This window comes from Natrix helvetica (genome assembly GCF_964273705.1).
Source record: "Natrix helvetica genome assembly, chromosome: Z".
Classification (NCBI taxonomy): Eukaryota; Metazoa; Chordata; class Lepidosauria; order Squamata; family Natricidae; genus Natrix; species Natrix helvetica.
The window spans coordinates 34041119-34113207 of record NC_138554.1 but is presented as its reverse complement, the minus strand read 5'-3'; the positions used below and the strand labels follow the sequence as shown (position 1 = coordinate 34113207).

Sequence of the window (72089 nt, the reverse complement as noted above, 5' to 3'; positions counted from 1 at the left end):
TGTAAAAGTTTTTATTTTATTTTAGGGCAAACAAAGACAAACAAGACATAAAACATGAAATCTTGTTCAATTACGTATAGTTTAGTTACAGGCTTTTGTGTGTCTGTCTGTTTCACCACGATGTCAGGATATTCCCTCCCTGGTAGTAAAAAAAATTGAATGCCACCACCGGTCTGCAAAGCTTACAATAATACAATAGTAGAGTTGGAAGGGACCTTGGAGGTCTTCTAGTCCAACCCCCTGCCTAGGCAGGAAACCCTATACCGTTTCAGACAAATAGCTATCCAACATCTTCTTAAAGACTTCCAGTGTTGGGGCATTCACAACTTCTGGAGGCAAGCTGTTCCACTGATTAATTGTTCTCACTGTCAGGAAATTTCTCCTCAGTTCTAAGTTGCTTCTCTCCTTGATTAGTTTCCACCCATTGCTTCTTGTTCTACCCTCAGGTGCTTTGGAGAATAGTTTGACTCCCTCTTCTTTGTGGCAACCTCTGAGATATTGGAATAATGCTATCATGTCTCCCCTAGTCCTTCTTTCTCTTAAGCTAAACATACCCAGTTCCTGCAACCGTTCTTCATATGTTTTAGTCTCCAGTCCCCTAATCATCTTTGTTGCTCTTCTCTGCACTCTTTCTAGAGTCTCCACATCTTTTTTACATCGTGGCGACCAGAACTGAATGCAGTATTCCAAGCTTGTTCTTGGGCAGCCAAAATGAAGCCTTCAGTTTCTTTCTTCAGGATTATTTTCAAATCAGCTAAGCTTCTTCATCAGATATGTGTACAATGCTCTGGATAATTGTTGGCTAATCAAACATTTGCTGATGATTTTAAACAAATCATCAGCAAATGCTTTCAATTTAAAGATTATTTTTAAGTGTTTGAATTGTTTCTATTCTCTTCTCTTCTAAAACTAAAACTTTTGTTTCTAAAACCTTCAGCACTAAAATAAACAGTGATGGAAATGAAGAATATCTTTGCCTCATGCCCTTTTGAATTTCACACAGCTTGTTTAAATCTTCATTAACAATTATATTTGCTTTTCTGTGACATGTAAATCAATTTAACCCCTTAAATTTTAAACATAAATACCCAATTTAAATTATTAAAAGTTTTATTTGGTCCAAAAGGTATTGCTTTCTTGTCATTGAGAAACTATAGGTATCCAATAATGTTCAAGTTTGTACTCATGTTGTATATCAATTCCTTGTTTGGCAAAAAAAAAAAAAAAAAGACCAGATTGGTCTTTATGAATTAAAAAAAAACTGTTAAGACCTTAAGGTTTTCAGCTAAACATGTTTAAAAAATATAGTCATTGTTTGAAAATAAAATTAAACAAAAAAAATTTTTTTTCAATGAGACATTCTGACTTGTTATTTCCAAAGGAAAATCAGAATGTCTCTTTGACAAAAAAAAATATTGGTTTTGGAAACATCTTAGTTCTCTATAATATGGAATTCATTATATCTTTAAAAAGCTTTAAGAGTTCATCTCCAAACCTTTTATAATTTTGATTTGTGAGATAATCTGAAGTTTTTTTTTAATTAGTATCCAATGTTTCAGGTGTGGTTATCAGTTCATTTGAAAGGCTTGTGATACTTTGGTAAAAGTTGCTTTTGTAGATAATTATCTATTTTTTTGCATATCCATGGCTTGACTCTTGTAGCAGTTGGAGTAACAATTATAGAAAGACTCTTTAATGGATTCTTTGGCTATTAATAGAGTATCACCTTCTTGGAATTCCTATATCATTATCTTTTTTCTTTGTTTTTCAGTTTATATACTAACCATCTTCCTGGTTTACTTGCAAATTCAAAATGTCTATTTCACACAATTAATTTGCATTCTATTTCTTAAATAGTGAACAAAGATACTAGATGCTTTAGAACAAGGGTGTCAAACTCATGTTGTCACAGCGGCATCATGTGATGTATCAGGACTCTTTTCCCCTTTGCTAAACTGGGCAGGGGCAAGCCAGCACTTGACGCATTTAGCCTGTGGGCCATGAGTTTGACACCCCTTCTTTAGCACATTTTAAGTGCTCAGAGCAAAATATGATTACTGATATTACTGATCTCAGGATCTGACAAACACACATTATTAGATTCTTGTAATAAGCCAATATGTTTGTCATTAGGAAATATTCCATTTTTTAAATGGAGTTATCTTCAAAATGTTTGATGGGCCAAAAAATTTCCAGATGGCAACCATGGATTCAGAGTTGCAAAACTGCCACTTTTATGTGTGTTATTAGTATGACATATGTAAAAGTGTGTAGGATTTCATTGTCTCTCATATTTTGATTTCTTTTTCACTTACCTTGTAGACATCCTTGCTAAGCTAATTATCAAACTGTGATTTTGTTCAACTCTTTGATGTAAATACATTTTATTTTCATTTGGTCTCAGTTAAAACCCAAGGGATCTACAACATTCTTAGGGATTTTACTATAAATAAATTTATCTGGGGAATAAAAAGAGTACAGGGCAACTTTTTTCAAAAATATATTTGTCCCTAATTCAGCAGATTATAAAAAAGTCTTCTTCAAGATACATATGTTAGGATAATTGCTTATATGTATTGTGTTTGTGACTCATGTTTTACCATTTCTCAACATAAAGTGAAGCAATCTGGTAATAGATCCAATGAGGTGAGTTAAGGTGAGTTTCTTAGCTTTCTGTTTTCAAAGATCAAAATATAGAGTATCATTTTGTCTCTGAGTGTAAATCACAGAATCATAGGTCTGAAAGGGACCTTGGAGATCTTTAAATTTAACCCTCTGCCCAGGACAGGAGTCCTTATAACATCATGGACAGATGCTTGTCCAAACTTTTATTGAAAACCTCCAGTGATGGAGCAACAACTTTGGGAGATAAGCTGTTCCAATGACTAACTGTTCTTACTGACAAAGAATTCTTCTTAATTCCAGGTTGAATGTTCCTCTGATGAGCTTCCACACCTTGCTTCTTGTTCTACTGAAAGCTCTTTGAAGAATAAACTCACCCCATTTTCCCTGTGAAATCTCTTCAAGGATTGGAAGACAGTTGTCATGTTTTCCAATACTCAAAGAGCTGTAAAAATAAATAATAAAATAATATAAGTATATAAATGAATACATAATATTTTATTTAATTCATCTCACTACTTCATTTTTCTCTCTAACTGAAGTTTGAAATCCTAAGTGAATTGAAGATGAACTGGTAAATACAATTTATTTAAATGTTATCTTTTCAAAATATGTCATAACGAGGTATAGGTATATCAAAGTATGAATATAATACAGCTATATTTTGGAAAGTAACATCTATCAATAGAAGGTACACTTTATACAATATAGTCTGCACATTGCAAAAAAATTCCTTATTTACTCAGTATACATTACTAAACAGATGTATATATTAAAAAGAAAGGGGAAAAGCCAAAATGTCTTGAATGTTTTATTAATTTATTAATTGGGATTTTAAAACAATAAATGCAGTTGCTGTATCTCCTTCTACATTTCGCAGATGACGTCCTCTACAGAACCTCAGAACCACAGCATAACTACATTTATTATTTTGGGTTTCCCTAATACAAGGAAAGTAGAAATTATTCTCTTTTTTGTCTTTCTCACTATGTACCTTCTTACTGTGACTGGTAATATCATCATCATCATAACTGTTAATACAGATAGCCATCTTCAAACACCTATGTACTTCTTTTTGGGAAATCTATCTTTACTGGATATAGGGTATACTTCGTCCACTGTCCCTAAACTGCTTTCCATCCTTTTGATGAATGTGCACACAATTTCCTTGGTAGGCTGTGTTTCACAGTCTTATTTTTTCTTTTTCCTTGGGTCAGCTGAATGTTTCCTCCTTGCGGTGATGGCCTATGACCGATATATAGCCATTTGCTACCCACTAAGATATCCAATAATCATGAATAGAAGAATATGTGTTATTTTTGTGATTATATGCTGGATAGGTGGTTGCCTGTCGCCTTTGGTAGCTGCCCTTATGTTAATAAACTTACCATTTTGTGGATCAAAGATAATCAATCATTTCTTTTGTGATATTCCACCATTATTGAAATTAGCTTGTATTGATACATCATTGATACAGCAGATTATTTTTCTACTTTCTGCAATGGTGATTCTGAGTACTTTTCTCTGCACCATTATCTCCTATATCTACATTGGCATAACTATATTGAAAATACCATCTTCACACGGTCGTCACAAGGCTTTCTCCACTTGTGCCTCTCATCTAACTGTGGTTTCTTTATATTATGGAACTGTTATTTTTATGTATGTAAGTCCAACCACCCGTTCATCTTTTGACCTGAACAAAGTAATTGCTGTGATATACAGCGTGGTTACTCCAATGCTGAACCCAATGATCTACACGTTGAGAAACCAAGATATGAAAACCGCCTTGACAAGAATAATGTTCAGAATGGGGATCAGGAAGAAAGACCTTGATTTATCCAAGGAATTCCATCCATAAACACACCTTGTTGGAAGTAAAATAATAATTATTATTATTATTTGGTTTTTATTCTAAAGGTTATCAAATTGATTGGTTTCTTAATCTGATTTATTTCTTAATGCATGCTATTATTTTTATTATTGTAATTTGTCTTAAAATATATACCTGCCTGTCCTCAAAGTATGCCTCTCAATTCTTTTATATATGATTCTTTTTTGTCTGAAAAATTGGTTGTAATATCCAGGAATAGAGTATATTGATTCAAAATTATATTATTTAGGTCATCACATTAGAAAAAGAGAGACCACTTCAGATATTGGGTAATTTGGTTGAAGCCTGACTTTATTAATATTTTAAATCAATTAAGAATATTTCAAAACTCTCCAAAGCACATCAGAAGTTTTCTCTATGTTTTCTCTAAAACAGGCTATACCACATGATACACAGTTTAAAAGAAAAAGTAGTTTAGTACCACTTCCGGTGCTAATTTTCAATCATATACAGGAAAATAAATAGATATTTTCACCATGGATGAGAACTGTATGACTTCCCAATGAGATCAAATTGAATGCATAATGTTTAAGATGTTTGCTGTATAAACAATACTTAAATGATTTGGCATTAGTCAGCACCTGAGTACATACTGTATGTAGAAATATAGTTTTAAGGACCACATTTGATGGGGTTTCAGAGATATCATCTATAAGATATTCTAATTGATTCCATGACAGAAAATTTAAGAGGGTAACACCAAGATTCTCTTTCATAATTTAGATGTAGGCAGTTTGCTGTGAACAAAATCCAGAATTATCAGTATGTCAAAGTCATCACAGAAATAGTTTTAATTTTTAGAATAGTAATATAAGAAGCAAGGATATTACATCTTGAAAAACAGATCTTGTTATCTTGACACTCAAACATTTGTGCCAATGCTATCAGGTCAGTTGACTTGATCAGCATTTTATTTCATCAGCTCATGAATCTTCATTCTATAGTGTCATTGCTTTGTAGGACTACTCAGTTCTGTCCTATCAAATAATGCTAGGGAAAATGAAGGAATTGATTTTTTTTTCAGTCTTTAGGGAAATGTAAAGGATGGCACAATTAACATTAATAAAGAGAAAGAGATCAGATACAAAATAAAAATAACAAAATTAAGAGGATTGTTCAAATATGCACCATGCCCATAAACTCAAGATATGCATAAAGAAGACAACCACCATAAGATACTTAGTATTTACATATTTAAACACAAATTAGAAACTGCTGAATGTAAAAAGGAAACATATTTAAGTACTTCAAGACATTCCAACCAAAATATTAAGGATGCAAAACAAAAGACTGTTCTGACTTTAGCAAACAAGAAGATATCTTGCAATTTACAGAATGATCTTTCAGTATTTCCCTGAAATACCTCAAAATATGTTGTTTGAGTATACTTTCAGTACAAATATCATCTGGGTCTACAAAGCATATCTATTTCATTATTAATTTCTAACAGGAAGTTTGTGTACTAATGTGCAATAATAAATATTAAAATGTTATCGAAAATGAAACATTTTGAATCAGCAAAATTTTAATGTCAATATTACTAAAGCAATAGATCCTGTATTGGTTTTAGACTCCTGATAAATGCACAGTTTTCAGTAGAGTCTGATTATTGGCCAATATCATCCTTGGGGAATGTAACAGTCTTCTTACTAAACTAATATTACTAAAGTTTTTTTTAAAGAAATACATTTCTTCACACTGAATCTAAATTAAAGCCCAAGAGATTGATAATTTCTTTAGAGATGTTACTGTAGGTAGTTGCATTTAGCCATAGTGCCAGTGCTCATTTTCTTGGGTCAGAAAAAGAAAAGTATTTTTTTTTCTCTCCAGAAATTCTGCCATCTCTAATATAACTGCTGAACTCATAAATAAGTGACTTCATTAAAATGCACCTGCTTATAAGTATCATGCTCATGTTTCATAATTCAGCATTTCTTCAGCAACTCCACAAAATAAAAGTCAGTTTTCATCAACTCCAAAGAGATCTTTTTAAGGCTATGAGGTAAGATTCTAAGTTTCCATTTTTAGAGATCTTAATATAGAATGAGCATTTGACTTCTCATACTAAATATGAGAAGGCAAATGTAGTGAAAGTAGGATATATTTTATTCTTTTTTAATTTGTTCAACTTTTTTCTCTCCAAGAGGAAGTTCTCCTTCCTTCAAAACAGGATAACTAGACATGCTCTAAATGTAGACAATTTATTAACAATTGCAGGAATGAATGGCAATGCAATACAATGGAATGCAATGGAATAGAACATAAAAGTTTATTTGTCTAAGTGTGATTAGACATACAAAGTATTTGACTCTATTGTAGAAAATGTATCATTAAAAGATGTATCTGTAATGAATTGCAGGGAAAGCAATCTGTATAAAATGTGTGTATATGTGCATATATTTTATACTTTCCAAACAATTGCTTCCCAGTTCAGTATATATTATTAAACAAATGCAAATTTTATAAGGGGCAAAACCCAAAAGTCTTGGATGTTGTAGTTAATTTATTAAATAATTAAAATAATTATTAATTGATATACAATTAATATTATCTAAATTTAGTTAATTTATTAAAACATTAATCACACTGCCTCTAGATTGTATCTCGTTCTATTTGTTGCAGATGACGTCCTCTACAGAACCTCAGAATCAGAGCATAACTACATTTATTATTTTGGGTTTCCCTAATACAAGGAAGGTAGAAATTGCTCTCTTTTTTGTCTTTCTCACTATGTACCTCCTTACTGTGACTGGTAATATCATCATCATCATAACCGTTAATGCAGATAGCCATCTTCAAACCCCTATGTACTTCTTTTTGGGAAATTTATCCTTATTGGATGTAGGGTATACTTCTTCAACTGTCCCTAAACTGCTTTCCATCCTTTTGATGAATGTGCACATAATTTCCTTAGTTGCCTGTCTTTTGCAATCATACTTTTTCTTTTTCTTTGGGTCAGCTGAATGTTTCCTCCTTGCAGTGATGGCCTATGACCGATACATAGCCATATGCTACCCACTAAGATATCCAATAATCATGAATAAAAGAATATGTGTTATTTTTGTGATTGTTTGCTGGATAAGTGGTTCTTTGGCTCCTTTGATAGCTGCCATTATGGTAATAAATTTACCATTTTGTGGACCAAACATAATCAATCATTTCTTTTGTGATATTCCGCCATTATTAAAAATGGCTTGTATTGATACCTCATTGATACAGCAGATTACCTTCTTGTTTTCAGCAATGGTGATTCTGAGTACTTTTCTCTGCACCATTATCTCCTATATCTACATTGGCATAACTATATTGAAAATACCATCTTCACACGGTCGTCACAAAGCTTTCTCCACTTGTGCCTCTCATCTAACTGTGGTTTCTTTATATTATGGAACTGTTATTTTTATGTATGTAAGTCCAACCACCCGTTCATCTTTTGACCTGAACAAAGTAATTGCTGTGATATACAGTGTGGTTACTCCAATGCTGAACCCAATGATCTACACGTTGAGAAACCAAGATATGAAAACAGCCTTAAAAAGAATAATGTTCAGAATGCTGTTGAATAAGAAAGAATTTGAATTATCTCATTGATTCCATTTTTTTTGCAAAAATTTGTTCTGAAGAAAAAAAAACAAGATATAAGATTTCATTATCCCTCCCTCCACCACTCCCTCCCTCCTCCCTGCTCACCTTCTGTAACATCATTCTCTTTTGGAAATATTGAATTATGTCTTTGTTTATAGATATTTCATTCTTCTCACTTAGGTCATTCTTGAGTGGTGCAGCTTTTAATTTTTTATTATAATTAAGTATTGCCACTTTCATGGATAGTACATTAATGATAAACAAACCTGACTTTGTACTCATGACATGGTTACCGGCACTATCTCTTATACTTCTTCATATCATTTTAGCGGATTAATGATTATATTTTATTTAGAGTACACTTTGACAACAAAACATTTATATTTATTGTATAGAGGAATAAGGCTTCTAAAACAATTTTGGATTTTTGTTATGGGCAAAGCCAGAGAAAAAAATTGGATGCACAAACAAACATGTATTGGTGGTCTGGGCAGAGCCATTTACTACTCAAATTTGTGAATATAATTATGTTACTTTAGAAAATACATTTTTGGTAGACTGCACAGACACAATATATTGACAATTCATATTTCTAACATTATCAACAAGTTCAAATTATTTTGTTTTCTTTTAAATTCCAGGATTTGATCTTTTGATCCTGGACTTCCAAACTATAAGCCACTGACTTTTGAAAATTAAAGACAGGTGGAGAATTTGTTTTTTATTTAGGATTTTATTGCTGTTTTAATCTATTTTAAATGCACAGTATAAACTACTTTGATTTAAAGTAAGCAGATTGTAATGTGCTAAGTAAAAAAAAAATGCAACCATGTAATAAATGTTTTTTTAAACAGAAAATGTCGTATTATTAGAATAAACTATATTTTATTTACTAAATCAATGTACATGCTTCTGGAATATTGACAAATATACATGTTTGTACATTTTGAAGATATATTCAAAGGAATCATAATTTTGTAGGTATCTATCATAATTCACTGTTATACTAATCATTGATATATTTCATCTACTCTAATATTTGGAGACTTAGAAGAAAATGAAGCAAGCTATTTTAATGTGCCAATAAAGAAGATTTTAGACTTAAAATAACTATATTGTCACTTTGAATGTATACTAATGGACATACATTAAAATGGAATTTCATTGCAAGCAGCTCTTAAAGGGTAATTAACACCTCCAATATATACTACATACACATGACAAAATAAGAAAAAAATAAATACAAATTTATGCATATACCCCCATATATTATGACACAGAGAAATAACACAGCCTAGTTCAGATGAATGCACGCACATGGTGAGAAAAATGAATCTTGCAAGTTTACAAGATGGATGGCATAGGGCAGCAATGGTGAATATTTTTGGCTCACGTGCCAAAAGTGGGGGGAGCGTAGGAGGGTTGTGTACGGGCATATCACACCCATAATGCAATGTGTGAGCCCCAGCATGCATGCACACATGACAGGCAGTCCCCTCCATTTTTGCATGCTTTTTTTCACCCTCCCCAGGCTCCAGAGGCTTAATAGGAGTCTGGGGAGGGCAAAAACAGCCTCTCCTGCTTTCCGGAAGCCTCCAGAGCACAAAAAACTGGCCCCACGGGCAAACCGGAGGTTTGGGAATGGACTACTGGTTTGCCAGTTTAAGCCCTCCAGAGCCTTCAGGGGCCTTCTGGAGGCTTCCCTGAAGGCTCCAGAGGATGAAAAATGACCCTATAAGTAAACCGGAAGTCACTTTTGGCAAAACCTTTGGCCCTGTTCAACTCATGCAATGTGTCAGAAATGTTATGCAATTAATTCAGTGGTGTGATTCAAGTAATTTAACAACCAGTTCTCCTAGGGTCAGGTTGGCCATCATGGGAGGCATGGATCATACCCATCCTCCAGATGTGCTGCACATGCAGGATGAACCTCTCGTGATGGCCAACCTGACCTTGGCAAACTGGCTGTTAAATTACCACCATCACCACCCACTATTGGATCCTGGATGCTGTGCTGCAATGGAGAAATGGAAAATGGAGTGGCCAGCACAAGGAAAGCAGGAGGAGCAGAGAGAACAAAGAGGAAAAGTGGCCTCCTCCTTCCCTCATGCTGGCCACTCTGTTGCCCATTTTTCCATTTCAGTGTTGCACAATGGAGCTTGCCCCACCCACCACCAAAATGCCCTCACTTCCCCAAGAAATTTGGTCAAAGAGAAAGGATTCCATCATGGGCTGAGTGCCATAATTAAACCATAGCTTCCGAAGATGCCTTCTCTGTCATTGAAGAAAGTGAGGAGGGCAAATCAAAGCATGTCACCAATTGATTCAACTTTGGAAGATGATAGTTTGGATACAAACTTTAAATTGAACCATGGAAAATATCCCACTGATTTCAGTGGCTCAGTATGAACAGCTATTTAGTTCTATTCTATTCTTATTGGATTGTTATAGATATTTTAGTATTAAATTTTACTATGTTTTTTAAGAAAACAAAAGACAGTATACACATATCATATTATATACCTAAAAACAGCATTAGCTCTTGTTGGATCGGGTAATGGAAAGGCACACAAGGCTAAAGGCAACAACAACTCTTTATTAAGTACAACAAGTAAGAACAATCCAGTGAAGGTTGAGTCTGACAGCAGCCCTTTTATAGGGAGCTGTCAGACCAATAGGATTAAACCTCTGTTCCCGCCAGAACAGAGGACCTTGGTGGAAACCATGCAGTTGAAACAAGTATCTAACATCACTCCCCTCTTGGATGGAATAATCCTACTCGTTACCTAGTCACGCAGGTAGGTGGACTTTTGGGTAGCTCTGCCAGACCTGTGCAGTTCAGTCGGAGGGTGTTTGCTCTGCTGCTCCACTTGGTGGAAGCTCCTGGAACCTTTTACAGGCCACGGCTGGAGCTTCTAGAGCCGGTTTGCTTGGAGCTCGCTGCGGGCCTGAAATATAACCAGATAAGTTTCCTGGCACCCTTAAGCTTGAGCTGTCTCTGGAGTGAATGTTTGCTCCATTTGGGTAGGGCTTTGGCTAACTTATGTAGGAGTTACCTCTGGTTGTCTAAGAGTGGAGTTGTAGAGGCAGCCGCGGAGTTGGTCAATTTGCCTTCTTTAATTCCGACCGTCCTCAAGCTCTACAAGATAAGAGCAAGGCCTGGTGATGCCTATCACTGTGGCAGGGATCCACAGAGTTCCCCTGGCGTAGTTGTGGACATAAAATGAATCCCCTATGCTAAAGTTCCAAATTTTGCTTGTGGAGTCAGGGGGTGATGCCGCAGAATAGTTTGGGTGTAGCCGATCTAAGTGGGACCATAGCCTGTGACCCATGAGAAGCCCGGGGGGCTTCTCTCTGTAGTGGCACTGGGTGTGATGTGCTGAATGAACAAAAAGTGGTCAACCCATGTTTGCCAATCTCCCGGGCCCATCCTAGTGAGGGCCTCTTTTGCAGATCTCACCATTCTTTCCACCTGACCATTGGAGGCTGGATGGAATGGCGCGACCAGGAAATGCCTGATTCCCTGAGCTGCTAGGAAGATCTCAGATTGCATGGCCATGAATTGGGCCCCATTGTCAGAGACCAAGATGTCAGGCAGGCCACGCATGGAGAAAAGTCTCTGTAGTACCTTTATGACTGCTTATGCCATAGTGGAGGTCATCAGGACTACCTCTAGCCATTTCGAGTAGGTGTTCACAACTACGAGGAATGTCTGGCCATGAACTTGGCCAGCAAAACCAATGTGCACCCTAGACCATGGTGCTTAAGGTCCTTAGTGGGCACCTCTGGGAGAGCTGGTCTGGACTCCTCACACGGTGTGCAGGTAGCCACCCATTCTTCTATCTCCCTGTCCATGTTAGGCCACCACACGTAACTCCTAGCCAAAGACTTCATTCTTACAATTCCAGGATGCCTTACAGGTAAGGCCTCTAATACTGCAATGCGCAGTTTGAGTGAAACAACTACCCAGTCCCCCCTCAGTAAACAGCCATTTACAACAGATAACTCATCACGTTTGCTAAAATACATTTTGAAATCAGCCCCAACAGACCCCTTGGGCCACTTCCTCCACACCCAGTTCAAAATTTGCTTGATGGTGGAGTCCTTTGCAGAGTTATGGGCAACGTCACTGTACGAGACAGGACCAGTCTCAAGGCAGTCAATGAGGAGGACTGGCATCTCGGAGGTAGGGTCAGAAAGAAGTTCAGGCAGTGGGCAGCAGTTCAATGTGCCGGCGTGCCCCAAAGTGGAGCCTGGTCGGTGGATGAGATGGTAGGACTAGGCAGCTAGGAAGATGGTCCATCTGGTCATCCGCAGTGATAATGACACTGGGGCAGGTCGGTCCCCAGCCAGTAAACCCAATAACAGCTTGTGGTACATAATTAGTTCAAAATCACAGCCATAAAGGTACTCATTGAACCTCTTTACTCCGGCCATGGTGGTCCAGCTGGCTGTAGTTCCACTCAGCAGCGAAAAAGGTCCTGGAGTAAAATGCTATGGGAGCCTCGGTTCCATTGGGCATGCGGTGGCTGAGGATGGTGCTGACGCTGAACGGAGAAGCATCACAGGTCAGCACCAATGGCAGCATCTGGCTGTATTATACTACAAATGTGTCCACCGACAGGAGTTTTTTTACCACGGCAAATGCGACAGCTTCAGCTCTGCCCTAGGACCACTTCGCGTTCTTTGCCAGGAGACGGTGTAAGGGCTCAGAAATAGTGGCTTTCTATTTAAGAAAGACACTGTAGAAATTAAGGAGCCCGAGGAATGCCTGTAGCTCTGTTTTATTGTGAGATGTAAGGGTGTCCTGGATTGCTTGAATTTTTTTGGTGGTCGGGTGAATCCCAGAGCCATTGATTAGTTACCCTAAGAATTCAACCCTTGGCATGTTAATTTGGCATTTTTCTTTTTTGAGACGGAGGCCTTTGTCTCTAATTCTAGTCAAAACTGTTTGCAAATATTTGAAAAGTTGTGCCTCATTTGCAGCCGATACCAAGATGTCATTGAAATAGGGGATGACTCCTGGAGTCCCCTGCAAAAGCCGTTCCATGATGCTTTGGAACAGTCCTAGAGCAATACTAACACCGAATTGCAGGCGATGACATTTGAATGCACTCCTGTGCATCACAATGTCTTGGGCCTCCGCCATAGTGCCATCAACAGGCAATTGTTGGTATGCCTGTGCCATGTCCAATTTAGCGAACATTTTTCCTGGGCCTAGAGAATGTAGGAGATGCTGTACAATGGGTACAGGGTAAGCACTTTGTTGCAATGCTTTATTGATTTTGCATTTGTAGTCCATGCAGATGCGTGACTACACCTGTCAAATCAGACCCATCAGATTTGACAGGTGTCACTATAAGGATCTCCCAGCATGCGTGATCAACCAGCTCTAGGATTCCCTGGTCTACAAGCTTGTCAATTTCCATATCAATTTTGGGGTGGAGAGCATAAGGTACTCTCCAGGGTTTTAGCCTTATGGGGGCTATATTGGGGTACAAATGAAAGGAGATTGGAGTCCCCAGATATTTACCAGACCGGTGCTGAAGACGTCCATGAACTCTCTAAAGATGGCTTTGGCACCTTCGTCTTTCAAGGTGTTGATACCGGTCACTTCTAGGCCCAGGGCTTCAAACCAGTCAAGCCGTAGGAGGCTCTGCAGGTTGCCGCTGACCATAGTCACTGGGAGTTGGCTGCTGAAATGCTTGAATTTCACCCGGAAGGTGCCTTGGCCCACCATGGGGATCCATTCCCCTGGTAATCGTGAAGGCGGATGTCAGGGGTGAGTAGATGTTGTTTCTTCAGGCTAGGGAAAGCCTGCTTGAGGGTAGACCATGGTATGATGGTCAGTGATGACCTGGTGTCGATTTCCATTTCACATGGAGAGTCCTCACTGAGGACAGTGACCTTTAGCTTTTTTGGCCGCCTGGCACGGACTTGGCCGATTGAGGTATGGTAAGTGACTCTAGTGTCGCCCTCTGAGTGCCGTGGTGGCTTCTGCCAGACCCCTTGGTTCGATCTCTGCTGCCAGTTTGGTATGGTTCTTGGCTGCCAGGTATTAGCAGGGAGTTCACTCCAGCACACCTTGGTGATGTGCCCCTTTCGCTCGCAGCACTGGCAGGTAGTGTCGCAGAAATGGCAAGCCAATCTTGCATGGTCTCCTCCACAGCTAGCTCAAGGTGGGAGACATGGTTTGAATTTGTGCGCCGGCTGGGCACAGCTACTGCGCATGCAGCAGCTGTCATCTTCCTCACCTTCTGAGCTCTCAGCCTCTGCAGCCTCGTGATGTACACATGTACTCTTTCGTGCGTCTTGTGGAGTGCTTTGGCGCTGCAGCATTTCAGTGGATTTGACGGCCAATTCGGACACCCTGGTTTCATCCAAGAGTAAGGTTAGATTTAGCTAGTAACCTCCTCTGTAAGTTAATATGCGCACACTGCATATAATGCAGTCAAGAATAAGTTCATCTAGGTCTCTGAACTCGCAGTATGCTGCGGCTTTTCGTAGCGGCTTTCCAAATGTTAAATTCGTGCCAGCGAATTTAAGCAGCACAAATTTAATGGCTTGGAGGAGTAGGGGGTCCTCACCATCTGCTGGAGCATGGACCAAGTGACCAATTGTAGCAACATTGGTTCATTGAGTTCTTTCACCATTTTGAACACTTCCCGGCCACAGTATCCGAGGAACATATTCTTCTTGCGGCCTTCAGAAAGGCCCATGAGGTCGTTGGCCTCGAGGAAGCAGTCAAACTGTAGCATATATGAGTGCCAGTGCTCTGTGACTGTGTCATACAGAGTCAGTGGGTCATGCATGGCCATTTTGTGTTCTGAAGACATTTTGAGTTTGCCGCTCAAAAATGGCTGCTCAAAGCTGTGCTGAGCTCCGGGTTGGATGTACTTGCTGGATTGCTACACTCTTTTAGGTTCACCTCATTGCCTTCCAATCACATCCTTGTCACCAGTGTTGGATTGGGTAATGCAAATACAGTGTTGGATCGGGTAATGGAAGCACCAAGCGCATGCCCATGAGGTTGTCCTGCTGCATTTGAGGAGAGCTTCAGGGAGATGATTATCTTTCTCGGGGCATGCAGGGGGTACCCTATCCCATTGTCGGTTCCAGGTCCAGCTATGAGAACTTCCTGGGACCTCGGGGATACCCTTGAGCTGGGATTTTCTGCCTTGTAGTCAGAACGTTGTGAGTGAAATGGGGCGTTTGGTGGTGAAAGGAAAATGGAGAGTGGTGGCGACGACAGCGGGACACATGGCCTGGGGTCTCTGTAGCCTGTGTGTGTGTGGTCTGCGATGGCCGGGCCACCGTACTTTGTCATTTGGCCCCTCCTCTTGTGACACTATGGACTGTGTCAATGAAGTGCAGCCCTAGTGACAGATATGAGTGCAGCTGGCGTGGACAGAGCTTAGCTGTTGGAGTTGTTGGAGCAGCCGCTGCTGCCACTGCTGTCCTCACTGCTGCCATCACTGGCTGTTTCACTACCTCGCAATTTATCATCTGCTGTGATTTTGACATCTGGTCATTACTCCTACATATTGTCCTTAACACTGACCATTGCTATGATGGACATAAGCTTCCCACTACCCCCTCGAACTCCTTCAGCTGCCCCCACCCCATGGAGAGGTCATCTCCTCGTTCCATCTCCCCGTGAAATCATCCTGTTTGGTTGATGCCACACTCCCTTCTGTCATACTGTAACAGAACTTTACTCCCTTTGGGAACTCCCCCTTTCCTGAGGATGGCCTTCTTGCCTATTAAGACGCTTTCTTAATGTCGGATCTTGGGATCCCGAGAGGTGGCATGCAAAGAAGAGACTTCTTAGGGGTTTCTTACAGTGGTTTTTAAATCAAATTTTAAGGGGGGGCAGGGGAGTTTGATTTGGATGGCTCACACAGGCTTGGGGGGGGGAGTCTGCCAGGGCACAGGCCAGAGCTAACTAATAGGCATGGGTCGGAAGTGCTGGGAAGGGTTGGGATTCTGGGGGAGACATTAAGCCATTCCATTGGGGGGTTCACCATCTCTACTGTTGTGGGACAGGCAGATATGGTGGGGGCTGAGGGCCAAATTATGTTTGGGGGATGTGGGTTTGCTGTTTAAGAGTAATCACATGTTCTGACACTCATTGCCCTTCTAGCACCCCCGGATGTTCGGGATCACAGGACCCTGGCCTCCAGCTGGTGTCACTTAATGCCAAGTCCATGGTACATAAAGCTCCCTTCATTTACAACCTCATACCAGTGGGTAGAGCGGACCTGGCATGCATTACGGAGACCTGGTTGGGCCATGAGGGAGGTGTTCCCCTTAGTGAATTATGTCCACCAGGCTTCGGGGCATTTCACCAGCTGAGAGCCCAGGGCAGGGTTGGGGGGGTGGCGGTGTTTATTAGGGAAAGTCTTGGACCTCAGGAGGTCACTGTGCCTTAAATAGGCGGATGTGAGTCCCTTTTTGTGAAATGGGGCCTTAGAGTTCAGGTGGGCCTTTTTGTTATGTACCTGTTCCCCTGCTATGTTTCATTGGCCCTGCCAGAGCTGCTGGATGTGTTAGCCAGATTGGCGGTTGAGTTCCCCAGGCTTATGATCCTGGGGTATTTCAATCTGTCTTCCATTGGGGAGACATCTGAGTCAGCTCCGGGAGATGGAACGCCATAAAAGACACCTAGAGAGTGGTTGGAGGGCCAGCCGGTCCGAATCTGATGAAACACTAGTAAGAATTCATATTACATTCTACTTACTGGCTATAAAAGTGGCAAAACAGCAACATTTTCCCGCTCTAATCATGTCTGCAGATAACTGGCCAGCCACCCTGTTTAGGGTAACCCACTCCTTACTTAACCAAGGAACTGGGAAAGACCCCTTGTAGGGTAGGGCTGAATAATTTGTTCAGTATCTGCAGGATAAAATCGCTCAGATCTGGACAGGCTTGGACTCTGACTGGGTAGATTTGGGTGTGTCGACAGGGATGAATCTTGTAGACACTATCTGGGATGAGTTTGACCCTGTGACCCCTGAGGGCATGGACAGGATTATGGGAAGACTCAGTGCTGCCACTTGTGTGTTGGACCCATGTCCCTCTTGATTTGTTTCGGCTTCCCGGGAGGTGACACGAGGCTAGCTCCAGGTGATTACCAACACTTCATTGAGTTAGGGGTTCTTTTCCACCACCTTGAAGGAGGTGGTGATGAGGCCCCTCCTTAAGAAGCCTTCCCTGGACCCAGTTTCTTTAGTCAAATATCATCCGGTCTCCAACCTTCGCTTTGTAGTGAAGGTTGTCAAGAGTGTGGTAGCCCATCAGTTTCCCCAGTACCTGGATGAAGCTGTCTACCTGGATCCGTTTCAGTCAGGTTTTAGGCCCGGGTACAGCAAAGAGATGGCATTGGTCATTTGGTGATGATCTCTGGTGAGCCCGGGACAGGGGCTGTTCCTCTGTCCTGTCCTACTAGACCTCTCAGCAGCTTTCAATACCATTGACCATTGTGTCCTACTGCAATGACTCAGGGGGTTGGGAGTGGGGGCACCTTTTTACGGTGGTTCTCCTCCTACCTGTCAGATCGGTGACAGTTTGTGTTGACTGGAGGACAGGGATCCACCTCGAGGCGTGTCACTTGTGGGGTGCCCCAGGGGTCAGTTCTCTCACCCCTCCTGTTCAACATATATATGAAACCGTTGGACGAAATCATCCATGGTTTTGGGGTACGTTATCATCAATATGCTAATGATACCCAACATCTCTACCCCAAACCACCCAAATGATGCCCTCAACATGATGTCCCAATACCTGGAGGCTGTGCGGATCTGGATGGGGAGGAACAGGCTCAAGCTCAATTCCTCCATGACTGAGTGGCTGTGGTTTCCATCATCCTTATTTGTTCATCTTCTTCCATCTTTGATGATAGGGGGAGAAATTTTAGCCCCCTCAGAGAGGATCCGCAATCTGGGAGTCCTCCTGGATATGTAGCTTAGTTTAGAAGAACACCTGATGGCCGTGACCAGGGGGGCCTTTTACCAGGTTCGTCTGGTATGTCAGTTGCACCCCTTTCTGGATCGGGATGCTCTGTGCACAGTCACTCATGTCCTCGTCCTTTCTCGCCTGGACTACTAAAATTCTCTCTACATGGAGCTGTCCTTGAAGAGCACCCGGAGGCTTCAGCTGGTCCAGAATGCGGCTGTGTGGGTTATTATGGGGGTATCTAGTACTACCATCTTACACCCCTTTTAGGCAGCCTGCACTGGTTGCCGGTTGTTTTCCAGGTGCGATTCAAGGTACTAATTATGACCTTTAAAGTGCTCCATGGCTTAGGCACAGGGTACCTACAAGACCACTTACTGCCACCAGTAGCCTCCCACCATCCAGTGTGATCCCACAGAGTTGGCCTCCTCAGTGTGCCGTCGGCCAGACAGTGTTGGCTAGTGACCCCAGGGGAGAGCCTTCTCTGTGGGACCGCCTTCCCTCTGGAAGCTCCCGGTGCTTCACATCATCCCCGACCTCCGGTCCTTCCAATGCGCCCTAAAATGTTGGCTTTTCCAGCAAGCCGGCCTGGCCTGAACATAATAAAATAACTGATGAATTTAATTGTTAATTTTAATCTAATTTTTAAAATTTTATTGTTAATATTAATTAGGTTTGTTTTTGGATACTTTATTTAGTTTCCTTTTAAACTTTTGTAATATGTGTTTTTTTTAATGTCATATGCCATGAGTCCTTTGGGAGAAAGGGGCATATAAATCCAATAAACAAACAAACAAACAAATACAGGGCTAAAGATAACAACAGCTCTTTATTAAGTACAACAAGTAAGAACAATCCAGCGAAGGTTGAATCCCTTTTATAGGGAAGTGTCAGACCCTTCGACCAATAGGATTAAACCTCTGTTCCCACCAGAACAGAGGACCTTGGTGGAAATCACTGTAGTTGAAACAAGTATCTAACAGCTCTTGTTTAAATATAATTTTTATTGTTAAAATGCAATTTTCATAACCCAATGTTCCTGTTTACATCACTAAGGTTAATGAAGAATTAAATGCATGTATGAAACAGCAGTTTGTCTCATTAATAAATTTCAACCATTACAATCATTTGTGCCAAGATGGAAAAATTAGGAGGAAACAAAATAAATCTGGTTATATTTGTAAAATATCTTTACAACCTTTCTTAATTAGCAAGAGGAAAATTATTACCTGAACAGAATTAAAACAATATGAAAACATGTCCACATCTCTGCTTCAGTTTTCATTACTGACTCTAAAAATGATTCAATGCGTATGTTACTCTTTGTTTTTGAAAATGATGATAAAATAAAGAAAAAAAATAGTCACAATAAACTTTTCATACATCCTTACATTTTGTTTTTCAAAAACTTTCAAAAATGTCATCTAGCTTTAAGACAATGTATCAACAAGTTTTATTTTGTTTTACACATTTTCTGATATAATATCCTTTTCATTGCAGCTTTGACCTCCTTGTTTCTTAAACTATAGATAATAGGGTTTAACGTGGGTGTGATGACTGTATAGGAGAGGGAAATAAACTTTTTTGTGTCTGGAGAGTACTTTGACTTAGGATTAAAGTAAGTAGATATAGCTGTGCCATAAAATAAGGTTACTACCAGAAGATGAGATGAACATGTTGAAAAGGCTTTCTTCCTCCCCTTTGCTGAGGGCATTCTCAAGATGGTAATAATGATGCAGACATATGTGAATAATATAATGAGGAAAGGAAACACTATGAATATCACAGTAGTTGTGAGAGCCTCAATTTGAACAATGTATGTATCAGCACAAGCCAACTCCAACAGTGGGGGACTATCACAAAAGAAATGATTAATTGCATTAGGCCCACAGAATGGCACACTAAAAACAGTGACGGTAGATACAGTAGAGTTAGGAAAGCCTAAAAACCATGAGGTTGCAGCTAGTTGAAAACATACTTTTCTGTTCATAATTTCTGGATAGCGTAATGGATTACAAATGGCAACATAGCGGTCATATGCCATTGCAGCAAGAAGGCAGCACTCAACTGTACCAAAGAAAAAAAAGAAATACAACTGTGTGAAGCAGCCTATATAGGAAATGCTCTTCTTCTGCAAAATAAGATCTCCTAGCACTTTTGGAACAATTACTGAATTGAAACAAATATCTAAGAGAGAGAGATTTAGGAGGAAGAAGTACATGGGACTATTAAGTGCAGAGTCTACTGTTGTGACAAGTATGATGAGGACATTTCCAGTCAGAGATATTGTATAAACAAGAAAGAAAATGATAAAAAGAGGTACTTGAAGCTCGGGGTAACTGGAAAATCCTATAAGAATAAATTCTGTAACACTAGTTTGATTGCTTATTATAATTGATCTTTTCCATGCCTTTAGCATTATTTGGACTGTGATTCTCTGGCCAATTTGATAAATTCTTCTACAAGTTTTTTCTTTGTCCCATGAGGTACTCCTCTTTATGAGCAGTTAATATACAGGCAATTTTCTAAAGAAACTTTGTTGTCAGTCCCCTGAACTGATTTCTTTCTATAAGAAAATGATATAAGAATTATCATTAATTAATTATAATTATATAATTATAAACATGCATTTGGGAGAGGGCTTAGGAAGAATAATCATCTTTTTTTACCTTCTTTTTCTAAGAATTGGGGGAAAATTCTCCCTTTTAATCAGGGAAAGAGTAAAATATTTGCTAGAATGGCTAGCAATTATCAGCCCAGAAGTGGCAGAAATAATTAATGGATATAGTGCAATATTTCCATAGCTTTCCATTGCACGTTGTCTATTTTCATTTTTTTGAAATACTTTTTCCTCAAAGGCTGTCTTCTAAAATGCTTATCTATGTATTTATAGATAGAAAAATATGTATATTCTCATCATGGATGAGAAATTAATGATTCCTGAGATGAATATACATACATAGTTAGTTAGTTAGTTAGTTAGTTAGTTAGTTAGATAGATAGATAGATAGATAGATAGATAGATAGATAGATAGATAGATAGATGATAGATAGATACGTACATACATACATAGTTACAAAGATACATTCTGCTGCTTTACACCAGAATAAATTGTTTTGGGGTCATTTCTGGAATGAGTTTCAAGGCTGTTAATTAGAATGTTTAGGTCATCCTATTGAGCTGCATAAGTTTCTCATTGGATTTTATAGACATTTTGAAGTTCCCACTAATACAACAAACATTCCTCATTTAAAGGGACCCAAGATTTACAGAAGAGCAAGACACTTTTATTCCTGGGATAAATTATGCAGACTTTACGTATGAATTGCAATACATTTGTTACACGTTTTACAAATATATTTGAGAGCAATTCTTTTAACATAGATCTAACTTACTAATCAATGAATTACCAAAATATCTTATACAATATATTTAACCTAAAATAGGTAGCAAAGTGAAAGACTGAAGCAGCAATAGTAATATATATTAGTGGTTGCAAGTACAAAATTGTGCTATCAGTAAATTTCCACTTCACAGCAATGTTTGCCATCTTTGATTTTGAGGGCAATGGTTTGAAGAGTATTTCCCACATTTTTTTATTGTTTGATGATAACCTTTTTTAAATGAAAGGCATAGTAAAGCTCAATTTACAGATACAGAAAAGGAAATTAAATTTTCAGACTTACGTGTAAGTAGTGGTGGCTAAGTGTGAAATGTTGTGCTGATTAGTATTTCTTATCTTAGTTCATTTAGTTCCTGTAAGGATTTATCTTCCCCACTTATTGCTTCCTAGAATAATACACAATTACACAATATGTCACCAATTACTTTCTTTATAAAACAATATAATCTTTAAATGTGAGTTTCTATCTAAGTTATCTCTACTTTTTCATGATTATTTTCATTATTTATGTGTGCAGATATTGCATATTCTGAGTATGAGGAAGTAGTGGAAGAGGAAGAAGAAGAGAATAGTAATGATATCAAAATAGAAGGATAGATTCAAGCAAAATGTTAGAAGATTTGAAATTCTCTTTCCACTATATCAAATAATAATGTGTTTCTCATTGCATCAGTTTTAATTTGTAAAAGACCAAACATATATTGATTGCTTTTCTTCTAGATTCAGCTAGATAAGTTAAGCTAGAAAATAAATTGTCAATTCATCAACCAAATAATTGATAATCTCTCTATATTTTGCCAGCCTTCTCTGTCTATGATTAACTGAATGGCCCAATTATCAGTAGTCCAGAAATATGAACATTTAACCAATTCCTTGTTTTGAAAACTCCAGTACAAAAACACTATACACTTAGAAATACAGAGTTTTATTGTCCTTACCAGGTTCACTGATAAGAGATACTCACAATTGTATTATTGGAAGATTACCTCTGGAGAGCTACCTTTAACTTGTTATTTCTTCTTGTTTTCTCCCTGTCATGGATTCTTTAAAAAGATCCAACTTGATTTACTCAAGCTCAAGGGAGACACAAAACCACTGATCCTGGAGCAATCTCGCTATAATGTTTGGAGAAAGTTTCTATTTCGTAAAAAATAAACATATAAAAGTGATTTGTGAGTGCTTCCTATTCCTAACACTATTCTAATGTTACCTCTATATACTATTATGGTAGTAATTAATATTACAATATATGCTATGACACAGTTTATACTACTCTATAATTTTATAGCGTATATAATAATATATGGTATTATAATATATAATTTTATCTAACATATAATAAACAGAAATTTATTAAATTTCAATTAACTATTATTCTATTAGGATTATTATAACCTTTGTTCTATATTATTACTAATATGCCTCAATGTTTCCATCTTTTTAATACTGTTTTGTCTCAAATCTCCTGACTCTGATCTTTCTTCCTCTTTTTCTACCATTGGCCAGCCAGTAGGGTCTTGCCGTGCTGTTATAGTTCTTTTCCTCTCTTTTGGATAGTCCACTCCTTCTAAAGAAAAAAGTCCTTGTTTCATTGATCTATTTTGTTAGCTGGTGGCTACAGAGCTCCACAATACATATCTCCTATGTTTCCTCCTCAACTCCTCTCACACCTGTGTCAGGATTGCAGCATTATTGGTAAACCTGTAATGTTGACTCTAGGGAGAAGGTTCAAATGGGAATGAAACAAGGCACACAAGGGCTTCCAATTTTGCTTAGCACTCTTCCGCCGTCCCATGGGAAAAATGTTAAAACAATACCTCTGGGTTTTAATTATCATGTTGGAAGAAAATTATCCAGAATGTAATCAATTGAGTTAGACATAATGAAGACAAAAGAATACTTTGATTAATGCCTCAAAGTTATTTCAATCCTTATCTTCAATATGCTAATGATTCAGAAAGAAAGAAAGTAGATTTGATTAAGAAAATTAAAGAAGAAAATTTTGGTCTCTCTTTTGAATATTAAAAGTCCAAGTTGATGACCTCTGCAAGGAAGGAAAACCTCAACATAGAAATTGATAGTGAAGAGATAAATACAATAGCAGAGTGGGAATGGACCTTGGAGGACTTCTAGTCCAAACCCCTGCCTAGGCAGGAAACCCAATACCATTTCAGGCAAATGGCTATCCAACATCTTCTTAAAGACTTCCAGATAAAATATGTGGAAAAATAATTTTCCTATGATTGCAGACAGCTGGTGAATGCAGCACAGAAATGAAATTGTGGATTTCACTGGGTCACATAGCAATGATGAATATGAGTTGAATAAAAAAAGCAAGGACATCAGCCTTGCTTCTTATTGTTTTCCCATATCTATCTATGATTGTGAAAGTTAGATCTTAAAAAATCAAGACAGGAAGAAAATAAACTTATTTGAACTGTGATGCTATAGAAAGCTCCTGCACATTCCTTGGATAGCAATGATGAGAAACAAACAAGTAATGGAATAATGGAACACCAGGCATGACACCTGAAAGCAAAATCAGAAAATTGTGTCTCACTTTATTTGGCTGTATCATGGAGGGAAATTCACTACTATGCTAGGAACAGTTAGTGGTAAAAGCTGGACACCATCAAACTGACACTAGCGAAAGCATAGAAATTCTCAAAGAAGTAGTGCAAGATCAGAAGATGTAGAGAGACTATAGAATAACCAATAATTGGCCATGATTGAATGGATAACACCACCATCACCACCATATTGGTCATTAATTCTTATTAAGCTCTTCATTTATTTCAAAACTGCAATACCAGTCTTTTTTTTTTACTATAAATGTATACAATCATAAACACATGTAAAAAAATAAAAAAGTATTTTTTTGTCTTTCTATAGGGGCATAAAAGTATCTATTCTATTTAATGCCATAGATGTTAGTTTGTATACAGAATGCTATGAAAACAAATATTCCCCTTGGAGTAATAGGACTGAAAATGTGGGACATTTTAATAGGTTGATAACTTTATCATGGAGGCATGATGGCTCAATGGTTAAACATGCTGAGCTTGTCAGCTGGAAAGCTGTCAAACCAGGTTCAAGACCCAAGAGCTGCATGATGGGATGAGCTCCCATTACTTGCCCCAGCTCCTGTCTAGCAGTTTCAAAAACATGTAAATGTGAGTAGATAAGTAGGTACCACTTTGGTGGAAAGGTAACAGCATTCTGAGCTCCTTGTCATATAGTCATGCTGGCCACATGACTATGGAAATGGTATTCAGACAATTCTGGCTCTCTCAGCTTAGAAACAGAGATAAGCACTTCCCCTAGAGTCACATACAACTGGACAGGGACCTTTATCTTTATCATAGCACATTATTTGAGAGAAGCCTACATCTAAAACAAAATTCACCTACACATATATCTGTGTGAGCTAACAACCCCATGTTGTTATTGCTTTCATGTGCTTTATGTAACTATAGCTTTGAATCTAGTTCAGATGTTATAACTGATACATAATGTGGTGGGTGGCCACATCACAGACCTACTCATCTATTCTGGTGTACATTAATAAAAATAAACTATACTCAACTTAATTTATCAATAAACTACCAGACCTGGTTCAGGCTTGGGCTGTGATACTCTACTATACTGACATTGGGAAAAAGGCTCAAATGAAAGTGAAAGAAGGCACCACAGTTATAAACTGTTATCTCTCCCAGATAAAACATACAGAAATTAAACTTGATAAACTAATTCTACTTTTTTTGTAAAATTGTATTAACAGAACTTGCAAGTCAGCAAATACAAACATTGGACTACCTGCTTGATCCGTTATATGGAGTTCTTCCTAAGTTTCTTTATCTGAATGTTAAGTCACTTGGAGTTACTGTCTCTCTTGATTTTTTTTCCTAGGCAGCATCTCTTCCCCCTTTTCTCCAGGGTCATCCATACATTCTATTACACAAGTCTTCACAACTATTAAGAAATTTCTGAGAAGGTCTTATTACAAATATCACAAATTCCTGGTTACCATATTATCACAGTAACAATGTACATAGTAAGATAGCTTTGATTATTCAATCTATTCCACAAACTTTCAAAAAAAAATATAGATTTCTAATTTGATGTTCAATTATTCCCCTTCCCCAAGGTCCTCTGAAGAAATGGAATGCCAAATTCAATATATTCAACTTTAAAGAAAATGTTTTTTTCTCTCTATTTGTTCATTTCTTTATTTATTGGAATACAGACACATTCTAATTAGACAGAACTCTGAAAACCTTACATTCCATTTCTCTAATAAAAGGGTTAAAATAGAAGAACTAGATAATAAAACAAAATATAAAAATGAAAACTTCTAGGGAAAAAAACATCCAAACCAAATCCAGTGTTTTATTAAAGGATAATCACTGCAAACTTTACAACACTGAGAATATCTGACTGAGAAAGTATACTTGGAGCATATGTAATAAAGGTAGAATTAGCAGCATATCACCCACAATAGAAATTCAAGCAAATTCAAGCAAAAATATGCACAACCCAACGTATAGCAAGCCAATACCAGTACTTATAGTATGGTTTCTAAGAGATTATAGAAACTATAAATATTAATAATAAATATTACAAACTGTTCAAAGTATAAAGAGGAAAGTTAGAAATCAAACAGCCATCTGCCATCTTTCTCCCTCCTTTTCTCTCTCTCCTTCTCATTTTTTATCCATATCTCTTAACACCTTAGTATTAAGCATGGAATTCAAGATAGAAACCTGTTTTATATTATAAAATAATTAATTTGAAATATCTTTTGACACAATATTCTGTTTTAATTGTACAGTTCAAGCAATCTTATTTTTTGATATTTTAGACACCAACATTGAGATATATTTTGTATCTTTAAAGATTCATCTTACATAAAATACCATAGTTTTGACAAATTTCTAGTTTATTTTGTGTGTATGCATGCATGTATATATGTTTGTGTATATGTATATATGTATATGTATATATATGTGTATATATATATATATGTTTTCGTAGATATTCACAGGGGTAGGTATGCTGGTCTTGTTGTATTTGGGTCTTTTTCCATGTAAAATTGAGCTTGCCTTTGCAATGTTTCAGCGAGGTCTCACTCTCCATCTTCAGGCTGGTGTTTTCGGCTTAAATGCTCTGACCACGCTTTAAGCCAAAAACACCAGTCTAAAGATGGCAAGTGAGACTCGGCAAAATGTTGCCAAGAAAATCTCAATCTTATATGGGAAAAGACCCGAATATAAGAAGATCAGCAATATATATATATAAATACAACACAAATATAAAAAGGCAACAGTAAAAATAAAAATATGGTTTTCTGCCTGCATGGTCTTCTGTGATAAGCCGAAGGTCAGAAAGAGGGAGTAGTGACCTTCCTCCCATATTTAGTCATACCAGGGGTTGTAACACAAATACATATATGTGTGTGTGTGTGACTGTGTGTGTGTGTGTGTTTTCGTAGATTTTCACGGGTGTAGGTATGCTGGTTTTGTTGTATTCGGGTCTTTTCCCATGTAAGGTTGATATATATGTATGTATGTATGTATGTATGTATGTATGTATGTATGTATGTATATGTCTGTGTGTTTGTGAGTGTGTGTGTGTGTTTGTTTTTGTAGATTTTCATGGGTATAGGTATGCAGGTCTTCGTGTATTTGGGACTTTTCCCAAGTAAGATTGACAATGTCTTGGTGAAGTTTCAACAAGAAACGATACATATTAGAAAAACAGCAGCTCCGATCACGCTTAGCTCGCACAAGCACGAAGCCAAAGGCACCAGCCTGAAGATGACGAGTGTGACCTCGTCGAAATGTTGCCAAGACGCTGTCAATCTTACACGAGAAAAGACCCGAATATGCCAAGACTTGCATACACACACACACACACACACACACACACAAACACACCGCTAATATCTGTATCTGTAATGAATTATTAGCATCTTGCAATGAAATAAAACAACTGTTTAGATAAAATATCTATAGCAAAATATTGCATCCATTTGATCAACTGTCATTCAAATGCTCTTTCCTCTACTTCTGGTTCTAAATAAAAAAAAGAATAGTAATTCCAAATCCTATTTAAAACTCACACATACACACATATACACAAATAGGCACACATAAAAATATTAACTTTTGCTGAGGAAATTGAAATTCTTGAGGTTATGTTTCCCATGTAGTTTCTCTTGACTTTATTGAAAACACCTGAAATAGAAAACTTTGTTAATCAGTTTTTCAAGTGCTGTCTTGATCTCCTTGTTTCTCAAACTGTAAATGACTGGATTGGCTATTGGTGACACAATAGAATACAACAAAGATGCTAGGATTTCTGTGGTGGATGATTCTGAGTTTTTCTTCATGTATGTTAACATCCCAGTACCCATAAACAAGGAAAAAACAGCAAGGTGGGGAAAACATGTGGAGAAGGCTTTGTGCCTCTTTTGGGCAGAAGGGATTTTTTTGATGGTCAAAAAGATACGAACATAAGATGCAATAACTACAGATGAGAAAATTATGCCAAAAATAATGCCACACATAAAAACTGCCATTTCATTGCTATACGTGTCAGCACAAACAAGCTTCAGAGTATGAGTGATTTCACAGAATATCTGATCTATAATATTTGTCCCACAAAACGGTAAGAAAACTATGTTTAGAGTGTGCAATATTGAGTAAATAATGCTGCTCACCCAACAGACAGCTACCATACAGAAGCACTTTATTTTACTCATTAGCAATTGATAATGGAGGGGATAACATATGGCAATATAGCGATCATATGCCATGACAGCAAGGAGTGTAAATTCTACTACTGCAAATGTAAGTCCCAAAAAGATTTGAACCATACATCCAGAGAAGGAAATAGATCTGATCTGTGTTAAAGAAATATTCATGGATTTAGGGACTGTGACAGAGATGAAGCAAACATCAAGAATGGATAAATTAGCTAGAAAAATGTACATAGGCTTATGAAGTTGGCAGTCCAATACTACAATTGTGATAAGGAGAAAGTTCTCAATCAAGGCTATCAAATAGATCAGTAGAAGGAATCCAAAAAACAACATCTGTAATTCATCAATATCAGAGAAACTCAGTAATAGGAATTCTGTTATTCTGGTTGTGTTGAATGGTTCTTTTCTCTGCATAGGAATAATAAAAATAGATGAGAAACTGTGTTAAAGATAAATGATGACAAAAGTTGGTTCCAGAATTATTCTGTAGAGTTTCCAGTACTCTTGAAGTGGAAATGAATGGTTGCTTACACTATTAATAAAGTAAGCCACACAATTGCTCTTCAAATAGTCTGACAGACTTTAAATTCCTTTTGAGGTTCTTGTCTTGCTTCTGAATTTTATCTTACTAGAAGAATCTTTGCATGATTTTTGCAAGCATGATTTTCCATTTTATGTAATCTAATCTACAACAAGATGAATTTAAATCTCTTCATTTCATTACTCTTGCATTCATTATTGAATACTGAATAGTGTTGAATGTTACAAGGAGACAGAGTGAATCACAATTTGGCTTACCACTTCAATTTTATAAAGCAATTGATTCTGATTTTAAAGATTCCATAACTTTTATCCAGTTAAACCTAATTTCATGTTGTATCAGTTTGTTTATGCTGTGCACCCTACAAATATTTTCAGTGGATTTAATCATAGAAAAAACTTTCTATGTTCTTTATTCACATATCTTTAAACTATAAAGGAAAGGTGAAATTAATATTTAAATTGAGAATTAAAATAGGTTTAGGAAGGCATTATAAATTGAAATCTAAGCAGTAAAAACAACATTCAAACCACATACCTTTTCCATTTATGTACAAACTGCTATCATTTCAGAATAATCAGCTGTAGAAAATGATACACAATATAAAATTTGTTTTCAGCCTAGCTTTAGGGGAAAAATCCTAAACTTTGTCTACAATCCAAATCATTCTTATTAAATAGATAGAATATTATGTATTTTATGCTAGAAAAGCATGTATATATGCAACATATATTCTCATTTTATAGTGAGTAACAAATGTTTTGCAAGAATTTATAATATTGTCCTAAGGGGATAGTGATATTAAAATATTCATATAATTGCTTATCCCTTCAGTATGCAGTAAAGTAACTAACCAATTAACTAAAACTCTGAGAGAATTATTTTAATATTTTGTCTTTTGGACTTGCTATGCTGGCCCCTGTCCACATATATTTATTGGGGATTAGATTTTCAGTTGGAATAGCTAAGGACATTTCCTGTACTTAGAAAGAACTGCCTATTGCAATATGATAATGAAAATCTTGGATGATGATTGCTATCTATTGATTAGGTCCTGAAAAAAACAGCAGGTGCCATCTCTAAAGGTCTAAAGTTATGATGATACGACACTTCATGTATGCTAAAGTAAAGTAAACCTTTGTGAAGGTTTTCCAATTGGCTAAAGTCAACTTTTGTGAAAATCCCCAAAATAAATGCACAGAAGTGTACTGAATGTAGAACAATAAGCTTAATGAGTCATGGCCTGAAAATAGTCCTAAAAATAATTCATACAAAAATCTACAAAAAAATTGAGGAGTGTCTAAGTAACACATAATTTGGTTTCAGAAACAATCTTAGTACATGAGATGCCCCATTCAGCATTCAAGTTCTTGCATAGCATTATAGGATGTCAATCCCATTGTTTACATGTGCTTCATTGATGTTGAAAAAGCATTTGATAAAAGAAGACACAGCAAACTATCACAAATCCTGGAATAAGTAGAACTAGATGACAAAGGCATCTGAATCATAAAGAATATATATTGGCATCCGGTAGTAAATTTGAGACTAGGCCAAAAATACACTTGCAGAAATACAAAAAGAGGTCAGAAAGGTCTCCACTGTTGTTTAATATCTACTCTGAATCGATTATCAATGGTGCACTAGAAAACTTTGATGCTTGCCTCAAAGTAAACGGTGTTCAACAATTCAAGATATGCTGATGACACAGTTCTGCTTGACAGTAAGCATGAAGACCTTCAGTACCTCATGACATAACATATAAGGTCCCATCCAACTCTGTTAATCTAATCTAAAGCTGTCCCGTGGCATTGTGTAATGAAATATCTGCATAGAATATGGGCTAGACTATCCAAATCTAGATTAGAGATGCCACAGAATATCATGGAAAATAAGAAGGCTCAAATAATGTAGAATTTTCAGTCCAAATGGATAGGTAGTAATAATAATAATAATAATAATAATAATAATAATAATAATAATAATAATAATAATAATAATAATAATAATAATAATAATAATAATAATAATAATAATATTTAATGCTTCTAGACCGCCCCCTCTCCCGCAAGGGACTCGGGGCGGTGTACAGTTCATACAAAATATATACAAAATATAACAGGATACAATAAAATTAAATTAAATATGTACAGTTGACAATTGACATGGAGGAGGTTAAAATGTAGTTAAAAGAACTGTACAAAGCAGATATAAAATAAATTCAAACCCCTAAAAACAAATACAGTAGATTAAAAAAACCCCTAAAATAACCAGATATAATACATTTGCCAGGAGGGACAGTTGAATTATGCCAGGCCTGCCAGTCGGAACAGGTGGGTCTTCAGTTTTTGCCGGAAGGAGCGGAGGTCAGAAGTGGTTCTAATGTCGGGGGGGAGGTCATTCCAGAGGGTTGGGCCCATCACAGAGAAGGCCCTACTCCTCGGTGTCGCCCGCTGGCATTGCCTAGTGGACGGCACCAGGAGAAGTCCCTCCCTGTGTGAGCGTATTGGCCGCAGGGATGTATGTGGGAGGATGATTCTAGCCAATCAACCAGACATCATGATGTTTGATAAGAAACAGAAGACAGGTGATGTAGTGGTGCCAAGCAACAGAAACATCCAGAAAAGTTAAAACGAGAAGTTGTTCTCCAGGGCCTGAAGGAGGTACTAGAGATTATATGGAAATTAAAGGCCAAAGTGGTTCTAGTGGTGGTGAGGGCATTTGGAGCTACAACTTCTAAGCTGCTTGAATGCCTTCACAGATCTCAGGAATAACAGCAGAGCATTCTATTAAAGAAAGGGTGGTGCTAAGAATGGCACGGGTACTACACAGAACCCCCCCCCCCAAATCTCAGGCCTTGTTAGAAGACCCAAAATTGAGGAGGACTATTCACAGGGCTGTGACAAGGTATTTCTAAAAATAGCCTAATAAGTAAATAAAATACACTCCTTCCATGTACCAAATTAGTCTCTTGGCCTCAATAACAGGAATCATTTCTGACATATTTTACTTGAAAGTGAAAGCTTTTATCACTCATGGTACAAGGAAAAAAATGTAATCCAAATAATTTTGTAAAAGGAGCACTTTATTTCACAGGTAACTAATTATGATAAAGATAAGGCAGGGCAAGGCAAGCCAAGAGATTAAAAACTGGCTGTGGTGTTCTCAGTAGTTATCAGACCACTGAATGTAATACCCCAAAAGTTTTGGACAGCACTTAGAAAATCTGCACATATACAGAATTTCATGTGCTAGGCTCTGCACTTCTTCTTTCTAGCATATTCCCACAAGTGCAGGGTCTGCTTTTCGGATCATTGAACACCATATTGCACGGTCATCTGTGTCTCCAGGGTACAGGCTTGTGGCTTGCATAACTTTGCTGATGGTGTCTTGTTATCTCTGATTTGGGTACACATGAGGTTGCAGGCCATTGACTTCTACTTGGTAAGCAGTCTTGTCAACGGTGGAAGCTGCTGCTGTCAGGACATGTCCATATCAGTGGAGCCGGCCTTCTCTCATCTATAATTGATGCCACACTAAAATGTTGTCGAATAGTGTCATTTGTGATATGCTCAAGAAGGAAGATGCCTGATATCCAATGAAGCATTCACATTTCCATGGCATGGAGAAAGCTTTCGGAAGCTTGGCTCTGCACATAACCTCTGCCAATAAAGGACAGAGTTCTTCTTGGGAACAACTTGATGCATCCAGTATGTAGGCCAACATCAGGTAAAGAACTGTCAGTTGTGATTTCACATTATTGAGAACAAATAATAAACATCTGGCTGTGTAACCATCTATATCTACCAATAATAAAACTAAATGTAACACTGTTAAACAACATCTATCTATCCTACATCTTTCTTCCATCCTAGGTGGATCAAAATTTCAAATCCAGTTTCAACATCAGGCTGGCTGTGCAACAAACTGGAATTTAACATTATTCTTTATATAATCATAATAAAGACTAACAATTCTATAAACTAAACTCACTGATTTCTAAATTGGTACAGACAACAAACTCAGAATGCATATTGATAAGTATGACTAAAACTTTGTTGTTTGGTAAAAGAAATAGAATTTAGTAAGATCAATAGACAGGATAGCTAGGAAGCTAGAGACCAGACAGACAGACAGACAGACAGACACACAGACGAATTTGTGTTTTCCAATTATTTTTCCAATATTTACTGAAAGAAATAGATAGCAAAACTGATCATGAGTCCATCCTTAAAGCACATTATTTCTAAACTTTTAACTGTCTTTAGCTTATTGAAGTGAAGTTGGTTGCATAATCTTGATTTGGGATGGAATTATTTTAATTTTGCCTCTTGGGTTTAATTCCAGGTTAGTGCTTTTGAATTTCAACAATGCATAAATGGTTTTTGTTTCCTATAGAATTGATAACTTATATCAGTATACAAACTGGGTTTGAAAGGTAAACATGTATCAATTCAGGTGAAATAATCTCATATTTTTGTCCATATTTCTGTCAGAATGATAATCAGATCATTATTTTGATACTACAGTATTACTATCCCTTTACTATCGGGTACACCAGTAGACTATGTGAGCAGGTAATGGCTTGATTGCTTGGCTATCTCCTTCTTTAGTGAACGTATTGGATAAATACATACAGATAAATGTATTGGATTTAAGACCATGCTTGTAGGAAATAGTAGATTAAAATGAATTGTGTTTCTTCAATTTGTTCAGGAAAATAGATTTGAGATTTTTAAGTCAGGCTGTTTTGTGGGAAAAGACACAGCACAATGAAATTAGGACACTTCTTATTCTTTTTATAGACTCATCATCTAATTCCCAGCTTAAAAATTTATCATCATACTTATTTTATTTAACATGTAAAATGTTGCTTAGTGGTAAAAAAGTAAACTTTGCCTACATCATTGTAAAAGGCACTAATTGAGACATCAGTACTAGGAAATCTTTGAGCTGTGAAAAAAGTATGCAATGTTTTAGCTACATACTGCTGTGGTATGTTTTCTTTATATGTGTGTTTGCTATTGAGTTACTCTGATTTTCCTTTGATATTTTAATTTCATGGTAAATTGATGTTTCTTCTGTAATGTCATTTATATTTTCATTTTGGGTCAACTATTTCAATCAAAAGTCAAAGGATCACAGTTTTATTTTTGATTGATTGTTAACACTTGTTACCTCATGTGTGTGTGTGTGTGTGTGTGTGATCTTTTAAAGTTTCTTTTTAAGTTTCTGTGTACTTTTTAAAATAATAATGATAATTATTAAGGATAATTGTTAATGGTGTATTTTAATAATAATATTAGATGCATTATTATTTTAATTTTTTAAAATGTACTGTTCAAATAGATTTTGGAAAAATAGAAAGCTATTGATAATGACTTTGCAAGTGGCCACAATACTATTATGAACTATAATAAATGGAATATTTGCATAGCTGTACTTCAGGAGTGTCTCAATAGATTTTTCTTAAAGTATCTGGAAGTAAACAATTAAATGGTTTCATTGTTTTTGATTTAGCAACAACTGGTGAGGCATAAAGATTAAGGTGTTAAACTAGGATGGGGGGAGACCCAAGTTCTAAACTTCTATTTGGCAGAGAAGCACATCATTCTCTCTCAACTCTAGTTAGTGTCAGGTTTTAGGAAAAACCTATGGGAAAAAAAGTTGTATCCTGCATTTATAGGTTTTCTTATATGAAATTGGTGAGCATAGAAAAGAAGCAAAACCAGAGGACAAATGGAAAAAGGAAAAAAATATGGTGAGTTATTTTTTGATACAAGATAAATTTGATAAATTCAATACACTGTAATGTGTGAATTAAATGCGTAAAATGGTTTCCTCTCCCTGCTATCTAAACAAGAAAGCAAACATACATGTTCATTTATCATAATTCAGAATAAAGCTAGCATTCTGGCCACAGTCAGTAAATATGAGAGGTTAGATTACACTTTCTACTAATATCCAATAAGCAAGGAACAAGTTATTCTTCAGATGTGTGATGTGAGCATTTTTCAAATTTATTTTCTAGTTATGTGATGGAAGTTATCTGGCTTTGGCAATGTTTCTGGTCATCCAATGAGCAAGCTTAGAAAAGAAAACCAAGTACTTGGTATCATAACCCTGTTGTCTTTCTTATTGCATTATAGATTAGAAATGAGCAAATTGTGAAACAATGACAAATGAAACTGCTCCAAATGAATTCCTCATCTTGGGCTTCTCTGGTCTTCACAAGTTGCAGCTGCTACTCTTCTTTATCATTCTTGCTACATACATTTTTATTCTGTTAGGGAACACCTCCATCCTCACTGTTGTTTGTCTGGACCCACAGCTTCATAGTCCCATGTACTTCTTCCTAGGACATCTCTCTTTTCTGGATATCTGTTATACCACCACTAATGTCCCTCAGATACTTGTGCACCTCATGTCACAGAAGAAGAGTATCACTTATGCTGGATGTGTAACTCAGCTCTATTTTTTTGTCTCTCTTGTGGGAACTGAGTGTATCCTTCTAGCTGCAATGGCCTATGATCGCTTTGCAGCTATCTGCCACCCTTTAAAGTATACTTTAATTATGAAGAAAGCATTTTGTGTGCACTTAGCGGATGCCTGTTGGGTAGGTGGTTTTCTCAATTCGGCTCTTCATACTTATTTTACATTCCATCTGCCATTCTGTGGAGGTTATAAGATCAATTATTTCTTTTGTGATATTCCACCCCTCTTAATGCTTTCATGTGGAGACACAAGTTTAAATGAGATTATCTTGCTTGTTGCTGGGGTCTTTATAGGATGGACTCCATTTGTCTGCATTATCCTATCTTACATTTATATCATCTCCACTATCATGAAGATACAATCCAATCAAGGGAGGATTAAAGCTTTTTCCACCTGCACCTCACACCTGACTATTGTTATTCTATATTATGGAAGTGCTATTTTCACCTATGTCCGACCAATATCAACTTATTCATTGGAGAAAGACAGACTCATTTCTGTCCTTTATAGCATTGTCACTCCCATGCTAAATCCTTTAATCTATACTTTAAGAAACAAGGATATTAAAAATTGCCTGAAAAAGATATTTCTGAAGGTACTACACTTGAGATGAAAGAAGATTTGTAAATTAATATTTTATTTATTTCTGGAAAATTTAGAGTTCACCCTATCTATCACCATAAATTAAAGTCACTAGCAAATGTTCATGCATCTATATTATCTATTCTCTCTATTATTAATACATGCTGTTGTTTTAAATATGGATTCTAACTAAGAGTCTTGTTTGATGTAAATTTTTGACATTCAAGTGTTCATTCTTAGTTCATCAATAAATATCTTCCATATATAGTATGGGGCTCCAGATAGTACAAATGGATTTAGCCTTTTAAGTTTAAGTAATATATATTTGTGTTACAACCCCTGGTATGCCCAAATATCGGAAGAAGCTCACTACTCCCTCTTTCTGTCCTTCGGCTCATCACAGAAAACCATCCAGGCAGAAAACCATATTTTTATTTTTAATGTTGCCTTTTTATATTTGTGTTGTTTATTTATTTATCAGCACAAATACAACACACACACACACACACACACACACACACATTAATTTGGGTCCTGATTTTCAGAACAACATATTTTGTTATGGATTCATAACATTGCTTTTATTGTAAGTCAGTACAAACCTAAGTAAAGAAGAAGGAAAATAAATGAGAATAAAGCATTTAGATTGTCAAGAATGCACATGCTTTGTTGCTGGCTGACATCCTAACCAAAGCAGATACAACTATGTTTAAATAGGATTAGTGATGTTTCCATATATTTGAGTTATAAATTTATAACTGAATAATTCATATGTATATTCAACTGTATACTGTATAAAAACCTAAGGAATCTGCTGGGTACTTGGTATTGCCCAGTAGTGGTCAAGTCTCTAGAATGCATGGCTTATCAATAAATACATTTTTAAAAAATTCTGAAACAGTGTCAGCAGATAGAGAATTCTCCTTTTTAAGCTTCCCCTTGACCAATTATTAGTTCTTGAATGTGCATCTATTTGGATATTTGGATATTTGAATCATACTTGGGTGAGGATAAATAAATGTAATATTCAGAATTATAACCAAGAATTTTACCCTAAAAACAACTAGGTATCATGAGGGCATTTTTCCCTTATTATATTTAGTCCTGATAATCAAGTGGCATATATAGTTAAGATTATCTTAAGTGCAAGACATACTAACTCCTTAGAAATTAGTATAAACTCAGAGGAAAGACATTGAAATAATGATTTAGTAAAGTGCTATGTCATGAACAGGTTAAAGACAGCCAGTAAATTCTGGCTCATTCAAGAATATAAATTCTTCCTAAATTGATATTAAATTGTATTTAAATGTATACTTAAAATGCTCTTCTGTTTAGACATTAATATGAATACAGTGACTATATAACCAAATGTTTCTTGATCTTTGTAATACTAAAATAGGATTCTGGCATAATACTCATGCTCAGAGTAGACATGAATTAAATATTCATCATCATCAGAGGTTAAAATGTCAACAGGTATTTCTGAGGAAAAATAATGACTTTTAAAAATCTATTTTGGCTAGAGTATTGACTAATACTATGCAAGTCCCAAATATTGTTATCTGTTAAAATTTTTTGGGGGAATACGATACACTTTGCTCCAAGTTAAACAAATGAAGTCTAATTAAGAAGTGCATTCACAAGTTTAATACATTATGTTATTATTGTTATTATTGGTTAATCTTTGGTGAGATTAGCCTTTGGGACTGGTTGGTAGCTCAACAGCTCGAGTCCTAACCAAGGACCTAGGAACTATTAAGATAACACCAGAGGATATAAGCTGTTCAAAATAGGGTGGATTTTGTAGAATCAGAGTGTTCAAGTCCAATAAATTTAGAATTTCCAAATAGCGAGGTAGCCTTTTAGATATTGCTTTTGGTATTGTTCCAAGGGCCCCAATTAAAATCAGGACAAGATACAATTTCTTTTTCCATAATCGCTCAACTTCAATTTGTAAGTCCTGGTACTTTGTGATTTTTTTCTTGCTGCTTATCTTCAATGCGCACATCACCAGGAATTTTTTTGTTGTTGTTGTTGTTGTTGTTGTTGTTGTTGTTGTTATTATTATTATTATTATTATTATTATTATTATTATTATTATTATTATTATTATTATTATTATTATTAATGTGGTTAATCTTTGGTGAGATTCACAGCTTTTGGGGCTGCTTAGTAGCTCAACAGCTCGAGTCCTAACCAAGGACCTAGGAACTGTTAAGGCAGTGCTTCTCAATTATTTTCTGTCATGCCCCCCCCCCCCCCCAGGAAGAAGAAAACATTTCGCGCGCCCCGCGCGACTTTAAATAGTATCATTTGTCTATAAAATTGTTATAAGTATACCTCTGCATAACACTGTATCCTTATTAACGTATAAGAGAATTAAAAAAGAAAGAAATGTGGATCAATGTACAACAAAGAATAGCTTTATTAACTGTAGCAGAAAAGAGAGAGAGAGAGAGAGATTATATCTCTCTGAATAAATATTCAGAAGAATCTATCCACTATAGATGATTGCTCTTTGCAGAATTACTATAGCTTTGTGTCCAAGCGTAGTTAGTTTAGCACTGTTTTGATAAGGCCTAAAAAGTGGAACTTTAATACGCTTAGGATTGTAGATATAAAACAAAGGGAAAAGAATGAACTTTCAGTTTTGTTCAAATAGTTACATATGCTCTAATAGAAAGACATTACCACTTTCAAGGACAAAGTTCTCTGGCTTCCAAACTCCAAAACTCGGCTGCAGAGAGTCTTCCAGCAGCAGTGGCTCTAGGAGGGTGCTTTATGGAAGAATCTATATCCAAAAGACTCTCTGTCCAGCAGCCAGCCCACAACCATAGAGCGCACTCCTAGAGCAGCCACTGCTGGAAGACTCGGCAGCCGAGTTTTGAAATTTGGAAGGCGGAGAAGAAGTTATGCTCGTGAGCGTGGTCACCTCATGGCAGCTTCGCTCCTGACAGTCAAACGAGGTCGAACGAGCCCCCCTTTACGGAGCCTCATGCCCCTCCTGGGGGGCACGCCCCACTTAACTGTGTTAAGGTAACATAGGAGGATATAAGTTGTTCTGTTGCGGCGGATTGGGGCCTAAAACCTCAATTTGCCAGGAACGGGACGTGAGACCACAAGGTTCGAGAGAAGACAGGTTTATTGATGCATCCGAGTTCAGAGCGTTAACACAGCAAAGTCTGAACTGTCCTGGCTAGGCCCAGGACAGGGGTTTTATACCCACCAGAGTTTAGGGGGGTTTACACGGGCGTGTACTTCTGAGAAAAGGAGGTTCTGGGGGAGTCTTAGGGGAGGTTACATACCATATTTGATAATATTACACAGTTATACATAAAAATGTGGAAAGCATCCTATGGAAAAATACATAAGCAGAAGTGAAACTGTGGGTATCAGCGTCCTCCTAATGCAAGAGTTTATTAATACACAAGCTGGCAGATTCATATCTTGCACAAATCTGTTTCCTTCGTCCGTCTCTTTAAATGTTTTGCAACTTCTGTTTCCGTAAAGTTTGTAACAGTTACTAAGTAGCCTAAATCAAAGGTCAATTAATATGCTGACTTGAATATACTTCTGATCAAAGGGAGCCTGGGAGGCTCTTATACCCTTCAGGTAAGGAACCTATTTACCTGCTGCCTCAGTTCCAAGTAGTGTGGTTTTTTGTAGAGTCAGAATGTTCAAGTCAGGTAAAGTTAGAATTTTGAAATAGTGAGGTAGCTCTTTAGGTATTGCTCCAAGGGCTCCAATTACAATTGGGACAACACATGATTTCTTTTTCCACAGTCTCTCAACCTCAATTTGCAAGTCCTGGTATTTTGTGATTTTTTCTTGCTGTTTATCTTCAATTCGTGCATCACCAGGTATTGTAATGTCAATGAACCATTTTTTTTCTTTTCAATTATTGTTATGTCAGGTGTGTTGTAGGCCAAGTGCCTCTCAGTCTGGATTCTGAAGTCCCACAAGAACTCGACTTTCTCATTCTCCAAAATCTTCTCAACCTGATGGTCCCAGTGGTTTTTACTGTACTTAAATCCAAACTTTTGGTACAATTTCCAGTGAATAATCTTAGCAACACGGTCATGGCATTGTAGGTAGTCAGTTTGTGAAATTTTGTTGCACCCGCTGATCAAGTGGTCAACTGTCACATCTTTCTCATTACAGAGGTGACATTTGCTTTTGGTGGTAACATGTTGAATTTTTGCCTTCATGCAGTTTGTGGCTGAGGCTTGTTCTTGAGCTGCCAAAATAAAGCCTACTGTTTCTTTTTTCAGTATGCCTGTTCCAAATTAGTTTTTGTTCACCTTTGCCTTCAATACTTTTCAAGTATTGGCCATACATAACTTTGCTTTTCCAATTTTCAGCTCACTTCTCAATTACTTCTTTCTTATATTCACCTTTTAACTTAGTTGTCTTCAAAAGGCCTCCTTTATTTACTTCCTTAATCATTGGTTCTTCACTTTTCTGGATGTAATCATTCAAGCTGTGTCTTTCTTCTTCCACAGTCTGCTTTACTTGTAGGATTCCTCAACCACCTTCTGCTCTTGGTAGATACAATCGCTCAACATCACTTTTAGGATGCAAAGCATGATTCATTGTCATAAGCTTCCTTGTTCTTCGGTCCAAATTGTCCGACTCCATCTGGGTCCAGTCAATTATTCCTGCAGAGTATCGAATTACAGGTATAGCCCAGGTATTTATGGCGTTTATGATATTTCCTCCACTCAGTTTGGACTTTAGTATCTTGCGAATTCGTCGACTGTACTTGGCTGAGGTTAATTCCTTGACTTTATTATGCATTATATCAGAAGCCTCTAAAATCCCCAAGTACTTGTAGCCTTCTTCTGGTTTTATCATTTCTTCATTCTCAAGTTGTATTCCATCATCTTCTAGGACCTTGCCTGCTTTGGTAGCCATTGTTGCACATTTGTGAATTCCAAACTGCATACCAATGTTGGCTAAATTCTTTTGTGCTTTCAATTAATAAATTCAGTTCAGCTTTTGTTTTACCAAACAGCTTCAAATCATCCATGTACACCAAGTGTGAAATTTTGTCCTTTCTTTGCAAGTTAGTATCCACAGTTTACCTTCTTCAAAATGATTGTCAGTGGTAGCATTGAGAGTATAAAAAGTAGGGGTGAAAGGGAATCACCCTGGAAAATGCCTCATTTAATTTCAACCTCACCCAGTTCTTCTCCATTAGCCATAAGCTTCGTTTTTCAGAGGTTCATTGAATTTTCCATGAATTTTTGTATGTTGCTGCTAATGCCAAAGATGTTCAGGCATTTCTTGATCCAGTTGTGGAGAACTGAATCAAACACTTTCTTATAATCTATCCAAGCCATGAACAGCTTGGTTCATCTTTTCTTTGAATTCTTTAGGATTAGCTTTTCAATCAGCAGTTCATCCTTTGTTCCTCTTGAATTTTTGCAGCATCCTTTCTGTTCTACAGGAAGCAAGTTATTTCTTTCCAAGTATCCATAAATTTAGTTTGCAATGATACCAATAAGGAGCTTGTATGTTGTTGGCAAATAGGTGATTGGCCTATAGTTTCCAGGATCCTTTCCTTTTTATTTATCTTTTTGGATCAAAAATGTCCTTCCAGTTGTCATCCATTCATCATTGGCAGGTGTTTTAAAGATCTGATTCATTTGGGCTGCCAATCTTTCGTGCATACTTGTAAGTGCCTTTAGCCAGAAACGATGTAGCTCATCTGGTCCAGGTGCACTCCAATTCTTCACTTTTCTTGACTGCCTTTGCATCCTTTCTTTTGTTATTTTCACATCTTCCATTTTATGCACTTTAATAGAATCCTCAACCTGCTTGATCCGTGTTGGATTTCTGTTGTGCTTCTTGTTGTTTTCCCACAAATTCTTCCAGAATTTCAGAGCTTCCTCTTTATCAGGCTTTTCATTTGTTGTTACTCCATCTCCACTTTCTAAGCTCTAATAAAACTGGTGCTGATTTGCTCTGAACTGTCAGTTTTCCTTGAACTGAGTTACTCGATTTTCATATTGCTTAATCTTTTCAGCAATGGCAGCAACCCTCTGCTTCAGTTCTTCAATTACTACTGCAATCTCCTTATTTTCCAAATCGTATCTTGTTTCCAGGCTGCTTTTGACCTGCTTGTCTTTTAGCTGACCTTGCCTTAATTCTTCAAGTTGCTCAAGTCTCCATGAAATTTTTTGATCTTCAATTCCAACCAAATTTTCCACTTAGGCTTCCCCTTCTTGCCTTTTTGGTTCCTTTGTATTTTGAAACCCAATTCTTTGGTGGTTATGAAGGCTGCTGCATACATCAGCTGGTTTGTTTCAGCTAATGTAGTGGTTTGAATGGTTTGCACAGCTTCATTTACCTTTTGTAGTATATTTCTCAATTCTTTCTGTTTCACTTGGTTCAGCTTTGGCAAACATGTTCTTTCAGCATCTTCCATTTGATGCTTTCTTTTCTCAGCTAATTGAGCACTATCTGTTGGTGCTTGCTCTTCAGTGCTTCCTTGTTCTTTATCTTCATTCATTTCAGCAGCCTCTTCCTCCCTTTCTTCCTTGGTTTGCTTTTGAGTCTGCAAATCATTCTTGATGTTACTCTTCTTTGTTGGTATACTCAGACCATTAGTTGCTTTCTCTTCGATTCCTCTTAATTCTGCTGTAGTGAAAAAAAAAATGTGGTTCAGAATTACACCTCGTTGGTCCATTAGCCTTTGTTCACTGATATCACAATCTGTGTGGTTCACCTTCCAAATCTGATACATTCATTTTTGAAATCCACATTTTTCTGGCTCAGACTGATAGTAAGCTTCCATAATAGAGATGTTTTCTTCCCTGGTCCAGATTTTTCAATCTTTTGCTTTTTCTTATAATAGCTTGTCAGCTCCATGCCCTGATTGCCTAGCAGAGGGAACTGAGCCTGTAGCTCACTTTGCACAGAATGCCCAGGAGCCATTGTCAATCTAGGCGACGGTTCAGCCAGCATAAATTTCATTTTTCTCATATTCATCATGTTTGAATGGGTTGTGGAGAAAATTTTGTCTGGCCCTTCACCTAAGACCTGTCTGATATGGTTGCACCTGTTCAGCATAGCCCTTAGGATCACTAGAGTGTGCAAGCCCCTCCACTACAACAAGGCAAAGCTCCTCAGAGGGGTTGTTGCTGTTGCTGTTGCTATTGCTGCTGCTGCTGCTGCTGCTGTTGCTATTGTTGCTGCTGCTGTTGTTGTTGTTGTTGTTATTATACAATTGTATCACAACGGCCAGTTGTTTCACCGGATTTGACATTGATTACTAGTCCTTTTATATATATATATATATATATAATTGAAAGTGAATCACTATGGATTGGCAAGTAATATAAAATCATAGAAAGGCCTACGTCGCTGTCTTCACATTAGATTTAGAATTTCACCTTGGAGACAAGTTTTGAGTGAAGAGACATTCCCATCAATCTTGCCTAGATATTTTTGTTATGACTATGGGGTAAATTGTTGCCAGCCTCCATTGGAAGGATGGGTCAGTTTAAATGGCCTGCCCCAGGATTTTGGTAGATCTGGAATATTTTTAAAATGTGTTTGGAAATTTCCCAGCACTCCCAATGTTAAATACTTTGTTAAACTGTGTGGGTTGGTGGGGAAAAAGGTGGTCTATAGAATGCTTCTTGAATTTTGGGTTAGTTCTTGAATTTCCTGGAAACTCCAAGAGATGAAGTAGGTGAAGAAAAACTTGCAATGAATTTGGTAGAATGAGTAATATGACCAGTCTCAGGCGTAAATACTACGTAATATCTGAACGTGTTCTCTGCTAATAAAGATAGTGAAATCAAATAATTCTTTTGCAAAATGTCATCCAACTTATGTTTTTAGAATGCCTCAGTCCTTATGTGAACTACTTATGTCCTCATCTGAGCAGGCATGACATACTTTAGAGTTCAAAATTAGCTTTTGGAATTAGATTTGAATTGCAGTAACATGATAAATTACCATTGTTTAACAATCATTTGAAATTATGATAGACTGTAATATAAAATGTTGAGTTTCTACTATATGGTTACATAACTATTTTTTAGGTGCTTGGCAATCAATTCAACTTTAAAAGTAGTTGCAACATCCCATAGTCATGTAAACATAAGTTGTGATATTTTGCTATTTATTTATTTTTATTTTATTAAATTTATAGACCGCCCCCTCTCCCCGAAGGGACTCAGGGCGGTGTACAGACACCACATTAAAACCTAATATAAAATTAGATACACTTAAAAACCAATTAAACTATAAGGCTGTACAGGGTAATAAAAGTTAAAAATTAGCTTAAAACAACCCAAAAAATTTAAAAGTACAGAATTGAGGGACTAGATTGGGATTAGGCCAGGCCCGCTAAATTAAACAGGTGGGTCTTGAGCATCTTACGGAAGGAGCGGAGATCAGTGATTGTTCTGATGTCACGGGGGAGGTCATTCCAGAGGGTCGGGCCCATCACAGAGAAGGCCCTACTCCTGGGCGTCGGCCGCTGGCACTGCCTCATGGACGGCACCCGGAGGAGCCCCTCCCTGTGAGAGCGGATCGGTCGAAGGGATGTATGGGCAGGATACGATCCCGCAAGTACCTTGGTCCTGTGCCATGGAGCACTTTAAATATGATAACCAGTACCTTGAAATAGAATAATTAAAGAAAGGATGCAAAAGAAGGGACAGAATAATAATAATAATAATAATAATAATAATAATAATAATAATAATAATAATAATAATAATAGTATGTATGTATGTATGTATGTATGTATGTATGTATGTATGTATGTATGCTGGTTTTGTTGTATTCGGGTCTTTTCCCGTGTAAGGTTGAGAATATATATAAAGAAATTTTAAGAGTAAAAGCTTTATTAAATAGAAGATATTATGGCTCAGAGTGTGCCATATTCAGCAGATCACAATTAAGGCAGAGTCAATTCTTTTTAGTCACTGCTTTAATTCATAAGCAGCTGCACAAAGCAGGCAATCTATTCCATTGATTAATTGTTCTCACTGTCAGGAAATTTCTCCTTAGTTCTAGGTTTATTTTTTCTTTAACGAACTTTCACCCATTTCTTCTTGTCCTGCTTTCAGATGCTTTAGATAGTAGTGCCGAAACTCACCCCCTTTCTTTACTGTGATAATCCTTCAAGTACTGGAGAACAGTTATCACATTTCCCCTAACTCTTCTCTTTGATTGGCTAAATATAACACAACAACAGAATTGAAAGGGACCTTGAAGCTCTTTAATCTAACCCCCTGCTCAAGCAGTAGACCTAGGAAGCCCCATTCAAGCATGAGACACTTCATCAAGATAATCTCAACATTTAGTAAAATCAGTGGGCTCTTTCAATTCACTTTCCAAAACAATCTTTAGATTGTTTTTTACACCTTTGTTTTTCAGACTTTATATAATGAGGTCCAAAATGGGGGCTTCATAGGGTTGACTGGATTGGATTGACACTAGCTTGTTTGAATAGCCAGAGGCAGGTTTCATGTATCTAATAAAAGCATTCCCACAAAACAAAATTACTGTGAAATGGGAAACAGAAAATGCCTTCTGCCTCCCTTCAGCAGAATGGAACCAACAGTGTCAACATTGGAAGTTATAATTACAAAAAGGCCAGCAAACTGTAATGGCATGCTAAAGATAAAAACTACCATTTCATTGGCAAAAAATAAAATAAATAAACAGAGACAAAACTAAACTGAACAAAAATATTGAAAAAATTACAGAAACACATACTATCCCTCTAGTTGAATAGTGTCAAAACTACTGCAACAATAATAGCTTCCACCCTTGTGAAGCAAGTCTAAAATTTATATGTTTGTATATCTATTTCTAACCCAAGTAATCTGTCAGATATATATGTGAAAAAATAGACAACAGTTTCAAGAACAGCAAAATAAAAATTTAAAACACTTTGTTGACAGTCTGACATTGTAATTTACCCATAGAAAGTCTATACAGATACTTGTTTTTACCACAAATAACCCAGATTATTATTTTTGAGTCCAGAATCAAATAGCCTAATTTTGCTATTAATAATGAAATCTTTCCTTAGGTTTTTAATTGACAACTTTCCCAACAATTGCAATTTAGTTTAAGTAGAAATAAAGATACATCTTCAAAGTACTTTATCATTTTTAGATAAAGGAGAACTGGGGATTGAGATGGGTATAGTGAACTAGTTGAGATTTGCTTGCAGTTTCCTCATTTAATAGCCTTAACATGTTTTCATATATAAGTTCAGGAGCACCAAGGAGCCTTGTATTACATTAGAATGCCCTTCTCTGACTCAGTACATTCAACTCCATAAAAAATGAAATTGCAGTCAAGATTATCTTAAACTATCAGCCATGAAGTCTTAATGCATTGGTTTTAATGAATATGACATTATATATTATGGGAACTTCTTGAATATCTCTATTGTTTGGTTGAAGTAATAAACTGTAAGTGAAGAGATGAGAGCCCTAGAAGTGCAAGCTCTTCCAGGTTTAACCCCATCCCATAATTTAAAGGGAGTGGATAAAATTGTAGGAGAAAGTGACAATTGCAGCTAGTAATTTAATGGCCTGCCATATCATAGTCGCCAGTCTTGCTATTTCTTCCTTAATGCATTCTCTTTCTCATTAAAAAAAATGTCAAAATTTAATAAGTTCAAGGGTCTTTTTGAAGTCACTTTCTAAAAAACTTCTTTAGAGCATTTTTTACATCTTTGTTTTTCAGACTGTATATAATGGGGTTTAACATGGGGGTTAGGATACTGTACTGGATTGACACAAGCTTGTCCATGGTGTCTGAATAGCTAGAGGCAGGTTTCATGTATCTAATGAAAGCAGTCCCACAAAACAAGAAAACTACTGTGAGGTGGGAAGCACAAGTAGAGAATACCTTCTGCCTTCCTTTTGCAGAATTTATCTTGACAATAGAGCCAACAATACGTACATAGGAAGCTATAATTAGGAGAAGGGCAGCAAATCCCAATGGCATGCTAAAGATAAGAATGACCATTTCATTGGCAAATGTACTAGTGCAGGACAGCTGCAATAGCAGAGGTAACTCGCAGCTGAAATGGGTAATGTTACTGGGACCACAGAAATATAAGTTAGTTAAAAAAAGAGTATTGACAAAGGAATCCAGGAAACCTGACAGCCATGCAACCAGTACCATTTGGATGCACAAACGGTGATTGATAATGGTGCTATATCTCAGTGGGTAGCATATAGCAGCATAACGATCATACGCCATTGCTGAAAGTAAGAAGATCTCTGTTCCAATCATGAAAATAAAGAAAAAGACTTGAGCTATGCAGCTACAGAGAGAAATTGTCTTTTTAGTAGCCAGGAGATTCTGTAGCATTTTGGGAACTGTTACAGAAGAATAGCAGATGTCAAGGAAGGATAAGTTAATAAGAAAGAAATACATTGGAGTGTGTAATTGAAGATCAGCTCTTATTACCAAAATGATGACCATATTTCCTACTAAGGTTATTAAGTAGATTGATGAAAAAACCAGGAACAAGAAAACTTGGGTTGTTGGGTCATCAGAAAGTCCTAAAAGAAGAAATTCAGTCACAGTAGTTTTGTTTTCCATGGTACATTTCTAAATGACATTACTTGATTATGTGGCATCAAATTGGTATCATGTCATAGGAGTCACATAGACAGATTTTGTCCATGAATCTTTGCTCCCAATTTGTTTTTTAAATCTTTTAACTGTGCTCCCATAACTATTGTAGGTTCATCCATCTTGCCTCAATGGGATGGTAATCTGGAAAAAAAAATATCAATTATTAATAGATTTTTAAAAACAAATATGAACTACCTCTTCTACCTAGAGATAGATAGATGATAGATAGATAGATAGATAGATAGATAGATAGATAGATAGATAGATAGATAGATGATAGATAGATAGATGAATAGGTGAGAGAGAGAGAGACAAAGACAGAGAAGCAGAGAGAGAGAGACTGAGAGAGAGAGCAGAGAGAGAGAGAGAGAGCAGAGAGACAGAAAGACAGAAAGACAGAGAAGTACCTTCATGGGGAAAACATCAGAACAACTATTAGTTAACAGAGATGGTAAAACAGAATTAAGAATTTTTTGAACTGGGAATTCATTTCCCATTGGATCAATTATCTAAACATATGACTAGTTGAATTCTGTTGTGCTAAGGCTGCACAACATAATTCAACTAATAACTTATACTATTTCCTATTTTTAGGGGGGGGGTGTCTTGAAAGCATTAGTGTGGATCTTGTAAAACAATTATCATGGATGAATAGTGAAAAATTCTTAAAATTCTTAGAATTCTTAAAAAAATATTTTATTCAAAATATTAAAAATCCAAAAGAAAATAAATGAAAAGACAAAACTAAACAAAATATTGGGAAAAAAATGTGTTTTTCAATGAAAAAAAAGTTTAGAAACACATATTATCACCCCGAGTTGAATTTTTACAAAACTATTGCAAAAATAATAGCTTCCCGTCTTGTGAGGGAGGTCCAAAATTTATAACCTTGTACCTCTACTTGTAACCCAATTGATTTGTCAGAGATTACCTATATAAAAAAGTTAACAGGTTAAAATACAGCAAAATAAACATTCAAAGCACTTTTTAACAGTCTGTTATTCTAATTGACTTATAGAAAGTCTACACAGTTTCTTTTTTTATCACAAATCACCCTGATTATTATCTTTGAATCTTGGATCAAATAACCACATTTTGCTATTAATAATGAAACTTTTCATAGGTTTTTATTTGGGATGTTTCCCAACAATTGCACCTCATTTCCAAAAGTTCAGAAGTCTCTGTTGTAAATATCTCTGCAACATCCATTTTTGAATAACACCCCTTAACAACTCAATAGTCCTCTTATCAAGAAAGTCCATCCTTCATCATGTTCATTATTTGGGAATTTCTTACATTTCTATTCTTTTCTATCTTTTCTGTAATCTCTACCTCTTCGTACATGCATCTAGAAACATCTGACTACTTGGTCAGAATTATAAAATGAGTATAGTGACATTCCAATACAATGCTTATTCCAAACATTACATTCTAATGTCCACGATTATGATACATGCCAATCCAATTGTTAGTCATAAATGTAGAATGTGGAAAGAGGAAAAAATTTAATCTTGAATAAATGATTGCTATTTATCTTTTTTCCCCAAAAATGCGTAGGAATTCTCTCTGATGTATGGTTAAGTAATCTTGATTTAAGTGAGAATACCATGCAATGTTATATATGTTAATTAATTATTTCAGTTTGTTTTGCTTAAGATTGATTCCTGTAGAAGTTTTATAAGTTAAGTTTATAATTTCACTATAAATGTATGAAAAACCTTTTTTTAGAGTATATATAACTACATAACTATATAAAAGCTATGTTGTTTAGTTGAAGAAAAGGGAAAAAAATATTTCAGATGCTTTCTGGAAATATACCCCACAACTTCCCTAATCAGTACATAATTTCGATTCCACTTTCACTTTTTTGCTATTGTATATTAGCAGAAAATATGAGCAGGTTTTGGTATAATTCCTTCGTATACAGCATTCGATTATGTTTAAAAATAAGTAAAAGATGTCTTTCCAGATACATAACTTGGTAAAGAAGGATATGCATGTCACCAGTATGCTGATTTCAAAAATAAAATGAAATTCTGTACTGTGTTTAAGCACAATTTTAGGTCTTTTACTTTGGTATTAAAGAGACTGAGGAGGCGATGGTCAAAGCAAAACTATTTATTAACTGGAATACAACCAATAACAGAATGAATATGAACTCCCGTCTGACAGCTATTTACACAGTAGCTGTCAGACAGGGAACCAATAGGAGGGCTGTGTTTCTCCCACCAGCCAGCAGGCGTGTCACAGCCAATCAAATCTTTTTCTGCATTTCTTGACAGGTGCCGGTCATATCTCCAAGGACACAATGCTCCTTCTCCCTGGACTGCACATACGTAATCTTGCAGATAGGCGGGCTTATGCCACACGTGCTGGGAGTGTCTTAATATGGGTGTGTCCGCCAACAAAGGAGGAGTGCTGTCTCTATCAGGAGTGTGGATAGGTGGATTAACATCGACAGGGAACTCTTCCCCCAACGCCAGGCCAGCTTCAACTGGTGAGTCATCCATCAAGATCGCAACAGGAACCACTGTCTCGGCTTCAACAAGTAGAGGCATGTCTTGGTGGCAGGCAGCATCAGGACAGTTGATTGAGGCCGATCTGGTCTGCAGGTTTGGGGCCTCCTCCATGCTGCAGTGGCGTGGCTGGTTCACACGGCACCACCATTGTCATCCATCACAGAGCTGTAGGAACAGGTCCAATTATCTCAGTAATCCAACCTGGCAACCACTTTGGTTCTCCCACAAAATTCTGAGTGAATGCCCCCACCCCAACAGTAAATATTCTGGGTCAGCCTAATTCAAGGTGGCTATTGCACATTGACTTTGCTGGCCCCATTCATGGTCAAATGTTCCTTGTAGTTGTGGATGCATACTCTAAATGGTTAGAGGTAGCCCTGATGACCTCCACCACACCAGAGGCGGTCATCAAGGTGCTACGGAGACTTTTCTCCATGCACGGCTTGCCCAACGTCCTGGTCTCTGACAACGGGCCCCAATTCACGGCCATGCAATTCGAGACTTACTTAGCAAGCCAGGGAATCAGGCATGCCCTGGTCACGCCATTCTATCCAGCTCTCAATGGTTAGGCGGAGAGAATGGTGTGATCCGCAAAAGAGGCCCTCACTAGGATGGGCCCGGGTGATTAGCAAACATGGGTTGATCACTATTTGTTAATCCAACATATCACACCAAGTGCAACTACCAGGAGAAGCCCCTCAGAGCTTCTCATGGGTCGCCGGCTAAGGTCCCACTTAGACTGGCTACACCCAAACTACTCTGCCGCATTGCCCCCAATGACACTACACATTGTATACATTATTAGCATTATCAATTATTTGTTTAATTATATCTATTATCACTAAATTTCACTAAGTTTAGCTAGTTTTAAGTTATACTCTTCCATCTATCAACCTGTATCTTTCCAGTAACAAAGCAGTCTCATATCTTCTGCTGTTTGTGGTATCAGTCCTCTTATCTTCTCTTTAATCAATTTTTTATGGACTTCCCTTAGCAACTCTTTGCTTATAAAATCTCTCATGTAATTTCGATGCCCTTCTTCTGTTTCCTTAATCTGCTTATATTTAATTGTCAGTTGTGTTATCAAAGCTGTTGCTAATAAAATTTCTCTCTTTAGATCCATACATTCTTTTATTTTTTCTTCTTCTGTATCTTGCCCTCTGAAGTAAGTTTCCCCTCCATTTAATTCCTCTTTCAATATTCCACTCTTTCCATTTTCAAGATAAACTAATCACCATAAATATCAGGAGTTTTAGTTTCTTTATATTCATTTTCCTCTTTGGTTTTTTGAATTTTAACTGCCACTTTATCCATTTGATAAACCTCTTTAACTTTTCCGTCATATTTTGCTGTTAATTGTACTAAATCATCCAACTTCTTCTCAAACCTCTCACATGTATTTGATTATTTCTGTATTTTTGCGAATATCTTTTGCAGACTTAAAGCCTCTTTCTCCTGTTGAAATTGCGCCATTGTTTTCAACTAATAAGCACTGCTCTTTTAGCTTAGAGGTTTTTAGCAAAGGTTAGACTTCAATTCACAATAATCATTTCATCTTCACCTCTCTCTGGTTAGAAGTACCTCTAAGGAACATCTGTGTGCTTTTCTTCTTATCGCTCTCTGTAAACAAGCAGTAAGACCTTGAAGTGCTGAGCCAAGATAATCAGTGAGAGAAAGTAAAGTGTTTCATTTTCAATACACAAAGTTTCTAACTTCTGAAGTAGCAGTGCTGTTGTTACAATGTTGCAAAGTTTTTTAATGTCTCTTTTGTATTTCAAATTGAAAAGAAAGTCCAATTCTTAAATGAGTTAGAAAAACAACCATAATAATGAAAGAGGAGGATTTTGAACTATAGGTTACAGAGAGTAATGAAAAAAAAAAAGGAAAATAGAAGAAGAAGGCTTAGTCCATTCATTTTAAAGGTCATACATAAATTCCACCTGTGAAGATAACATTCAAAAGAAAAAAGATAACCCCCTGTCAAAAACCATTCCAAATTTAATTCCGCTGCTCATTTCTTCTGTTCTCCAATTTGAATTTATTTTAAGTTTTTTATAAGCAGTCACTCTTAAAATAGTAAAATTTCCTCACCAGCTAGAAACACTTTCTCTTTCTATATCCTTCTGTTTTCGAGTCGCCCCAACTTCATCAGCCTCTGGCTGGATTTTTTGTCACTGGCTTGAAGACTTTCTCTTGGGTCAATCAGGGACTTTGCGATGTCCCTGATATCAGCAAGATGTATTCTTCCTGTTCACTGTCTCTGCGGGACAGTTTAGGTCCATTTGGACCACCCAGTGGCAAAAGTGTTGACTGCGATCTCAGAGCATTGAGATCACACATCGTCTCCTCGCGACTTCGATTCCTCCTCTCCTGGAAGCTGCTCGTTATACTGAACCAGCACAGAAGCTGACATCAACAACTTTTTGACAGCTGCGAATGCATGCACTTCATGGCTAGTCCAGACCCAAGCAGTCGAGCTGTCCAACAAACAATGGAGGGGTTCTGCCACCGAAGCCTTGTGCGCAATGAAACTTGAGTAAAAATTTAGGAGACCTAGGAAAGCCTGTAATTCGGCCCTATTGGACGGCATGGGGGCTGACTTAATTGCCTCCACCTTAGCAAGGGTAGGTGAATGTTGTGCTAATCAATCAAGTACCAAGGAACTCAAATGAGTATACCCCAAACTTGCATTTTGAGCCCCTCCTCATGGAAATGGCTGAAAACCCTGGCAGGTACATCGCAGCCAACCAGATCTTTTCCCGCATTTCTTGACAGGCACCAGTTGTATCTCCAAGGACACAACACACAATGGATTTGATATTATTTTAGTTAAGCTATTGCATGGACAGAAATGTAATTGCAGCATCACATAATTAGAACAGATTTATCCTTATTTTCAGTGACTGCAATTATATTTCTCTGTTCATTTGTAATTATCCTGGTTTGCTTATAACTCTCAGAAGACAGATAGAATAGTACCTGCTTGGTCACTGTAGTGGAAACTGAGGTGTCAGATCCATGAACTGTATTGTTGCTGAAGTTATATATGTGAAGGGGAACTTATTCAGTATTCAGGTGTATATCACTGCTATTATTGTTTGAGTTTATTGTTTGAGATGCTCTAGATTTTCTTTGAAAAGGAATTGCACAGTAAATTAGGCTTTGCTTATTAGATTTATTTTTGTAATTGTTTTCTATCCTACTTTTCAACAAACTACAGAAATCAAAGGATCACAAATTCAGTATGGATTTTTCTTTACTGTATCTTATCAACTGATTAGTAGTACTGTATGTTGAAAAATATCATTTGAGCTCTTTTGCTCCTTTTTTGAAAATATAATTTGATTTGTCTATGTGTATTCATGCCAGATAAGAATTTGGATACTTTTAAAACATGAATATTGACTAAGGGAATGACTTTTAATACACTTACTTTTCTACATCTGTATTATAGAAATGGAATTTAAATAAAATTGCTATGAATTTGTATATTTAATCAATGGATAAGTTACTCATGTTCAGCATTGAAGCAGAAAACTATTAAGAATGAACCTAGAAGCAGCTACATCAGCTTAAAATGTTGAACATTGTTTCTTAAAAAACTGTGGAAAAATTTGGGACTGCTGTTTTGTATATAGATTGCATTTTTTTCTTAATTCAAGTGAAGGTTTGCAGAAACATGTTTAATTATTTGAATGTCTTTGCACAGTTTGAAAATGCATTTCAAGATTTTCCAGTTATATATATCTGTACCAGATTGTGGTCATAATATTTTTGGATATCTGAAAGAACTGAACAGAACACTGAGACCTGCAGCCACTTCACTAAAAGATAAAGTAATGCTACTACTTTTAACTTAGAGTGCTGTGTGCTGCTTGTGAAATGTAGCTTATTGAACAGATCATATTTTTTTTAAAAAACAGCATGCATTATTGTGGTATATGGATTAAGTCAAACATCTTTTCCTACTTGTTGCATAAATAAATATATGAACAACCATATTCTGATAGCATTGTAAGATGACATTTTTGAGAGAGCAAGTACAAATTAGGGTGCAGATTACATTATGTGGCTGAAGAGATGTTAGATTCTATGTATTGAATTGTGACAGTTTGGTAGATTTTCTGACCATCAGGTGAGCATTCTTATTCTGATTTTTTAAAAAAACAAAAACCAAGACTAAGTTCTGACACAACAATGAATGAATCTGTTCCAAGTGAATTCCTCATCTTGGGCTTCTCTGGTCTCCAGGAACTGCACCTGTTACTTTTCTTTATCTTTCTTGCCACATATATCTGTACTCTTGTGGGGAACATCTCCATTATCACTGTTACTTGCCTGGACTCTCATCTTCATACTCCCATGTATTTCTTCCTAGGAAATCTCTCTTTTCTGGATATCTGTTATACCACCACTAATGTTCCTCAGATACTAGTACACCTCATGGCACAAAAGAAGAGTATCACCTATGCTGGATGTGTAACTCAACTCTATTTCTTTCTTTCTTTTGTGGGCACTGAATGCATCCTACTAGCTACAATGGCCTATGATCGCTTTGCAGCTATCTGCCATCCTTTGAACTACACTTCCATTATGAGAAGAGCCTTTTGTCTCCAATTGTCTAGTGCCTGCTGGGCAAGTGGCTTTCTCAATTCAGCTCTTCACACTTATTTTACATTCCGTCTGCCATTCTGTGGAGCCAATCACATCAATTATTTCTTCTGTGATATTCCTCCCCTTCTAATGCTTTCATGTGGCGACAAAACCTTAAATGAGATCATCTTATTTGTAGTTGGGATCTTCATAGGATGGATTCCATTTGTTTGCATTCTTCTATCTTACATTTATATCATCTCCACTATCATGAAGATACAATTCAATGAAGGGAGGATCAAAGCTTTCTCCACCTGTACCTCACACCTGACTATTGTCATCTTGTATTATGGAAGCTCCATTTTCACCTATGTCCGGCCAATATCAACATACTCATTGGAGAAAGACCGAATTATTTCTATCCTTTATAGCATTATCACTCCCATGTTAAACCCTTTGATTTATACCTTAAGAAACAAGGAGATTAAGAATGCCCTGAAAAAGATTTTTCTCGGAAAATTTTATTCAAAATGTACAAAATAACACTATGTTCTACAACAAAATTGGGAATACTCACATATTTTTTAAATTTCTGTTTATCTCTAATAATATGAATTATGTCTTTTCCTATATTTCTATGAGTTCTATATTACTATATACTGTGTTTTATTCTGTGTATTTCCTATCTATAGTATTGGCAAGTGTCTATATTTTTCCTATTCCATCTCTTCTCTAATAGATTAGCTATGTAGTATGTATCTTAAAACAAATGTTAATTGTACTCTTTTTACAGCTTAATAAAATTATAGATGCCACTTTTTCAGTTAATTACAAATTTTAAGCAGGTTTTAACAACAGCAACAACAACATAAAGCTTCTACCTCCAAAGAAAATGTTAATCAACAAAGCGAAGGAGTTTGAATCTGTCTCTTTCATTCCCTTTCTTTTACGAAAACTACATTTGAGTCTACTCCCACTTGCTACATTTCTTTGCATTTGTGTTATAAATTATAGGTCCAGCGGGAAAACAAATTATTTTCCTCAGTCTGTGAAAAATGTTATTGATAGAGACATTGGGATATGGTCAATATAAAAATTGATGGACAGATGGTTCTGTATCTATATGCTAATAAATAGGAGTCACCCTCAATAAGAAGGGGGAAGGCAGGGCTTGCGAGATTTTTTCCTTCTTCTAGCCTGTTTCTTTAGTAAAATTTTTAGACAGATGTAGATATAGCTTGCTAGACTTATTGCAGTAGCACATTACTGAATACATTCTATATAGATAAGCCACCATTCATTCATTCATTCATTCATTCATTCATTCATTCATTCATTCAATTTTTATTCCAGCTTTACCACCTTAGATGTTCTTACGTCTTGATTCATCTATCTATGTATTAATAACTGAGAGTAATTGTCAACTTCAAAAACAGATATCAAGAAAACTGATTATCCAGGCAGTTGCAAAGAAACAGATGTGCATGAAGGCATGTTTGCATGCAAGCACACACAGCAGAGGTGGGTTGCTCCCAGTTCGGTCTGGATCCAGCGAACTGGTAGTGACCATGGCAAGAGCATTGCATGCACACGTGCACAAGAGCAAACCAGTAGTAAAAAAAATGGAAACCCATCACTGACACAGAGAGAAAGAGAGAGACAAGACAAATATTAAGAAGTTGCATTTTCCAATTTTAAACCCAAGTGGCTAGATACTGCTTTTAAAACTTTAATTAAGTTATTCGTAGTAACATAATTGCCCAAAGGGGGATATTCAGTTGTCCAATATACTTTGTAGTTAAATTTAATGAATGTCTATATCCATTATATGAACTCAAAAGGTTGCAAGGTTCTTTGGTTAGAACATTTCATTTTCTTTTGTCTTTCCATCTGTGCAGGTAAGTTAGGATGCGGAGGGGTCCACTTTGAGGAAACCTCCTTTTGGAGAGTTATTAGGAAGTGCTGTGATTTCCTTTCTTGTCCTAATTTTATATTCATATCAGTTCTCAAAATTGATTGCAAGACTAGATTTAGTGATACTTTTATGGAGGCATGATTTTCTGGTTTACTTGTTTCTGAATTAGTTGTTTCTGGGGCAGTACTTTTTATAAAGCACATTTGTTTTCACATAATTTTATACTCATAAATGTGCACTCAGATATAAATTGAGAAAATTAATATCAGGTATTCAAGACCACCCAAATTTATTTTATCTCTGATTTGTATTGCTTGATATAATGGATACAACTTATCTGAATACTGCAAAAAAAAAAACTATTGTATTGATGATAGATATTGATAGGGAATAATTGCTTGATTATTTGAAAAAGCATCATATCATAGTATTTAATGTGTATCAATTGCTTTTCATTCAGTTGTTCACCATTGTAACAACATATTCCTATTTGATTGTTAATATTTTGTTGCATCTTAACATAGCCATTAGTTTTGCCATCTTAGGATAACAGATTCTTTTTAGGTTTAATTATTTATTCTTACTAATATATAGATGTAATGGTCATTATTCAGTATTATGTTTTATTACCGTACATAATTGTATGAATGTCTTTAGATATTCTCCTATATTTTATTTTGTTATTTGTTATGGAAAATGTTATCAAATACTACATGTATTTCATCTTAACATATTTATCTACAATATATGGGCTTTTGTAGTTGTAGGGAAGAATGGTTGGTCTTACTGTGTCTTACATAAATAGCAATAGCTGTGTTTTAAATTAAAAGATGACATCTTAATTTTCATTAGTATTCATTGGAAATTGCACAAATGTAGAAATGATTATGACTTGCATACTAATATATAACAACTGGATATTTACAAATCTGAGAAACAATTGTTTCTTTAACCCAGGTGAATCTTCTTAACCCCCCCTCCCCCAATAGGGATACCTATTACACATTTCCACTTAATTTAGGTCCATCTTATATTCATTACTTCATTATTACTTCTGTATTTTTGGTATCCGTAGTCACATATCATCATGCTTTTCTCTATTATTCTTTTCCTATTTATTCATGCTTATTCATAAAATGGAAAAGATATGATAGTTTAATATTTTGTATATTACTTACTTTTATTATCCAAGTTAAAAAGAGAGCAATTCTACCGTTTATCTTTTTTATTTCATTTATAAAAAAGGAAGAAATCTGTGATGAAAAAGGAAGGCAATTCAGCATCAAATATTTTAAATTTATTAAGGTAGTTTTCATGAACAATATTAAGCAAAGCAAAAAAATATTTTGCTCAAATGGAAATTCTAGCAGAAAGTTTTTATAGGCTTTCCACAGTCAGAAAAGATGAATGTCTCTTAAATATTAAGGATATTTCACACTATTACTGTTGCTTCCTAAATGCAATACCTTTATTAATCAATAATTTATGTATAAAAGGGATAATTACACCTCAAGTCACAAAATATAAATAACATATAATATTTCTATCACATTTCAGTCCTGATAATATCTGAATGATGGGACAAATCAATCAGTCAGTTGTTAAAGAGTTTGTATTTGTGGGATTCTCCAGAGAACACGGGACTAATCAATACTTATTTGTCATTGTCCTCTCCATGTACCTCATTACTCTTGTGGGAAATTCACTTATCATCATAGCTGTCTATATTGATGAACGACTCAGCACACCAATGTACTTCTTCTTAGGCAATCTGTCTTTTTTGGATATCTGTTTTACAACCAGTGTGGTGCCTCAGCTGCTGGTCCATTTCCTAACTAGTCACAAAACTATCTCTTTTAGCAGATGTATGACTCAGCTTTGCATCTCTTTAACCTTTGGTAGCACTGAATTTATTCTATTGGCAGCCATGGCTTACGATAGATATGTAGCTGTCTGCTCTCCCTTGAACTATGAACTCATCATGAGAAAGAAAGTGTGCATCCAGCTGGTACTGGCTTCCTGGACTGGTGGATTTCTTAATGCTATGATACAGACTGGGTTCACCATGCATCTTGAGTTCTGTTCATTCAACACTATTAATCATTTTGCTTGTGAAGTCCTTGCTGTTATAAAATTAGCTTGTTCAGACCTATTTGTTAATGAAACCTCTCTAATGGTGGCAGGATTCATTATCCTCCTAATTCCCTGCATTGTGGTAATGCTTTCCTACATTTACATAATCCGTGCAGTTTTGTCAATCCATTCTTCTCAAGGTCGCTATAAGGCTTTCTCTACATGTACCTCTCACCTGATGGTGGTTACCCTCTGCTATGGCACAGCAGCCTTTGCTTATATGAACCCCAAAACTAGCAATTTTTCGAATCAGGATAAGATCCTTGCTTTCTTCTATGCAGTGGTTACTCCAATGTTCAACCCCCTCATATATAGCCTAAGAAACAAAGAAGTAAAGGGAGCCCTGGGTAAAATAGCAGGGAAACATATTTCTGTGGAAAATTAATAGATAATTTGTGTACTGTGAATTTATATACATAGATTATGTATATTGTGTACCTAATTCAAGTATTTCCCTGGTCATGCAAGAAAGTGGAAAGAAAGAAAGTATTGACATATGAATGCCTATGAAATTTCTAATTAATCCAAGTCATGGTTGTCCCAAAGGTGCTTTTTCAAGAGACAACTGGACATTCTGGTTTTTCTTTGAAGACATTTTGCTTCTCATTTGAAGACATTTTGCTTCTCGTTCAAGAAGCTTCTTTAGCTCTGACTGGATAGTGGGGAATTGAAGGATTGATACTCCTTGCCGACAGCTGGTCATTTGCACCAGCTGTCACCAAGGAGTATAAACCCTTCCCTTCTCCACCATCCACTCAGAGCTGAAGATGCTTCTTGGATCAGAAGCAAAATGTCTTCAAAGAGACCCAGCTAAGCAAAGACTGTTGTGCCATAGTAGAGGCTTACTACCATCAAGTGAGAGATAACCAGAACTAATTCACTACACTAGTTCTAGTTATCTTTCACTTGATGGTAGTAAGCCTCTACTATGGCACAACAGTCTTTGCTTATATGAATCTCAAAGCCAAGACATCTCTTTTATGATCATTGCATTCTTCTATAGAGTTGTTACTCCTATGATAAGTCCTACATATGCAACATAAGTAATAAAGAAGTAAAGAAATCATGGAGTGTTAGATTCACTTCTCCTGTCTCTATCTCTGTCTCCCTCTACATTAACACAAATTACATTGGTTTAATGTGTCTAGATAATCTAATTCAGGCTTCTAAATATAGTAATATGAATACATTAAGATTAATCCATACACTTCCGGTTCCGGCTGCTGACCCGACAGGCAGGCTCTGCTCGCCCCGCGCTCTTCTGGTGGGCCCCCCACCGCCTGGGGGGCACAGGATGCCCCATAGAGGCTCCTGCCAAAGGGGCAGCGTACCGGGGGATCCCCTGAGTCGGTGGCAGCCGGAGGGGCCCACATCACCCTAGACACCGGGAGGCATGATGGGGAGGCGCTGCGGGGTCTTTGTGAGGAGGCAGCTGGAAGAACGAGCTATTTGAAGGATGCGGTTGCTGTGTGGTGAGGTGGAAACTTCCCCCCGTTCCCTTGCTTGTTGGAAAGGAAAGAAAAAATTGCCAGCTGCTTTTAAAATCGCTTTCAACCCAGCTTGAGAAGCGTGACTGGAGAGAGGGGGATTCCCCCCCCTCGGACAGGCGGCTATAAATCTTTTTGCTCTCGGCCCTAGAGGTGGAGGAAGGGAGAGAGCCAACCAATGATCTCACACACATAATGAAGGAGGATTTTGGACTTTAACTCTATAAATGAGGTGATGATCTGAAAACTTTGGAAACTTTGTAAACTTTCCGTTATGCCTCTTAACTCCGAAGCTGGCAGGGCAAGATGGCACACTTCCGTTGTCTTTATAAACATTGAAAATTGACTCCACCTATAGAAGTTCAGGCTTCCTGTCTTTGTCTCCGTGACACTCAGACAAATAGTAATAATAATAATAATAATAATAATAATAATAATAATAATAATAATAATAATAATAATAATAATAATCTTTTATTTCTAGACCGCACCCTTTCCTAAGCAGGACTCGGGGCGGTGTACAGTCATTATTAAAACCATCAACATATACATTGACATAGACATAGACGTAGACGGAGGAGGTAGAAAATATACTGTACAATATTTAGTTAAAATACAAATAAAATTAAAATTCCCTTGAAAAATTCCCCAATAAAATGTTTGCCAGGAGGTGGAAGATGGAACTATAAATCGGCTAAGCCAGCTAATTGGAACAGGTGGGTCTTAAGCTTCTGTCGGAAGGAGCGGAGGTCGTTAGTAGTTCTAATATCGGGGGGGGGAGGTCATTCCAGAGGGTTGGGCCCATCACAGAGAAGGCTCTACTCCTAGGCGTCACCCGCTGGCACTGCTTGGCGGATGGCACCTGGAGGAGTCCCTCCCTGTTCAACAAATCTCTTGTTGAATTGGAATCCCTTGGAACAAAGGACTTTATTACTTTACTGCCAGAAGTAATTAGAACAATTTCCCCTCTGCTTGGACTCCTAGCCTCCTGATTTCTCTCGGCGGTTTCCCTCCTTAACCTCCTCTCTGTATTGACTTTGAACTTTTACTGCTCAACATAATGCCACCTAAAAGACCACCTCCGGGGAAGCCAGGCTTTGCTGTCTCCGCCCTGACATCTACAGTATCCAGCCCAAGCGGACAGCAGACTTTAACATCTTTGATGCAGCCCAAACCTGCTGACATGGATTTCCAACAGATGTTCCAACAAATCTTAAAGGGACAGGAGGACATAAAAATGAACTAAAGGAAATGAGAGAGCAGCTTAAACAGAACCAAGACCAGACGAATAAAAACACACAGAGACTGGATCTTTTGGAGGGAGGGACGACTGAGATGAGGGGGGAAGTGAAAGGGGTGCAGAAGGGGACTCAAGAGATTGAGATCCACCAAATGAAAACAGAATTTGAAAGAATGTCCTTTTTTCTTAGGTTCCAAAATGTAGTTGAGGCAGATGATGAAGACCTAAGGGACATCATGACAAACATCCTGGCTGAATATATTCAAAGAGAAAAACAACAGATGGGGTGGGAACTGGATCTGGTTTATAGAGTAAATTCAGCATATGCTAGAACACATAACGTACCCAGGGAGGTACATATTAAATTTCTCAGAAAGATCACAAGAGATGAGATTCTGAGTGCACAAAGGGGGCAAGTGTTGAAATATGAAGATAGAGAAATAACCATTCTGAAACAGATCCCCAAGAAAGTGAGAGAGAAAAGAAAAAAAATATTCGCAATTAGCGAAGAAGCTATATCAGAAGGGGGTGTGGTTTAGATGGTTGATGCCTGAAGGTATGTTAATATTCTGGGAGGACATAAGAGTTAGAATTAACACAACCATAGAGGCCCAGGCCTTTATGGAAAAAAATAAAGTACTCCTAGATAAAACTGATGATCCTATACCAGACATACAAGACACGGGAGGGGCCAGAGCCCTGCTGCCGGGGGGAGAAGGGGCAATACTAAGAAAACTCAGATCACAAAAACGAATAAGGAAATTGGTTTGATATAAATTGATTGAAATTATTACCTGAATTTATATGCCGACAAATTATTATTATTTAGTATTGAATTATTTGTTCAAATGAATATTATGAGTACGGGGGGCGGGGACACCTTCTACATATTGTAACTGCCAAAATTTGTAACCATTCCAATACCCCTTTCCTTTTTATTTTTCAAAAACCAATAAAACTTTGTTTAAAAAAAAAAGATTAATCCATATGAATGAATACCCTACTTAATGAGAGGGACTATAGAAAGTATTTTATGAACTTTTATTTGAAAATGTTTTAGTATTTAAAACAAGGAAGTTGAAGCAATGAAGACAAAAAATACAGTATGTGTAGTGCCTTTCACTTCTGTATCAGCTTGTCATGTTCAGGCAAATGTCCAAACAAGGCCTGATGTGATACGAATCATTAAACCTCATGTTAACATTTATTATGTGGTTTTGATTATGTAATGCTAATAATATATTTAATGAATGTGTACATTTTTAAAGACTCTTCACAATGACGGCCTTTAGATTGATGCATCTGTCAATATAGGAAAGCATAATGGGTTAAAGTCACTGTAATATTACTTGAAAGTAATTGTATTACTTAGCTAAGTCACAAGTATAGAATCTGTCATTCAGCAATGCTGCTAAATTATTAATAATGCACTATCTTGTCACAGATGGTAGTAATGGGAATCAGAGGAACAAAATATTTAATAAGTCTTTTGAAATTTCAAAACTTTTTCTTTTCTGTTGCAATTTTTTTCCAATTATACCCAGGTTCTATTTTAATTTAATCTAATTCTAAATTTAAAAGATGAAGCATAGCTATTGGCATGAAATTTATTGTGTCTGTTGACCTGTGGTAATGAACAGTAGGTATTAAAACAGATTTAATATCTGTTTCCAAATTGTATTTTATTAACAAATTATAAATTTGAAAATATTTTTCCCACTGATTTTGTTGCTAGCAGTTTTTAAGAAGTTGTGTGTTTTATAACAGAAGTATATTTATTTATTTATTTATTTATTTATTTATATTTGGTGCTTCTAGACCGCCCCCTCTCCCAGAAGGGACTCGGGGCGGTGTACAGTCCATAGAGAATATCACAAAATACAATAAAAAAGTTAAATAGTTAAATATGTACAGTTTGGAGGAGGTTAAAATGCAATTAAAAGAACTGTACAAAGCTAATATAAATATAAGTTTTAAATCCCTAAAACAAACACAACAAATTAAAAAAACCCTAAGATAACCAGATAATAATACATTTGCCAGGAGGGACAGTTGTAATTATGCCAGGCCTGCTAATCGGAACAGGTGAGTCTTCAATTTTTGCCGGAAGGAGCGGAGGTCAGAAGTGGTTCTAATGTCAGGGGGGAGGTCATTCCAGAGGGTTGGGCCCATCACAGAGAAGGCCCTACTCCTTGGTGTCACCCGTTGGCATTGCCTAGTGGACGGCACCAGGAGAAGTCCCTCCCTGTGTGAGCGAATTGGCCGCAGGGATGTATGTGGGAGGATGCGATCCCACAAGTAACTAGGTCCCGTGCCATGGAGCGCTTTAAAGATGGTAATCAGCACCTTGAAATGCACCCGAAAAACCACAGGTAGCCAGTGCAGCTCGCGCATGAGAGGTGTTACGTAGGAGTACCTCGTACTCCCCATCACAGCCCGCGCGGCTGCGTTCTGAACTAACTGCAGTCTCCGGGCGCGTCCCAAGGGCAGCCCCATGTAGAGAGCGTTGCAGTAATCCAGGCGGGACGTCACCAGCGCATGAGTGACCGTGCGTAGGGCATCCCGGTCCAGTAGGGGGCGCAATTGGCGCACCAGGCGAACCTGGTGGAACGCCCCCTCGCCACGGCTGCCACATGGTCATCCATTGACAGCCGGGCATCAAGGAGGACGCCCAAATTGCGCGCCCGTTCCACAGGGGGCAATTGTTCGCCCCCTATGGCCAGCGATGGAATCAGCTGGCTGAACCGAGGTGCCGGTAGCCACAGCCACTCGGTCTTGGAGGGGTTGAGTCTAAGTCTGTTGTCCCCCATCCAGACCCCGATGGCTTCCAAGCACCGGGACATCACTTCGACAGCCTCGTTGGGGTGGTTTGGGGTTGAAATATACAGCTGAGTATCATCAGCGTAGAGGTGATACTCAACCCCAAAACCACGGATGATCTCACCCAGCGGCTTCACATATGTGTTGAACAGGAGAGGCGAGAGGACCGACCCCTGTGGCACTCCACAAGTGAGTGGCCTCGGGGTCGACCTCTGTCCCCCTGTCAACACACATTGCCTCCGGTCGGAGAGGTAGGAGCCGAACCACCGCAAAACGGTACCTCTGACTCCTATCCCCTCCAACCGGCGCAATAGGATACCATGGTCGATGGTATCAAAAGCCGCCGAGAGGTCTAATAGGACCAGGATAGAGGAACAACCTCTATCTCTGGCCCTCCAGAGATCATCAACCAACGCGACCAAGGCTGTCTCTGTGCTGTGCCCGGGTCGGAAGCCGGACTGGCGTGAGTCTAGATACTCGGATTCGTCAAGGTGTCGTGGAAACTGCTGCGCCACCACATTCTCAACAACCTTCGCTAGAAATGGAAGGTTGGAGACTGGACGATAGTTAGCTAGCTTCATTGGGTCGAGTGAAGGCCTCTTAAGTAAGGGCCTCACCACTGCCTCCTTCAAGGCAGTTGGTAAGGATCCCTCACCCAATGAGGCATTCACCAGGCCCAGAAGCCAGCCTCAGGTCACCTCCCAAGATGCCAGTACCAACCAGGAGGGACACGGGTCCATTAAACATGTGGTGGGTCGCAGCCGTCCACGCAACCTATCCAAATCCTCGGGGGCAACAGAATCAAACTCCTCCCAGGATGGTCTCACAAGACTCGCTGTTGGCGGCCCGTCTGGTCCACTGAGGGGGGCCCATCACAAAGTAATTGTGAGTCCACTGAGGGGGGCCCATCACAAAGTAATTGTGAATCTTAGTAGAGTGACTGTATAAATCAAGGTTTCCTTAAAAATGTTATTTAACACAACCAATCTATTCAATACATAAGGATTTATTTTCAGATGATTTTCTGAATTATATATATTACAGAATGTCTGAAATACTATATCAATGAAGAAAGGGATTTTTTTTTCTTTTTACTTCTATCTTATCTTTAAAATATGTTGCATTTCTATCTTTAAACTCTGTTGTGTTTTCAGCAACTATTTAATTGTGACTGTTCCTTGACTTCCTTTGCATTTTTATTTTTATTTTGCTTAATACTATTTGTGTTATCGGATTTTTTTAAATAATATAATTCTAGTTGTGAATTAAACCAATTTCTTTCTTTCTTTTGAGTTAATTATTTTTTATTGGAAAACAAATATACAACTTGGAATGGATTTGAGGCAAGTTGTGCCATAAGCAGATTCTTTTTAAAATAAGTGGCTGAACAAAAGTTTTTAAAAGCATAGTAACTATAGAAGAAAATGTCTTCTGGTACATGACCAGGAGTACAAAAATTAGTATACGAGTACCTGAATATGAATTAAACCAATTTCATTGTATTTATTTTGTACAATGACAATAAAGACTATACTATATTATCTATCAACACCTCCCATAATTTTGGATTTGATTTCAAGTGTAGCAAGTCTTGGGGAATGGCAATGGGAAAAATATCTTTAACATTAAAATATTTTATGTTCCCAGAAAATCAGTAGCATACAGGATGTATTGACACATCCTGATGTTGCATTTCCACCTACTGATTTTTAAAGATATCAGGAGATCATTGTGATGATATACCACTGATGTTCTGAAAGTCTTATATAAAGATTTTCATGGTGTGTAATGCAAGTTGTCATGCAGTTATCACAATGACAATAAATTCCTAATATAGATATGGCTTATTTTCTCACAGCTAAATATGCATGGAATCTGTTTGTGGTTGTGCTTGGATGTGAAATATAGATATCACTATGGAAATTCTCAAGTTTTTGTATTGATATAATTTAGTATGCAAGCTAATTAAAATATACAAATTAATCTAATCTAATCTAAAAACTGCAGTGGCTCAGTGGTTAGAATGCAGTACTGCAGGCTACTTTTGCTGCTCCCCGGCTGCCTGCAATTTGGCAGATCAAATCTCACTAGGCTCAAGGTTGACTCAGCCTTCCATCCTTTGAGGTCTGAAAAATGAGGACCCAGATTGTTAAGGACAATATGCTGACTCTGCAAACCACTTAGAGAGGGCTGTAAAAGCACTGTGAAGTGGTATCTAAATCTAAGTGCTATTATTAATATAATTTAAAAAATCAATGGAATCTTAAAATGTATACAAAAAAATAAAGATGTGGGGCACCAGGAAATATTCTAAAAAAATCCCCAAAACCATATTGTTTGAAGGTTGTCATTTTTGTCCCTTTGTTAAAAAGAAAAAAAATCACCCTAAACCAGTGTTGGCAAATAGCACATATCTACAATTTATTGTTATGGAGGAAGTGTTTTTTTTCCCATCTACATATTTCTCCTCCCATCTCTCTCTTTGTGTAGATGTGTACCCAGTTCAGGGGTGGGTTCCTGTCAGTTCTAACCTCTTCTATAGAAGAAGTTCCACAAATCTACTGTGCCGTTTAGAACCAGTTCCAGCTCCCCCCGCCCACCTGCACCACACTTGCCCCGCCTGCCACTCACTAATTGGCTGGGTCACCAATTGCCCCACCCACCTCTAAGAGTCCTATCTAAATCTTAAAGTCTTAAAGCTGTCAAGTTTGAACACTCCTGGTTTTTTTTCTAAAGGGTTAGGGGTGCAAGGGTCTTGTAACTGACAGCTTTAAGACTTGCATGCTTCAAATGCCAGAGTTTCTCAGCCAACATTTTGGTTGCTAAGCAAGAGCATTGTTAAATGAGTTTCACCACATTTTACAAGTTGGCCATGCCCACCCAGTCTCATGGCTGGCAAGCCACTCCCACCCAGTCACACGGCTGGCAAGCCACTCCCACAAAGCAGGTCACACCTACAGAAGAGGTTCTAAAAAATTTTGAAACCCACCACTGATTTGAGGTTTTGACAAGGAATCTGATACTTAAACACAAGCCATTGTTGAGTCTTCTTAGCAAGAGTATTGTGTGGCTGGATACTTCCACTTGCATCCCCAGCAGGATGTGGCAGACAACACTTTTTTGGGGGATGACACCTTAAAAAGCATTTTTGGAAGAAATAGAATATGTAAAAAATGGCAGTGATAGTGTGAAGAAGTAAACATAGGTAACCCTGGAGCTGATTTCAAAGATTAATTTACTTTTTCATTAATTAATATATTGCTATTTAAACTAAGGTTGTGGAGCAGAAAGTTTTTTTCCCATTCTAGCCTCATAATGTGGAATATAATAAGGGCATGTGTGCTTCAAATGCCAGAGTTTCTGAGCCAACATTTTGGTTCCTAAGCAAGAGCGTTGCTAAGTGAGTTTCACCACATTATAAAAGTTGGCCACACCCATCCAGTCACATGGCTGGCAAGCCACTCCCACTCAGTCATATGGCTGGCAATCCACTCCCACAAAGCAGGCCACACCTTCAGAAGAGGTTCTAAAAAAATTTGAAACCCACCACTGACCCGGTTGTACCGAGTTGAGACTATTGATGACTGCTTGCAAGTCCCTGCAAATTTCTTGGCAACATTTTCAAAGAAGGCTTGTCATTGCTCTCTTCTAAGGTCTAAAAGAAAGTGAGTGGCCCAAAATTGACCAGGTGGGCTGGGCAATTTTGTTTGTGTCTGATGTAGAATACAACTTGCAGTTGCCCAGTTTCTAGGCCTCTTTTTTAACCAAAATACTAAACTGATCCCCTCCTTTACTATTATATAGCAATACATCTTTTAGCCAATCTTCATAGGTGAAAAATTCACAATATTTGGTATCTCAATAGATTTCACATATGGGGAACAGATCCAGGAACAAGTTACACTGCATTCATTGTTGCTATTAGTTCAAAATGGAACATTAAAAACAAGCAATATGAATTAATCCTATTGTTTGTATATTAAACAATAAATATTATTGCAGTGCCCAGTATACACAAGACATTGTTTCTATGTATTAGTTTCACCATAGCATTCAGCTCTACCACATGCATCTTTTTATTAGCACAAATAATGGAATTTTAGCTTTGGCAAACAATGCTGCATTAAAAATCTGATTAAAACATTTATAGACATATTTAAACTTCACAGATGTAGAAAAAATATAAAAGTATAATTTAATTCATGTATATCATTAAGATAGATAATATTTTTATAGTCCTCAAGAATGTAACAAGATTGTTCTATAACTTTTGTTGTATTCCTAATACATTGATTTTGTCTTACATTCATAATAAAGTACATTCCTATGCTCTTAGTGTGATACTTTTGTATTAAAGCAGAAGTTAGGAAATGAACAGAAGAGCAACATTTTAGACATTTTTAGACACATTATGGATTTCCAAGTTGTTATGTTTAATCCACATGGTCACAGAATTTCAACATTCAGCTTCTGTGGCACTTACAGGAAAATATAATGTAAACATTCCTTGGATGGGTGAAGAAAGCTTTTATTCTTAAATTAATGTCTCCATTTTAAAAAAGCATGTGTAACTCAGCTGTCTTTCCCCATTACTTTGGCCAAAGCCTCTTTAACATCCTTGTTTCTCAGGCTATAGATGATGGGATTCAGCATGGGAGAGACCAAAGCGTAGAAGACTGAGGCCCTTTTCTCCTGGTCTGCTACATGATGAGATCTTGGTTTTAAGTAAGTGAAGCCAATGGTACTGTAAAATAATGTAACAACAGTCAGGTGGGTAGCACAAGTGGAGAAGGCTCTTTGATGACCTTTGGTTGAGTGCATGCTGAGCACTACTCTGACAATGTGAACATAAGAAATCACTATGAAAGTAAAAGGTAGCATGAGTACAATCACACTCAGAGCAAAGATAAGGGCCTCTGCCATATATGTATCCATGCATGCCAGTTGAAGCATTGCAGGTAACTCACAGTAGAAATGATTAATCTGATTGGGTCCACAGAAAGGAAAACTCATAGTGATGGCTGTCAGTACAGAAGCATTAAAAAACGCTGTGACCCAGCAGATCCCTGCCATCTTCATGCATACACGCATTCCCATCATGGTAGGGTATCTTAGAGGCTGACTTATTGCCACATAGCGGTCATAGGCCATGAAAGCCAGAATGAAGCACTCAGTCATTCCACAGGATAGGCTCAGATTAAGTTGAGCCATGCATCTATTGAATGAAATTATATTAACCCCAGAAGCTAGGTGTACAAGCATTTGAGGAACAGTGATTATTGTGAAAAGTATGTCCAGCAAAGAGAGATTACTAATGAAAAAATACATTGCTGTGTGGAGGTGGGAGTTAGTCCAAACCAGGAAAATAATGAGATTATTTCCAATTACTGTGGCCACAGCCATAACAAGGCACAGCCCAATGAAAAGATGCTGTAATGTAGGATGATTGGTAAAGCCAAGAAGAATAAACTCATTCACCATACTTCTATTTGAGCCCCACATCTTCTTTACTTGGCATCTGGAAAAATAAAAAATAAAATAAATCATCAGGAAACTTTTCTTTCAGTCAGCTCCCTATTCATGATGAAGTTGATGCTATATCATATAATTTAAGAAGAAGGTATTGAGTCCAATTTCCTATTCTAATTTTTCCCCTCCCACACTTCCATGACCTCATCTTCCCACACAAAAGTCATTCTCATCTCACAAACATTTATCTTGCTTTCTAATTTGCTATTTCCCAGTTCTATCGAATATAGACTTTTCTGTTGCAGTGAGCTTATGTTTGCCTTAATCATAGAAGGAACTAGGTTTCATCAGAAAATTGAATTTATATAAATTCAAATATTTTTTAAAGTTGAAATTTAGGAATAATTTTATATCTTATAAATTACAGCATATTTTGCTTTCCAACTCTTTTTTTAATGGAGATTGGTTGTGATTAGCCAGATTCTGGATTTGACATTTTTATTCACTTACTGAATCTTTACCAAAGACCTATTATTGTTATTGTTTTATTTTTTTTCTAGATGTTGCAAGCATTTTTAGTACAGTTGCTATTTTTTTCTTATTTGTAAGCAGGTTTTTAGACAGATAAAAATCTTATAAAAGAATACTTTCCTAATTTATATGCCACAAAGCATACTGTGCACACAGTATTTTACAATTCTATAGAGACACACACATATACATATATATTCTATTCCAAAATAGCTAGTTTATAATCATGTTCCTAAATTATAAGGAAGATCCTATAAACATGCATAAGACTGTGACTTTGCTTAGATCTGCTACTCCATCAGGTTTTTCCTATATTTAATCTGTGCATAAATTTCAGCAGGAATTGTTCTCTATCACTTTTTATTGCAACCAGAAAAACATATTGAACTAGTTTTTTAGAATAAAAGTATCTTAAAAGAATGTTTTGCAAAGCATGTAATCATGGTCAAAGTTCTTTCCTTTGAAATATTATTGTAAACATTTTTTTAAAAAAAGCTTGTGTGATTTCAGGAGCTCTTCCAAGTTATCTTCATATTCATATATATACAAAGCATCTTTTACAAAAACTTTGTACAATTCTATCAAAAAGAGTACTAAATATAGTCAACACATTTTGTTGGAAGAGGTTTACCTGATCCATAAATTAAGTTTATTTTGTAAATATGCATGATTCATTTTATAAAGGATTATTGTGGTACAGAAATAAATATTTATTCAAAATATTTAATTTTGAATAAATAGGAAGAGGAGGAGGAGGAAAGTTAAAATAAATGTATTTTGGTAACTTTGTCCTCATTATTGTAAGCATTCTCTTTGTTGGAAAAAAATGCCTGTGTGCCATGTTTTTGTTTTGAGTAGTGAGGTTATAAGACTTCAATTTTATTTTCAGAATAAATAGGGAGAACCTATAGGATATTGTTAGGGTATATGTATCTATGAAGTCAAAAATGTTATCCTGTTCATATTAAATGTTTGGCTTGAGGCGCCTGATTTTATTAGGGCATTGGTCGGAACACTAACATAGTTTATATACAATTTATAAGAGTATGTGGCTAGCTTTGTTTAGCATTCTTAATATTTCCTATCCCATAAAGATGCCATTACGTATAATGCATAGAAATAATTTAACTCTTCCCATTTATATTCCATTTATATAGCCAATAAGCGAACACTGAATATCTATAAAGTATAAATATTTATTTATATAACAATCAGACACAAAAGCACATCCCTGATTTCTGGAATTATGATGTCAAGATATTACCTCCTCAACTTCACACTGTAGTTACAAAGAAAAATATTTTTTGAAAAGGAGCTCAGATACTTATATGGAATTTACTAGTATACATTATAACAAGAAGAAAGCATCTTGTCAATGCCTCCACCATTATTCATCTCCTAATCATGTAAAAACCTTCCAGATGCTTTTGGTCATTAAAAATTACATATATATCTGCAACCGTGTTGGTTCATTTGGAAATTTATGTATTCACATAATATACATACAAACACAGGAAAATAACAATAGAAATATAAAAGTTAAAAAAATACAATACCTTTGACAGGTATTACTAAAAGTCCCAAAGAAGTGGTTAACAAGTAAAATGAGAAATGGATAACTGAATTACCATATGTACATATTCTATGTAGCTGAAATAGGAGAGTAGGCATATTATCTTCCATAGTTTATTTAAGAAATTAAATCCTTTGAGGAGTCCAATCTCATTATTTTTCTATTGCCCTTAGGGATTTAACTACTTGAAAACATTAACTTTTAAAGGAAAGAAAAAACTTTCTCAAACAAGGAAAGTCATTTTCAGAATAATTCAGGCCATAATGCTGAAAATAGAAGAAATACTTGGAGTGTGAAATGTTGTTTAATTTACTCTTTGGTCAAAGTTATCCTCTAAA

At 37.0% G+C, this 72089-nt stretch overlaps 8 protein-coding genes across 8 annotated transcripts; 5 read left to right on the top strand and 3 right to left on the bottom strand.

Moving 5' to 3' along the window:
- Positions 1-3502: 3502 nt before the first annotated feature.
- Positions 3503-4483, top strand: LOC309401528 (olfactory receptor 6M1-like; the record flags this gene model as incomplete). Its single annotated transcript, XM_081970589.1, has 1 exon — positions 3503-4483. The coding sequence occupies one exon, from the start codon at positions 3503-3505 to the stop codon at positions 4481-4483; it is 981 nt and encodes a 326-aa protein (XP_081826715.1).
- A 2763-nt stretch (positions 4484-7246) lies between these two features.
- LOC309401527 (olfactory receptor 6M1-like) lies at positions 7247-8107 on the top strand (the record flags this gene model as incomplete). Its single annotated transcript, XM_081970588.1, has 1 exon — positions 7247-8107. One exon carries the CDS (start codon positions 7247-7249, stop codon positions 8105-8107), a length of 861 nt encoding a protein of 286 aa, XP_081826714.1.
- An 11401-nt stretch (positions 8108-19508) lies between these two features.
- On the bottom strand, positions 19509-20474 carry LOC309401526 (olfactory receptor 10A4-like; the record flags this gene model as incomplete). Its single annotated transcript, XM_081970587.1, has 1 exon — positions 19509-20474. The coding sequence occupies one exon, from the start codon at positions 20472-20474 to the stop codon at positions 19509-19511; it is 966 nt and encodes a 321-aa protein (XP_081826713.1).
- A 14464-nt stretch (positions 20475-34938) lies between these two features.
- LOC309401525 (olfactory receptor 5V1-like) lies at positions 34939-35871 on the top strand (the record flags this gene model as incomplete). The annotated part of the gene is made up of 1 exon (XM_081970586.1): positions 34939-35871. The coding sequence occupies one exon, from the start codon at positions 34939-34941 to the stop codon at positions 35869-35871; it is 933 nt and encodes a 310-aa protein (XP_081826712.1).
- A 10646-nt stretch (positions 35872-46517) lies between these two features.
- Positions 46518-47435, bottom strand: LOC309402060 (olfactory receptor 5A2-like; the record flags this gene model as incomplete). Its single annotated transcript, XM_081971568.1, has 1 exon — positions 46518-47435. The coding sequence occupies one exon, from the start codon at positions 47433-47435 to the stop codon at positions 46518-46520; it is 918 nt and encodes a 305-aa protein (XP_081827694.1).
- A 6752-nt stretch (positions 47436-54187) lies between these two features.
- On the top strand, positions 54188-55126 carry LOC309401524 (olfactory receptor 5V1-like; the record flags this gene model as incomplete). Its single annotated transcript, XM_081970585.1, has 1 exon — positions 54188-55126. The coding sequence occupies one exon, from the start codon at positions 54188-54190 to the stop codon at positions 55124-55126; it is 939 nt and encodes a 312-aa protein (XP_081826711.1).
- Positions 55127-58074: 2948 nt separating this feature from the next.
- On the top strand, positions 58075-59016 carry LOC309401523 (olfactory receptor 2F1-like; the record flags this gene model as incomplete). The annotated part of the gene is made up of 1 exon (XM_081970584.1): positions 58075-59016. One exon carries the CDS (start codon positions 58075-58077, stop codon positions 59014-59016), a length of 942 nt encoding a protein of 313 aa, XP_081826710.1.
- A 9734-nt stretch (positions 59017-68750) lies between these two features.
- LOC309401522 (olfactory receptor 10A3-like) lies at positions 68751-69389 on the bottom strand (the record flags this gene model as incomplete). The annotated part of the gene is made up of 1 exon (XM_081970583.1): positions 68751-69389. One exon carries the CDS (start codon positions 69387-69389, stop codon positions 68751-68753), a length of 639 nt encoding a protein of 212 aa, XP_081826709.1.
- Between the last annotated feature and the right edge of the window lie 2700 nt (positions 69390-72089).